Source organism: Globicephala melas, chromosome 4, assembly GCF_963455315.2.
Source record: "Globicephala melas chromosome 4, mGloMel1.2, whole genome shotgun sequence".
NCBI lineage: Eukaryota > Metazoa > Chordata > Mammalia > Artiodactyla > Delphinidae > Globicephala > Globicephala melas.
This window is the reverse complement of record NC_083317.1, coordinates 5,755,583-5,827,671: the sequence shown is the minus strand read 5'-3', so window position 1 is coordinate 5,827,671 and position 72,089 is coordinate 5,755,583. Positions and strand designations below refer to the sequence as shown.

General features: G+C 44.3%; 1 protein-coding gene across 1 annotated transcript; it reads left to right on the top strand.

Moving 5' to 3' along the window:
* The first annotated feature begins 21,227 nt into the window (after nucleotides 1-21,227).
* Nucleotides 21,228-59,674, top strand: B3GALT5 (beta-1,3-galactosyltransferase 5). The gene is made up of 3 exons (XM_060297536.1): nucleotides 21,228-21,353; nucleotides 57,966-58,109; nucleotides 58,739-59,674. The coding sequence occupies exon 3, from the start codon at nucleotides 58,739-58,741 to the stop codon at nucleotides 59,672-59,674; it is 936 nt and encodes a 311-aa protein (XP_060153519.1). The 5' UTR covers nucleotides 21,228-21,353; nucleotides 57,966-58,109.
* Nucleotides 59,675-72,089: the final 12,415 nt, after the last annotated feature.

Here is a 72,089-nt window from a genome sequence, read left to right as displayed (position 1 = left end):
GGCACAATAAGGTTTCTGAACATCCTTTGAGCGTCAGTCAGAGGAAATTTAAGTTCAAACATTCCCTTGCTTTCAATGATCAGCTTAGCACTCTTATAAGAATAATGTCATTGTATGCAGTGTATACAGATTTTCCCATTTAAGTAAGTAATTTGGGGCTCTAAAGAGTTCTTTGGTATTATATTGAATTTAATGCTAAATTTAAAGAACTTGAAAAGTGCACAGATTAGGACTTTTCTTTCTGTCAATGAGGTGATCCACATACACGGAAAACCTTCCTGCTATTAAAGAAAACCCTAGAAATACGGGATGACATAAAAAAAGATCCTTCTAAATGCAAGGTTGGGCTTGCGAGAGATAGAGGTAATATTCAAGGAAATAATGGCTGAGATAGAGGTAATATTCAAGGAAATAATGGCTGAGATAGAGGTAATATTCAAGGAAATAATGGCTGAGAATAGATAGAGGTAATATTCAAGGAAATAATGGCTGAGATAGAGGTAATATTCAAGGAAATAATGGCTGAGATAGAGGTAATATTCAAGGAAATAATGGCTGAGAATTTTCCAATCTCAAGGAAGAACACAAGTTCTTCGATTCAGGAAGTTCGGTGAGACCTACATAAATAAAAATAAACAACAGATAGATACATGGGAACGAAATTGTAAAACACCTAAAACGAAGATCCTACATGGAAGCAGGGAGCAAAGTCAGGCTACCTAAATAAAAAGAACAAAAATTAGACGTCATCGGACTTCTCAACAGCAGCAGTAAAAGTCAGAAGACAGTAAAGTGATGATAAAAAGAACAGCTAACCTTACGGCAGGCATTGTTATGTTCTCAGGGTTTTACATGTACTATGTCTTTACAACAATCCTACAAGGTAGGACCTATATTATCCGGGTGTTGCCAGTGAGGACGCTAGGCCCAGAGTCTCTGAGTCACGTGCCAAGTTCCTACAGCTAGTAGTTGGCGAAGCCAGGTAGAGCCTGTGCCTATAACTCTCACACCATACAGGAACATTTTCAAATAGCTGAGAGAAAATAGCTTCAACTTAGAATTCTATACCTGGGGGGATCATTAAAGCGTGAGTGCGCAAGGGCATTTTCAGACAAATAAAATGGAAACCAGACGGAAACCAGTAGACCTCCACTGAATTCACTGAAGAGAACAGCTATTAACAACAACAAAAAAAAGCATGGACTATATAAAATAACAAAAATAATGAGGACTAGTTTGGGGCTATAAATAAAGGGAATGAGAATGCAGGACAACAAGGCAGGGAGATACAGCAGGAAGAGGGCTGGAGACCCCACATTGTAAGGTCTGAGCTGCCCGGTGGGATGAGAGAGTGGATTAATTTTGGGCATCTGCCATGTATGTCTAGTCTAATTTTAAGGATAACCACCCAAAGAATAGAAAGGGGAAGGCATAATTTCCAAATGTATAGAGAGAAAACTTGATTTATCGAATAATTATTTTGATATAAAATAGTCAAAATCATATTGAGCCTCTTCTCTTGGGGTTTTATTATTGGATGTGAATTTAAACGTGACTCCCCTGTTGAGACGGAGGACACAGGCCTTTGCTGAGTGCCTGCTGTATGCCAGCTCTTCGGCTTACGTTGTCTGAGTTCATCATCAGAGGACGCCTACAAGGGAATGAGTATCACCCCCGATTTCCAGATACAGAAGCCAAGGCTCACTCAGAGAGCTTTCTTAACTTGCTCACAATCACACAGCTTTTATGAGGTCAGATGTAACTTTAAACATGTCACTCTGACTCAGAGGCCAGGATGTTTTCCCCTCATTAGGGTTTCCAAGCTCCTGAGGAGCAGAGAGCTTTGTAAAGGGAGTTTAAACCCATGTGTGTGCCATTAGCATCGTGCATGTCCCAGAAAGAGTTTTCCTCCTACGTGTTCTCTGTTGTTCAACTATGTGTAGAGACACTTGTGAAACAGAAAGTGCAAAATCATTTAAAATTTATGAGGCTTTTAAAACAGTGTTTACCTTCCCAGGCAACAGATGTCAGGAATGCAGGATGTCTTTTTTATGTCAGGAAAAAAAAAAAAAAACCCCAAAACAAGCAGTTCGCTTACTAAATATGTGGGAATCTCTGAACTTGGCTTTCCACGCAAGACCCTCCAAGACCTCAGTGCACTGCACTGAAAGGGGTGTCTTCCACATCCACATTGATCCTGCTTTCAGGGGTGTGGAGAGTTCACTGCTTTCCTGCCAGAAAATCATATACTCCTTTTGGTTTTAACTCTATGGGTCTTGGCCAGCCTTCATACAATTTTAGTTAGCAATAAAAGATTTAAAAAAAATTTTACCTTTTTTTTTTTAACACCTTCTGCTCTGGACTCAGCCCATCCTACACTCATTCACTCCCTCCCTCCCTCCCTCCCTCCCTCTTTCATCTAGCACTTGCTGGGGTCACCGTATGCCAGGCCCCATTGTTACTGAATCTGGACAGCCCTGAGGTCTGACAACGTGTAAGAGGCTTGCCCAAGGTTATGAGCTTGTATACGGAAGGGCATTGCCTTTAGATTCACTGTACAGGGCTGTCTCATTTTATTTGTACATATTTCTATTTAATCTCCTTTCTCTACTCAACAGATCTTTATCTAAACTTTTGCTTGCTCTGTTTCTGGCCGAGCACTGCATGGATTAAGTCAGTCCAGGGCTGGGCAGGTGGGGTTCCCAGACAATGTGGGGGAACGGAGAGCTCAGGCTGGCTTCTGGCCCTGGCAGGGACACAGCTGTAAGGATGTGTTGTCAAATGGACATCGTGTAATAGACAGAAAGGACGTATCTCACCATTATTTATTTCCCTTTGATTTATTTTGCTTTAGAACATCATTCTCCAAAGTGAGGACCTTGGAACAACAGTTCTACAACGTGCTCTTTGAAAAATGGGTTACATTATTAGATACATTTGGAAAAGCCTGCATTCCTCATGCCCCTCTTGAACATTCACAATTCACCATAAAGGCTCGGAGAAGTCCTGCACTAAAAAACTGTATGGACCAGGTTGTTAGTACATGAGACTTTAGACACTGTTTTTAATTTTTTAAAATACACTTTTAACGCCCAGGGGACGGACTTTTGTAAATGCTGCCCTAGGACACACAAACCATGAGAACCTTAAAAGTCGTGTTCTTAAGTCCATAAAAAAGGAAGAAAAATGGGAAAACCGTGGGTAATGGAATGCAGGGCTGGTCCTGGACATCTAAAGAGGGTCTTATCATTTGTCGCATGGCTCTTCCTTTTCCATTTTTTACCTTGTCTCTAATTAATTTTTCTTATTGCTCTCCACCCTATTCCTGGATGTTTTGCCTCAGAGGGAAGCAGGGTAATTGGCTTCCTATCTCTTTTTTAAAGGTTTCTGATCCAGCTTGCAGCCCAGGCACTAATGATGGATTCTGGGGTTTCTTCTTTTGAAACAAATCTCTGCTAACTCCTGCCATTCACAGGAGGCAGGAGTTCACATCAGGTTAGAAGTTCCATTCACATCAGGTTAAAAGTGATGCACATACATGATTACTTTAGGTTATTTCTAGTTGGCCAGAGACTGTTTTCTGGGGTCCAATTATTTGACCTCTCTGTGGTTCAGTCTCCTCATCTGTAAAATAGGGATAAAACAGCACTTATCTCACACAACTGTAGTGAGAGAAAGAAACAAGTTAATGCTTATAAAACATTTAGTGTAATGATTGGCATGGAGGTTTGATAATAGTTAATAATAATATTACCTCCAAAAAATAACAGTGAGTTAGTCACACTGACTATGATTAATTCTTTCTCCCAGGCTTCACTCAATGAAATCAACAATTAAAAATTCTGGATAACAGAGCCTTCACATCACAGTGTTGTTCATTCATTCACCAATAAATAAATGCTAACACTTTTTACTTTCTTTTGGAGACCAGAAGTGCTTCTGTGCGGACTCAAGCAACCACACAAAGGGCCCTGGAATAGCAGGACTAGGGAGGCCGTTCAAGGGGGGACTCAGAGGCTTCGGTCTTGGTGCTCAGCCCCCCACCTCCTAGAGATGTGTTCGTGCGTCAGTGACCCGGCCACCAGAGCTGCCATGTCCTGAGGGCTTGCGAGGTGCCAGGCAGGTACAGTTCAAAACACTTTTCCTGGGGAGACACCTTCAAGATGGCGGAAGAGTAAGACGCGGAAATCACCTTCCTACCCACAAATACATCAGAAATACATCTACACGTGGAACAGCTCCTACAGAACACCTACTGAGCACTGGCAGAAGACCTCAGACCTCCCAAAAGGAAGAAACCCCCCACGTACCTGGGTAGGGCAAAAGAAAAAAGAAAAAACAGAGACAAAAGGATAGGGACGGGACCTGCACCAGTGGGAGGGAGCTGTGAAGGAGGAAAGGTTTCCACACGCTAGGAAGCCCGATCGCGGGCGGAGACGGCGGTTGGCGGAGGGGGGAAGCTTCGAGGCCGCGGAGGAGAGCACAGCCACAGAGGTGCGGAGGGCAAAGCGGAGAGATTCCCGCACAGAGGATTGGTGCCGACCAGCACTCACCAGCCCGAGAGGCTTGTCTGCTCACCCGCTGGGGCGGGCGGGGCTGGGAGCTGAGGCTCGGGCTTTGGTCGGAGCGCAGGGAGAGGACTGGGGTTGGGGGTGTGAACACAGCCTGAAGGGGGCTAGTGCGCCACGGCTAGCCGGGAGGGAGTCTGGGGAAAAGTCTGGACCTGCCGAAGAGGCAAGAGACTTTTTCTTCCCTCTTTGTTTCCTGGTGCGCGAGGAGAGGGGATTCAGAGCACCACTTAAAGGAGCTCCAGAGACGGGCACGAGCCGTGGCTAACAGCGCGGACCCCAGAGACGGGCATGAGACGCTAAGGCTGCTGCTGCCGCCACCAAGAAGCCTGTGTGCGAGCACAGGTCACTCTCCACACCTCTCCTCCCGGGAGCCTGTGCGGCCCGCCACCGCCAGAGTCCCGGGATCCAGGGACAACTTCCCCGGCAGAACGCACAGCTCGCCTCAGGGGGGTGCAACGTCACGCCGGCCTCTGCCGCCGCAGACTCGCCCCGCACTCCGTGCCCCTCCTTCCCCCCCCCCCCCCCGGCCTGAGTGAGCCAGAGCCCCCGAATCAGCGGCTCCTTTAACCCCGTCCCGTCTGAGCGAAGAACAGACGCCCTCAGGCGATCTACACGCAGAGGCGGGGCCACATCCAAAGCTGAGCCCCGGGAGCTGTGCTAACAAAGAAGAGAAAGGGAAATCTTTCCCAGCAGCCTCAGGAGCAGCGGATTAAAGCTCCACGATCAACTTGATGTACCCTGCATCTGTGGAATACTTGAATAGACAACGAATCATCCCAAATTGAGGAGGTGGACTTTGGGAGCAACTGCAGACTTGGGGTTTGCTTTCTGCATCTAATTTGTTTCTGGTTTTATGTTTATCTTAGTTTAGTATTTAGAGTTTATTATCATTGGTAGATGTGTTTATTGATTTGGTTGCTCTCTTCCTTTTCTTTTAAATATATATATATATATATATATTTCCTTTCCTCTTTTTGTGTGTATGTGTATGCTTCTTTGTCTAATTTTGTCTGAATAGCTTTGCTTTTACCATTTGTCTTAGGGTTCTTTCTTTCCGTTGTTTTCTTTTTTTATTACATTAATTTTTTTTATTTTTAATAAATTTTTTATTTTTTATTTTAGTAACCCTTCCTTCCTTCCCTCCTTTCTTTTTCTCTCCCTTTTCTTCTGAGCCAAGTGGCTGACAGGGTCTTGGTGCTCTGGCCGGTGTCAGGCCTGTGCCTCTGAGGTGGGAGAGCTGAGTTCAGGACATTGGTCCACTGGAGACCTCCTGGCTCCATGTAATATCAAACAGAGAAAGCTCTCCCAGCCATCTCCATCTCAACGCTAAGACCCAGCTGCACTCAATGACCAGCAAGCTCCAGTGCTGGACGCCGCATGCCAAACAACTAGCAAGACAGGAACACAACCCCACCCATTAGCAGAGAGGCTGCCTAAATCATATTAAGGTCACAGACACCCCAAAACAACCCACCGGACATGGTCCTGCCCACCACAAAGACAAGATCCAGCTTCATCCACCAGAACACAGGCACCAGTCCCCTCCACCAGGAAGCCTACACAACCCACTGAACCAACCTTAGCCACTGGGGGCAGACACCAAAAACAACGGGAACTACGAACCTGCAGCCTGAGAAAAGGAGACCCCAAACACAGTAAGGTAGGCAACAAGAGAAGACGGAGAAACACGTAGCAGATGAAGGAGCAAGGTAAAAACCCACCAGACCAAACAAGTGAAGAGAAAATAGGCAGTCTACCTGACAAAGAATTCAGAGTAGTGATAGTAAAGACGATCCAAAATCTTGGAAATAGAATGGAGAAAATACAAGAAATGTTTAACAAGGACCTAGAAGAACTAAAGAGCAAACAAACAATGATGAACAACACAATAAATGAAATTAAAAATTCTCTGGAAGGAATCAAGAGCCTCTTGATCAAGAGACTGAGGCAGAAGAACGGATAAGTGACCTGGAAGATAAAATAGTGGAAATAACTACTGCAGAGCAGATTAAAGAAAAAAGAATGAAAAGAATTGAGGACAGTCTCAGAGACCTCTGGGACAACATTAAACGCACCAACATTGGAATTATAGGGGTCCCAGAAGAAGAAGAGAAAAAGAAAGGGACTGAGAAAATATCTGAAGAGATTATAGTTGAAAACTTCCCTAATGTGGGAAAAGAAATAGTCACTCAAGTCCAGGAAGCACAGAGAGTCCCATACAGGATAAATCCAAGGAGGAACACACCAAGACACATATTAATCAAACTATCAAAAATTAAATACAAAGGAAAAATATTAAAAGCAGCAAGGGAAAAACAACAAATAACATACAAAGGAATCTCCATAAGGTTAACAGCTGAACTTTCAGCAGAAACTCTGCAAGCCAGAAGGGAGTGGCAGGACATATTTAAAGTGATGAAAGGGAACAACCTACAACCAAGATTACTCAACCCAGCAAGGATCTCGTTCAGATTTGACAGAGAAATTAAAACGTTTACAGACACGCAAAAGCTAAGAGACTTCAGCACCACCAAACCAGCTTTACAACAAATGCTAAAGGAACTTCTCTAGGCAGGAAACACAAGAGAAGGAAAAGACCTACGATAACAAACCCAAAACAATTAAGAAAATGGGAATAGGAACATACATATCGATAACTACCTCAAATGTAAATGGATTAAGTGCTCCCACCAAAAGACATAGACCGGCTGAATGTCTACAAAAACAGGAACCGTATATATGCTGTCTACAAGAGACCCACTTCAGACCTAGGGACACATACAAACTGAAAGTGAGGGGATGGAAAAAGATATTCCATGCAAATGGAAATCAAAAGAAAGCTGGAGTAGCAATTCTCATATCAGACAAAATAGACTTTCAAATAAAGACTATTACAAGAGACAAAGAAGGACACTACATAATGACCAAGGGATTGATCCAAGAAGAAAATATAACAATTGTAAATATTTAAGCATACAGTATAGCAGCACCCCAATACATAAGGCAAATGCTAACAGGCATAAAAGGGGAAATCAACAGTAACACATTCATAGTAGGGGACTTTAACACCCCACTTTCACCAATGGGCAGATCATCCCAAATGAAATTAAATAAGGAAACACAAGCTTTAAATGATACATTAGACAAGACAGGTTTAATTGATATTTATAGGACCTTCCATCCAAAACCAACAGAATACACTTTCTTCTCAAGTGCTCATGGAACATTCTCCAGGATAGATCCTACCTTGGGTCACAAATCAAGCCTTGGTAAATTTAAGAAAATTGAAATCGTATAAGTACCTTTTCCAACCACAACGCTATGAGACTAGATATCAGTTACAGGAAAAACTCTGTAAAAAATACAAATACATGGAGGCTAAACAATACACTACTAAATAACCAAGAGATCACTGAAGAAATCAAAGAGGAAATCAAAAAATACCTAGAGACAAATGACAATGAAAACACGATGACCCAAAACCTATGGGACACAGCAAAAACAGTTCTAAGAGGGAAGTTTATAGCAATACAATCCTACCTCAAGAAACAAGAAACATCTCAAATAAACAACCTAACCTTACACCAAAAGTAATTAGAGAAAGAAGAACAAAAAAACCCCAAAGTTAGCAGAAGGAAAGAAATCATAAAGATCAGATCAGAAATAAATGAAAAAGAAATGAAGGAAACAATAGCAAAGATCAATAAAACTAAAAGTTGGTTATTTGAGAAGATAAACAAAATTGATAAACCATTAGCCAGACTCATCAAGAAAAAAAGGGAGAAGACTCAAACCAACAGAATAAGAAATGAAAAAGAAGAAGTAACAACTGACACTGCAGAAATACAAAGGATCATGAGAGATTACTACAAGCAACTACATGCAAATAAAACGGACAACCTGGAAGAAATGGGCAAATGCTTAGAAAAGCACAACCTTCCGAGACTGAACCAGGAAGAAGTAGAAAATATAAACAGACCAATCACAAGTACTGAATTTGAGACTGTGATTAAAAATCTTCCAACAAACAGAAGCCCAGGACCAGATGGCTTCACAGGTGAATTCTATCAAACATTTAGAGAAGAGCTAACACCTATCCTTCTCAAACTCTTCCAAAATATAACAGAGGGAGGAACACTCCCAAACTCATTCTATGAGGCCACCATCACCCTGATACCAAAACCAGACAAGGATGTCACAAAGAAAGAAAACTACAGGCCAATATCACTGATGAACATAGATGCAAAAATCCTCAACAAAATACTAGCAAACAGAATCCAACAGCACATTAAAAGGATCATACACCATGATCAAGTGTGGTTTATCCCAGGAATGAAAGGATTCTTCAATATACGCAAATCAATCAATGTGATAAACCATGTTAACATATTGAAGGAGAAAAACCACATGATCGTCTCAGTAGATGCAGAAAAAGCTTTTGACAAAATTCAACACCTATTTATGATAAAAAATCCTCAAGAAAGTAGGCATAGAGGAACTTACCTCAACACAATAAAGGCCATATATGACAAACCCACAGCCAACATCGTTCTCAATGGTGAAAAACTGAAACCATTTCCTCTAAGATCAGAAACAAGATAAGGTTGTCCACTTTCACCACTATTATTCAATATAGTTTTGGAAGTTTTAGCCACAGCAATCAGAGAATAAAAATATATAAAAGGAATCCAAATTGAATAAGAAGAAGTAAGACTGTCACTGTTTGCAGATGACATGATACTATTCATAGAGAATCCTAAAGATGCTACCAGAAAACTACTAGAGTTAATCAATGAATTTGGTAAGCAGCAGGATACAAAATTAATGCACAGAAATCTCTTGCATTCCTATACAATAATGATGAAAAATCTGAAAGGGAAATTAAAGAAACACTCCCATTTACCATTGCAACAAAAAGAATAAAATACCTAGGAATAAACCTACCTAAGGAGACAAAAGACATGTATGCAGAAAACTATAAGACACTGATGAAAGAAATTAAAAATGATACAAACAGTTGGAGAGATATACCATGTTCTTGGATTGGAAGAATCAACATTGCGAAAATGACTATACTACTCAAAGCAATCTACAGATTCAATGCAATCCCCCTCAAACTACCAATGGCATTTTTCACAGAACTATAACAAAATATTTCACAATTTGCATGGAAACACACGAGACCCCGAATAGCCAAAGCTATCTTGAGAAAGAAAAACATAGCTGGAGGAATCAGGCTCCCAGACTTCAGACTATACTACAAAGCTACAGTAATCAAGACAGTATGGTACTAGCACAAAAACAGAAAGATAGGTCAATGGAACAGGATAGAAAGCCCAGAAATAAACCCATGCAGATGGTCACCTTATCTTTGATAAAGGAGGCAAGAATATACAATGGAGGAAAGACAACCTCTTCAATAAGTGGTGCTGGGAAAACTGGACAGGTACATGTGAAAGAATGAAATTAGAACACTCCCTAACACCATATAGAAAAATAAACTCAAAATGGATTAAAGACCTAAATGTAAGGCCAGACACTATAAAATTCTTAGAGGAAGACATAGGCAGAACCTCTATGACCTAAATCACAGCAAGATCCTTTTTGACTCACCTCCTAGAGAAGTGGAAATAAAAACAAAAATAAACAAATGGGACCTAATGAAAGTTAAAAGCTTTTGCACAGCAAAGGAAACCATAAACAAGGTGAAAAGACAACCCTCAGAATGGGAGAAAGTATTTGCAAATGAAGCAACTGACAAAGCATTAATCTCCAAAATTTACAAGCAGCTCATGCAACTCAATATTAAAAAAGCAAACAACCCAATCCAAAAATGGGCGGAAGACCTAGATAGATATTTGTCCAAAGAAGATATACAGATTGCCAACAAACACATGAAAGGATGCTCAACATCACTAATCATCAGAGAAATGCAAATCAAAACTACAATGAGGTATCACCTCACACCAGTCCAATGGCCACCATCAAAAAATCTACAAACAGTAAATGCTGGAGAGGGTGTGGAGAAAAGGGAACCCTCTTGCACTGTTGTTGGGAATGTAAATTCATACAGCCACTATAGAGAAGAATATGGAGGTTCCTTAAAAAACTAAAAATAGAACTACCATACGACCCAGCAAGCCCACTACTGGGCATATACTCTGAGAAAACCATAATTGAAAAAGAGTCATGTACCACAATGTTCATTGCAGCTCTGTTTACAATAGCCAGGACATGGAAGCAACCTAAGTGTCCTACGACAGATGAATGGATAAAGATGTGGCACATATATACAATGGAATATTACTCAGCCATAAAAAGAAATGAAATTGAGTTATTTGTAGCAAAGTGGATGGACCTAGAGTCTGTCATACAGAGTGAAATAAGAAAGAGAAAAACAAATACCGTATGCTAATATATATATAGGATCTAAAAAAAAAAGAAAATGGTTCTGAAGAAACTAGGGGCAGGGCAGGAATAAAGATGCAGATGTAGGGAATGGACTTGAGGACACGGGGAGGGGGAAGGGTAAGCTGGGGTGAAGTGAGAGAGTGGCATGGACATATATACACTACCAAATGTACAATAGACAGGTAGTGGGAAGCATCTGCATAGCACAGGGAGATCAGCTCGGTGCTTTGTGACCATCTAGAGGGGTGGGATAGGGAGGGTGGGAGGGAGACACAAGAGGGAGGGGATATGGGGATATATGTATACGTATAGCTGTTTCACTTTGTTATAAAGCAGAAACTAACACACCATTGTAAAGCAATTATACTCCAATAAAGATGTTAAAAAAACCCACGAATGCTTTAAGGAACAAAGATGTATGAGGTAAAAAACCGCAAAAAACTAACCCCTCCCCACCACTTTTCCTGCACCTCCCTTATGGGCACAGGTCACGGCGGTGACAAAGGGCACAGGGCTGGTACGTGGCTTGGGATCCCGTGATCTCAGTCACCACTGGGTCAGTTTCATCTGAAAAATTTTAAAGCCTCCCACGCAGTCCACCAGGGGTGGAAGGGGTAGAGGGGTGGAATATGGGAAGCTTGAATGAAACGGTTTACAGACCCGGTGCTTTGAAAGTAGGAGAGTTCGGACAAAGTAAGAGGCCCTCCAAACTGCACTGTAGCTTTTGCTTTTATCTTGATTCCACCTCGGGGAAGGGAGCAGGCAAGAAGTCACGGCTGATTAATATTTGATTTCCTCGCCCTGCCCTGGTACACCCTAAAGGGAAGGAAATGTCTGAGAGGCCAGAGTCGAGGGCAAGGGCCCCAGCATACAGCTTCGGAAACAAGTGGCCAGTGCCCTGACTTCCTTAGCCTCCTCCCTGCTCTGTACTTCTCCCCCTTAACTGACATGATGGTTAGAACCGGAAGGAAACGTCCCTGTGCTCAGGTCTAGAGATGCGGAAGCGCTTGGGCAAAGTCCTAGGGGTGTAAGATGGTATCCCTGGGACGATGGAAGAGGGCTGTTGAGTGGGCTGGGGGGTCCCGCTAACCTCCTACAGAACAACTCTGACCTAGCTCGTTTTGGGGTATTGGAGGCCCACACACATTGCATTTGCAAGGAGAGTTTCTAGTGCGAAGAAAGGATGGAAAACAATGATGAAGTCTTGATTCTAAATGGTGACCGATGCTGGGTAACGGTTATGAGCTTACTTGCTACCTGTATGTCTTCTTCAGTGAGGAGACTGTTCACGTCTTTTGCACATATTTAAGTTTAGGCATTTGTTTTCTTCCTATTGATTTCTGAATGTTCTTTATATATTCTGATACAAGTCCTCCTTCGTCCCCCACTTAGAACTGAGCGGCCCTTCCTTGTTCTCCCACCACGTTCTGTTAAACTTCATTCACGTCCAGATCCAACTCCTGAAATGGACAGCTACTGACAAGCTGGTCCCTCTTCTGCCAGGGGGGCTCCCTGAAGGAGAAAGATGATGACTTTTACCTTTTTTTGTGCCCTCTTCAAAAGATGATCAATATATGAAGCCAACGCTCCGGAGTTTATATGCTTGAAATGAACGTCCTCTCTTGCAAATGGTCCCCGTGACTCTCTTCAATGCCTCTCTAGGAGCTGTTAACAGAGCTCAGGGCACGTGAAAGTCTCCTCAATCGTAAAAGAATCTCTGAGTGTGGAGTTGATTTCAACACCTCAAAAAAGAGAAGGTAGATAGCTTCTCTGACAAGGATGGTGCATACCTCTGAAGAATGGGTTTCTTGAGAGGGTCGCCAATGCTCCTGCAGGCAATGCTGAGACAAGGGTTGGTGGCTGTCTTCCACATAACCCTCCGTCCTGATGTCCACTGTTCAAATGAGGGAGCTGGAGGACCTAACGCCCAGAGCCAGAAGCTTGCAGAACCAGGATGACTGGCCCCACCTCTCTGTCACCTCCCTGGCTTGGAACGTCTATCCTTAAGATGCAAGGCGGGACTGCTCTGGTGGCAGTGGTTAAGAATCCGCCTGCCGATGCAGGGGACACGGGTTCGAGCCCTGGTCCGGGAAGATCCCACATGCCGTGGAGCAACTAAGCCCGTGTGCCACAACAACTGAGCCTGCTCTCTAGAGCCACGAGCCACAACTACTGAGCCCACGTGCCACAACTACTGAAGCCCATGCGCCTAGAACCCGTGCTCCGCAACAAGAGAAGCCTCCGCAATGAGAAGCCCGCGCGCCGCAACTAAGAGTAGCCCCCGCTCGCCACATTTAGAGAAAGCCCGCGCGCAGCAACGAAGACGCAACAACGAAGACCCAATGCAGCCAAAAATTAAAAAAAAAAAATTAAAAAAAGAAAAAAAGAGGCAAGGCGAACACTTATTTTTAGACTTTAGAATCCAGTTAGGTTTATTTATTTATTTATATATTTATTATGTTTTTGGCCATGCTGTGTGGCTTGTGGGGTCTTAGTTCCCCGACCAGGGGTCGAACCTGAGCTCTTGGCAGTGAAAGCTTAGGACTTGCTCTGCTTGGTTAGCCGCTGGACCACCAGGGAGTTCTCTGGGTTAGGTTTAGGTGCTCCAGCGCTCACTGGAGACGTCAAGGGGAGCGTGTCCCTGCATGGATGGTGTTCATTGTGCTGAGGAGTAAGTACAAATGACCACGCCAGCAGCTGAAAGTCAGGGGTCTTTTTCTGAGCCCTTGGGTTTTTCATGTGCCATAAAATTGCATTATGATGAAAAAATCCCAAAATAAAGCAAAATACTTACATGAAAGTACAAAATACAAAACTTACTGATGCAAGTTTATACGCTGTTTACTACACTCCGGCTGTGGCCTAAGGGCTGAAGGGCTCTATCTGTTTGGAGGTGGCCGGGGTCATCGGAACTCAGCCCTTCTACCTAACCCGACCCTCTTTTGACCGGGGTAGACTGCCATTTCTGGACTCACTCGGAGCGTGAATCCCTTCGTTGTCTTGGAAGGTGGGGTCCCATCTACTTATAAGAATGAGGGGCGGCCCTAATATCCCAGTATGTAGGGTGTGACTGGCCACAGCCTTGTAGGACCACATGGGCCAACCTGGCTGTAGCCAGGATCTCCTCACTGAGGCCTCACACAGCCAGCACATACACCAGATCCCGAGCCAATTTCAGCCACTTCCTTGGAGCTCGGGATATCAATTCCCACAACCCTTCACCTTGCTCCCTGAGAGCTTTGCTTAACGCTTCAGAAAACTTCTGCTGGCCTGAAACACCTCCCCCGGCACAATCACTCTAATTAGTGTAGTGGATGCCCCAGGAGCACCGTTTTCCAGGCCTCAAAGAAACCCTGGTCTGTTCTGTAAATTTCCATGCGGGTCCCCAGGACTGTGTGAGTCACGGTGCTGGTTCCACCGGGTTCTTTATCAGAAGTGCAGGACTTCCCGCTTGGGGCAGCTGTCCCCTGTCTGAGATGAGTGAGAAGTAGGCACTACCTCCACCCGCTGTGATCACCAAGGAGGGAAAGGATTGCCCCCTGCTTCCCATAATGCCCAGACCCAAGCCAACAGCGTAAACGGAGCTTTCTCCACGCCCTCCAGCCCCTGTGCACATCTCTGCCCCCTATCCATCCTCCCACTTGTCTATCCAATAAGTACGGTCCAAGCGTCCACTGCGTGCCAGGCCGAGCCTCTGCTGGGGATGAGGTGGCCTTCCCGTGGATATTCGGCAGAGGAGCACTCCGGACAGAGGGAAGAGGAGGTACCCAGACCCTGCCATGGGATGAGCTCGGCCTGTTCAAGGAGCACAGGAAGGATGCTGTGACCGGACGAAGTGGACTTTGGCCAGGGGCCCCGTTCTGTAGTGAAGGCTTCCAATCTGAGAAACAGCCCCTTTCCATGGGGCCATCACTGATAAATACGTGTTCTGCAGTATTTGTGGGGCACTGGGTCCCCTTCCTTCTTATTAGAGCAGTGCTTCTTCATCAGGGCCAGCTTCGCTCCCTTTGGGACACGTGGCAACGTCTGGAGACAACCATGTGTGTGCGCATGTGCACGCCTGGCATCTAGTTGGGAGAGGCCAGGGTTCCTGCTAGACATCCTGCAACACACGGGACAGTCCTCACAACTCTGATCCCAAATGTCCACGGTGCTGAGGTTGGGAACCCTTGTTTTGGGTCTCAGCAGCCTACGACTGGCAGTCACGGGTCCCCTGCGGTGGAGAGGGCGTGGGGTGGAGGTGGGGGACATGGGGCAGAGCTGCCTCTGCTTCTGCAAAATCCTTTCCTCAAGGGGAGTGCTGTGCGTCACTCACAGGTGAGACCCACCCCGCGGTGGAGGGGACAGAGCAGCCACTACCCGGGTCCTCCCGGAGCTTAGCAAACACCCGCCAACCTCAGTGAGCTCTGCTCCGGGGATGGTGCTTTCATTTTCCCGACATGTGTAACCAAAGCTACGTGATTCGCGCACACTGACCCGTGTCACCACACGGTAGTACTGAGCCACGGGCAGGCAGATTCGTGCCTCAGCCTTCCCTCTGCCTGGATGGCTTTTCATCGTTGCAATCTCAGGGGACACTGGCCTTCCACCACTCAGTCCCATCCTCCCCAGACCCTTTTCTCTAGGTCTTGGACCCACCTTGCTCTCCTCGATTAAAAAACATCTGCCCTGTGTCACAGCCCCTCGGGATACCAGAAGCGAGGCCTAGAGCCCTCTGAGCTGAGGTGAGCTGAGGTGTGTGTGTGTGACAGGCGTGGCTTGGTACCAACGCTGGACGGAGGAGGCACAAGACACGGAGCGCGAGACTGAGAGGGGCTTGGGGGAGGGAGAGGACGGGGATGCCTGGGGAGGCCAGGCATTCCCTCACTCACCCCTGGGCTCTGGCCGCCTCACCTAAAGGCTGTGGAAGCTGCAACCCGCCTGGCTGCGCCAGCCCATCAGCGCTCAGCTGCGAGGCTCATTTGCTTACCGCAGGAAACGAGCTGCATCAACCGAGTGAGGCTGGTGTTCGCGCCACGCCACCCTGCTCTCAGCGCTGACTCCTGTCTCATCAGCCTCTTCACGGGTCATTCGCCAGCCACCCTCAGCTCAGCTCCGCCCACTGGATCTCGGGGCGGGGGCGGGTGTCTGTGACTTCCTTTCTCTCCAGCTCAGCAAGGGTTCTGCACCTTTCAGGCTCTGGCGCTGTAGCTCACCAAGTATCGGGGGGTCTTCGTCCTCCCCCCGAGAAGAGCTCACTTCATCTTTGCGCAAGAAGGATCACATGCTAACCGTGGCAAAAGAAGGCCTGGCATTGTTCTGACGTTACTGCAGATATGAGATTAAGGAAAAGAAGTCAGTTCCTTTGGCCTGGGGTAGGGCCTGAACGTTTGGAATTTTAAAACTTTCCCAGGCAATTTTAATGTGCGGCCAGGGTTGAGATGAATGAGATGATCCGTGACGTGTCCCCAGCTCTTAACAAGCGTACATGTATATTTTCGCACATGAATCTCTAGCCAGCGATTTTTTCCCTGCCAGAGGGAGCTGGGTGCCCACCGGCATCTTCTCATCCATCTCGCTGCTCATCCCCTCAGCCGCTGCACGCCCCTTAACTTTCCCGCGCCTGTTTCCTCATCTGTGAAGTGGGAATGGGGACACAGCCTGCTTCGCTCGGCGTCCTAGGTTAAGCCGCCCTAACTCCCCAGTTCTTAAGTGCCCCCCTACTCATCGTCGTCTGACCTAGACTAGTTTGCTAAAGTGTTTGAAAATAGCATCTCTTTTCTGAAAGGCGGGGGGAGGGACTTCTTTCTGGAGGCCTCTGGGGTTTAGGAAGTGCTGGACCGCGGGGCTTCTCCCCGCACGGAGAGCGTTTTCGAAGTTAACTTTGGGATCGTCCCCAGGGAGGGCAGGACGGTAAACGCAAAGCCCCGGCCTGAGGGGCATCGGAGCAAACTCCACCGTCGTGAACGTCTGGTGCTCCGTGAAAGATGTTCTTCCCCTGGGGGCGACCAAAGAGGAACGAGTCAGAGCGTGCCTGCCGCCTCCCCTGGCGCTCGGCGCGGGGGTACCGCCACTTACCGGAGCCCCGCGCGGGGCGCTGGCGGGGACTCGGGGGGGAGGAGGAGAGGGAGGGGGAGGGCGGCCCCCCCCCCCCAGCAGCAGCCGCAGCAGCAGCGCCCTGCGTCCCCGCCCCTCCCCCCCCCGCCTCCTCACCTATCAGATTTCCCGTGCGCACGGCGCGCCGCTCCTCCCACCTCCTAAATGCCTAGCGGAGGGGACAGCCGCGCTGGGCCTCGACCCGCTGCTCCGCGGACGGCCGCAATGCGGCTCTGAGCTCCCGCGGCTGCACCGGCTCCGCGCGGGGAGTGCTGGGCGCACGGTGAGGGCCGGCAGGGCCGAGCGAGCGCGCGGGGAGCGCGGGCGGGGCCGGGGCAGCTGGGGGCGGCGGCCGGGGCCGGGCGGATTTCCCCTCCAGCGCACTTCCGAGGAGCGCCTACGGCGGGCTTGGGTTTGACCTCTTTCTTTCTTCTTTGCACATTAAGGCAGTGGTTACAGACTAGATGTGATCCAAGTTGGTCCAACAATGTATTCATTTAAAAAATTTACCTTTGTTGTGGAGAGCGTTTATGTTCTAACCGCTTAGCAAATTTCAGCTATCCGATACAGTGTCACCAGCTATAGACACCTTGCTGTGCAGTAGATCCTCAGGAGCTCTATTTCCCTCACGCTCTAGCGCCTGGCAACCACTCTTTTACTCTCTATGATTTCCACTGAAAAAAAAAATTTAAGCTTCCCGTGTAAGCGATACCATGCAGCATTTGCAGCATTTGTCTTTCTCCCTATGGGTTACTTCACTTAGCATAATGCCCTTCAGGGTTATCCATGTTGTTACAAAGGGCAGGATTTGTTCTTTTTTAAGGCTGAAAACATTCCATTCCATCATTCCTATGTGTGTATCACATTTTCTTTTCGTTTTTGAAAATTTTTTTTTTTGATGTGGACCATTTTTAAAGTCTTTATTGAATTTGTTATAATACTGCTTCTGTTTTATGTTTTGGTTTTTTGGCCACGAGGCATGTGAGATATTAGCTCCCACACTATGGATGGAACCTGCACACCCTGCACTGGAAGGCAAAGTCTTAACCACTGGACCGCCAGGGAAGTCCCCCCACGTTTTCTTTATCTGTTCATCTGTCCACACTTAGGTTGTGTTTGTACCTTGGCTATTGTGAATAATGCCGCAGGGAGCATGGGACTAGACAGCTCTCTGAGATGATGTTTTTATTTCCTTTAGGTTTTATACTCAGAGATGGGATTGCTGGCTCCTGTGGTAGTTCTGATTTCTTGAGGAACCTACATACTCTTTTCCATAGTGGCTGCACCTATATATATTCCCATGAACAGGGCACAGGGGCTCATTTTCCTCCACATCCTTGCCAGCATTTGTTATCTCTTGTTCTGTTGATAATAGACAACCTAACAGGTGTGAGGTGATATCTCACTGTGGTTTTGATTCGCATTTCCCTGATGAGTCCCTGATGATTACTGACGTTGAGCATGTTTTCACATACCTGTTGGCCATATGTCTTCTTTGGAAAAAATGTTCACATCTTTTGCCCATTGGATGATTTGTTTATTTCTTTCTTTTTTTTTTTTTTGCGGTTCGCGGGCCTCTCACTGCCGTGGCCTCTCCCGTTGCGGAGCACAGGCTCCGGACGCGCAGGCTCAGCGGCCATGGCTCACGGGCCCAGCCGCTCCGCGGCATGTGGGATCTTCCCAGACCGGGGCACGAACCCGTGTCCCCTGCATCGGCAGATGGACTCCCAACCACTGCGCCACCAGGGAAGCCCTGATTTGTTTATTTCTTGCTGTTGATAACAATATATTTCTGAAGGGTTATCCCTACTCACATCACACACCCAGGAAGTTGGGTTATTGGGTGGACACAGTGCAAACAGAAGATTAGGGAATTAACATTGGATAGAAATGTCTCACAGTTAAAATGAATAACTGATCTAAAAAAAAAAAAATGTCAGCTCCTTAGCAGTCTGCACAGACAGCTCCTGCAGAGCGTGGGCGTTGTGCAGGGACTGACAGACAATATGATGAAAAGACATCTTTTCACCAAGTGCTAGTAGGGTTTTGACTTTGTGGAAGAGATGAGAAAGGGAGTCTCTTTAGATCATTTCTAAGTGCGGTGAGATTTTATAATCAACATTTTTGCAATATCTGTGCCAGTCGTGTGTGTGTGTGTGTGTGTGTGTGTGTGTGTGTGTGTGTATGTGTGGTAAATATTGCATCTAACTTAAAAAAGAAAAAATCCTGTTTCTGTTTCACTTTTTTGTTGGTTTCTTTAGGTTTCTGACCTGTTGGGGATAAATACAGCTTCCAAAACCCTTTCCAAATCAGTAGTAATCAGATATTGTGAAGTTATTTTTCACTCTTCCTTTGTATTAGCATGACAAACTTAAAAAAAAAATCTTTGTTATGTTTTTACCCTTTGTAAATATTAATATCACCTCCCATCCCCTTGTCTCCCTCATTTACTATTTCTGCCCCCGCTTCTTGAAATGGAGGAGTAGAATTTAAGGAAGATAGAGATCTGGGGAGTGTCATATTCCAGCGAGCGCTGGGGGGTGGGACATGGCAGCTGTGTGGAGTGTCTTATAGACAGGAAATCCCTAGAACCACATTTGTGGCTAAGTGCACGCTGATTCTGCCCATCCTTACATGTACTAAAATATTTCAGTTAAGTTGTCTAGTCTGGCAGATGGCCATCTTTTATGGTGTTTCCTCTGAAACAGCTACAAGTAATAGGCAAATTGTTTCAAAGAGAGAGCATTTAATATCTTCCTTTTGGTGAAGTAAGTCAGACAAAGACAAATACCGTATGATCTCACTAATATGTGGAATCTAAAACAAAACCAAACAAAAAACTGAGCTCATAGAGATCAGATTGGTGGTTGCCGGAGGCCGGGGGTGGGGAATTGAGGGGTGGAGGTGGGGTGGGCGATAGGCAAAGTGGGTCAAGGGGCTTAAAATGTACAGAGTCCAGTTAGAAGAGAAATAAGTTCTTATTACAAGAGAAACAAGTTTTTTTTTAACATAGTAAAAAAAACACCCTATCTATCTGTCTGTCTACGTATGTCTTCCTTTTAAGGAATGGTTGCACATCTATTAAGACCTGTTTTCTCTGTCCTTTCATGTTTTCTTTCTCTTTTCAAGTCAGTTCATCTTATATAGTTCCTTTGTTAGGTAAACTTAAAAAATAATTAAGCTCTGATATGTGCAGAGAGGATTTCAATATGAGGTCCACTGACATTTAACTCCTGCATATGCAACTCGGAGTGTAAAGATATTTCACTAAGTTGTCACCTCAAAAAATTGACAAGGACAGTGCTGTCTTTGTGAAGATTCTTCCAGACACTGGCACCCTTTCTTCTGTATGATTTCTAAGTAGGTGCTTTGAATAAACCAGGACCACGATTAATGTCTGTTTTTATGAGAGGCTACATGCCTGGACAGGCTTCCTTGTGTGGGTGGCAAAGTTCATCCTTTCATCAGGGCACCAGCGCGCAGCCCTCCTTCCTCCGTCCTGCCTGCCCAGCTTCAGGCAGAAGACAAGCGCAGCCTCAGGTCAGTTCAGACCAATTCTGGAAGGGGTCAGGGTCTCCATTGCCTCCTGCCTGGACATGGACTTGGACTTGGGCTCCGAGCCAGGCACTGGTGTCCCAGGGGAGTCCTTTGCCTTCTCAGGATGCTTGTCTATTTGACCCAGCCTCTGATCACATTTTTACTTGATTCTCTGCCAGAACTAGATCCTCGTCCTGGGTCCTGGTTCCAATGGCCGAGAAACGCGGCTTGGCCCTGGTGCTGTTGACCTCCTCTGCTGTACCTCCCCACCCCCAGGAAAGCCCCTCGAATGGATAGGGGCTACTTCCAGCCCTCCTAATTCCAGACTTTTCTCCTTTGCCCTTGGCCTGAGGGCCAGGCTCCTTTGAGTTTTTTGTGGCTGGTCTCCTGTGGGTTTTGGCAAGACTTTTCTTTGTTTACGAAGGGAGTGAACCTGTGTCTGAAGCGACAAGGTGAAGTGGGGGGGGGGGCGAGTGATTTGTAGAGATTTTGACAATGAACGTGGCCTTCCTTGCAAACCAGAATTATGGGATATGGATATGGTGGAATGAGACTCATTTGAAAGAACACATCAACCAGAATTTTTATATCTAACTTTGAATGTTTTCCCATAGCCTCAATAGAAGAAAAAGAGCCAGAAGTTGTGTGAGACCAAGTTGGGTAAAGGAAGTAGCTGGCCATCTATTCATGCATTCATGGAGGGATGAAGAGTTTGGATGCTGGACCCAAATGCCTGGGTTCATATGCCAGCTCTGTCAGGTACTTGTTCTGTGACCTTGGGCAAGTTACTTAATTTCTCTCTGCATCAGTTTCCTCAATTGAAATCAGAGGTCATAATGGTATTTATTTCATTGGGGGGTGGTTATGAGATTAGATGGTTCCATATCTATAGAGTTTTACAACAGTGCCATTATGTAATATGTACCATAGGACTTATAGCTATTACTATTATTTGCCTTTTATGTGCCACGCACTTAAAACCATGTTGTATAAAATTGTTTCGTGGGCTTCCCTGGTGGCGCAGTGTTTGAGAGTCCGCCTGCCAATGCAGAGGACACGGGTTCGTGCCCCGGTCCGGGAAGATCCCACATGCCACGGAGCGGCTGGGCCCGTGAGCCATGGCCGCTAAGCCTGCGCATCTGGAGCCTGTGCTCTGCAACGGGAGAGGCCACAACAGTGAGAGGCCTGTGTACCGCAAAAAAAAAAAAAAAAAAATTGCTTTGGATCAAGAATGAAAATGAAGTAACAAAACTGGTTTTCTTTTATTGAATTAAAAAAAAAACACCTTGGTTTTAAAAGCAATTGCACCCAAAATGTGCCCAGACTATTTTGAGCAACAGCAGAATTGTTGGAATAAAATGACTAATGTTAGGGCCACAGTATTTAATTTGATGTCTCAGTTTTGGTTCCTACGCCTTATATTTAACTTCTGACTCTGTAATTATTTGAAGCCATTCCTGGGCATTACTATGTAAGTTTTCAGCTTTGTCTATGCCGTTTCTTACCATTTCTAATTTATTGATTAGTTTTAAAGATTAGTTGTAAAGTTTCCCCACCTTGTTCTTTTAAGCCACTTTTCTAGATCTTATAGCTATGGGGAGAAATGGAATCATATTTATGATATTGCATCTTTCTACCTATGAACATCGTATGTCTATACATAGTTTATGTCCTTTTGTTATATTTGTTATTTATTATATTGCTATCTGTTGCATTGTTCATTGAATGTTCCTTAATAACATTTTAAAATATAGCAGTCTTGCACATCTGTAGTTAGATTTAGTCCTTGATACCTTTCTTCTAGTTTTTGATGCCCTTGTGAACGAGATTTTTGTTCATTTTTGTGCTGCTTTAAAAAGTATTCATTTTGAAACAATTCTAGACTTACAGAAATGTTGCAAAGATTGTACAGAGAGTGCCTGTAAACCTTTCACTCAGCTTCCCCTTTACATGGTTATGTAAGATGTTAACACTAATAGTTCAGTTATTGAGATCAGAAAATTAACATTGACACAGTACTCTTAATTAATCTTCAGACCTTATTTGAATTTTGCCCTTTTTCTTGCTGATGTCATTTTTCTGGTCCAGGATCCCACCAAAAGCCCCATTTTGCATTTGGTTGTTATGTCGCCTTATCACCTTCAATCTGTAGTAGTTCCTCAGTCTTTCTTTGTCTTTTACAAACTTGATATTTTGGAAGAGTCCAGGGCAGTTATCTTGTAGAATGTTCCTCAGTTTGGATTTGCCTGACATTTTCTTAGGACTAGATTGAAGTTATGCATTTTTGACAATAGTAACCCCGATGTTTGATAAATTGGATATGTTTTCTTATTGGTTATAATGGTTTATATGTAGATTCTCTAGAATATTTTATATAGAAAATTGTATTAGATATTTTGGTTATCTGTGTTTTCCTAGCATGTGAGAGGGTTTTACTTCTCTAAACTTTTGAAGTTAGGCACAGTCACATGACTTTTTTTGGTCAGTGAAATGGGAGCTGAAGTGGTGAATGCTAAGAGATTTAATTGCAGCTGCTTGATTTTCCAGCTCTCTATTCTCTGCTTGTGTAAGCACATATTGATATGAACATGTCATAAGAAAAATAGCATAAAATGATAAATCAACATATGAAGGATAGCTGCCTTCAAAAGTAGCCTGGATCAGCAATGGACTTTGCTTATGTGAAAATAAATGTTTACAGTATTTAGATCTGAGATTTTGGCGTTGTTTGTTAATGTGGCATAATCTAGACTATTTGGTTTGATACAGTATTTTCTGTAAATAAGAATAGCATAGTTTCATTTCTTCCAGTTCTTATATCTCATTTCTTTTTCTGGTCTTATTGCATTGGCTGGGACCTTGAGTACAATGTTTGATAAAAGCAGTGATAATTGACATTCTTGTCTTGATCTTGACATTGAAGGGAAGTCTCTTAATTTTCACTATTAAGTATGATGTTTATGATTGGGGTTTGATGAATACCCTTCTCTATCATGAATTAGTGCTGAATTTTATTGATTCCGTTCTTTTGGTTGCATCCCTAGAGATAATCATGTATTTTTTTCCTTCATTTAATTTACTGATATAGTATATTAATAGAAACCTGATATATTATTTAGGAACTTTACCATTTATGTCTGAAGGAGATATTGTTCATAATTTTCTTTTCTTTTACTTTTGCTCTCTGAAGTTGAAATTTTTATTTCTGTTTCTCTAAAACAGCTTGTATAAAAGAAAGATTTTTATCAGTATTTTGTTCCTTTAAATTTTGTACGTTTAAATCTAAATCTTTTTGAATTGTTGTCTTTTAGGGTGGGGTAAGGTACAATATCTTTAATTACTGTTTGTTTATTCAGGTTCTATTTCTTCTTCAGTGAACCTTGTTATTTGTGATTTTTTTACAATATGATTTCATCTAAGTTGAAATTTATTGCATAAAGGTTGTTCATAATATTCCATTATGATTTAAAATGTTTATTTCTTTATGGTTATGGACCTTTTTAATTTTTAATATGATTCATTTGTGCCTCTTTTCTGGTTAAATCTTGCTAGAACTTTATTTTATTGGTGTTTCTAATAAACAGTTTTTGAATATGTAGGTATCTCCTCTGTTTTATTCTCTATTTCATTCATTGCTACTCATATCATTTCCCCATCGTTTTTGCCTTTTTAATGTTTATTGTCTTTTCACTAGCTTCTTGAATTACATGTGTAACTTATTTTAAATCCTTCTTTTTCTATCTGTAAATTTATTCTTAAGTGATTTTTAGTTGCATTCCAGAGGTTTCAATATGTTGTTCTTTCATTGTTATTTGGTTTAAAATATCCGTTGTGAATTCCTCTTTAAGCCATAAATTATTATTATTATTTTGATTTATTTGATTATTTATTTATTTTTGGCCATGTTGGGTCTTAGTTGTGGCACACGGGCTCTTTGTTTTAGTGCGCGGGCTTCTCGCTAGTTGTGGCGTACAGGTTTTCTCTCTCTAGTTGTGGTGCACAGGCTCCAGGGCACGTGGGCTCTGTAGTTTGTGGCACACAGGCTCTCTGGTTGAGGCATGCAATCTCAGTAGTTGTGGCATGTGGGCTTAGTTGCCCCGTGGCATGTGGGATCTTAGTTCCCTGACCAGGGATCGAACCCACATCCCCTGCATTGGAAGGCGAATTCTTTACCACTGGACCACCAGGGAAGTCCCAGCCATAAATTATTTCATATATAAATTTAAAAGTTTCAAAACATACGTTTTTCTCCATTATGTTTTTATGTTGTTTTTTTTTTTTTTTTTTTTGTGGTATGCGGGCCTCTCACTGTTGTGGCCTCTCCTGTTGCGGAGCACAGGCTCTGGACGCACAGACTCAGCGGCCATGGCTCACGGGCCCAGCCGCTCCACGGCATGTGGGATCTTCCCGGACCGGGGCATGAACCCGTGTCCTCTGCATCGGCAGGCGGACTCTCAACCACTGTGCCACCAGGGAAGCCCCTATGTTGATTTTTAGATTCTAAAAATGGTACACGTGCAATTAAAAAAAGTGTTTATTCTTTATTTCTCTACATATATATTAAATGAAGTTCATTAGTTTTCTTTATTAAGTCACTATTATTACTGTTTTTTGGTTTGCTTGTCTTATACTTTCTGAGAGGAATGTGTACACATACAATTTATCCTTGTAATACTTGGATATACTGTATCCAAGTACACAATTTATACTTGTAATACTGTCTTTTTTTGTGTTGTATGTTTTGAGGCTGTGTTGTGAAAGGCTTCCAGGTATATCAAGGATCTGTATTATAAGATTAAATGGTGAACTGCTGTGTTGAGTTGCTACTTTTGGCTTGAATCCTCCTTTGTCTCAAATAGCTGCACTAGGGATCTCCCCCAGCCCACCTCACTGCTTAGTACTGCAGGTATCCGTCCCACCTATTTTTGTACCTTTACTTCGGGTGTGTTATTTGAACCTGCATATAGATGGACTTTTTCTCCCAATCTGATAAATTCTGTTTATAAATGAGTTTAATCCACTTATAATAAGTATGATTTCTGAGGTACTTGGATTGAATTCTATTTTCTCATGAGTGTTCTCTTTACCAAAGTGTTTTCTTTTTTTTTATAGATTAAAATAAAATCTTATTTTATTTTTGGCTGCGTTGGGTCTTTGTTGCTGCACATGGGCTTTCTCTAGTTGTGGCGAGTAGGTGCTATTCTTTGTTGCAGTGCACAGGCTTCTCATTGAGGTGGCTTCTCTTGTTGCGAACCATGGGCTCTAGGCATGTGGGCTTTAGTAGTTGCAGTGTGTGGGCTCAGTAGTTGCAGCACATGGGATCTAGGGCCCGCGGGCTTCAGTAGTTGTGGCGTGCGGGCTCAGTAGTAGCTGTGGCTTGCGAGCTCTAGAGCGCAGGCTCAGTACTTGTGGTGCACAGGCCTAGCTGCTCCGCAGCATGTGGGATCTTCCCAGACCAGGGATCCAACCCATGTCCCCTGTATTGGCAGGTGGACTCCCAGCCACTGTGCCACCAGGGAAGTCCCCATTTTTCTTTAGTTCTCTTTTCTTCATTTTTTGTCTCCTGTTGAATTGATAAAGTTTTCTATGTTTCTATATTAGCCCTTTGCTGATTTGCAAACTACAGACTGTATTTGCATTATTTTAGTGATTATCCTTAATTTTGAGTCATGCATTTTAACCATATATAACTTAAAGTTTTTCAGTATTTCTATCATTTTCCCTACCATGACAAGGACCTTAACACACTTTAATTATCAAACAATCTCTTTCCCTTATTTTTAAATTTATTTTTATTTTTTGCGGTGCGCAGGCCTCTCACTGTTGTGGCCTCTCCCGTTGCGGAGCACAGGCTCCCGACGCGCAGGCTCAGCGGCCATGGCTCACGGGCCTAGCCGCTCCGCGCCATGTGTGATCTTCCCAGACCGGGGCACGAACCTGTGTCCCCTGCATCGGCAGGTGAACTCTCAACCACTGTGCCACCGGGGAAGCCCTCTCTCCCTTATTTTGTAACTGTTTCTAGAGTTTGGTTTTAACTTTTTAAACATGAAATAGTAGTTCTTTATATGGACATAAATTAATTAAAATTAATTAATTTATTCACACAACTTAATTTATTAATCACAAATTTGGTCAATTTCTCTGCCATTGTTGTGTCCCATATCCCGGGATGTAGGTCTGGGTTTGGACATCTTGCTGAAGTGCATCCATTAATAATTGTTTTAGTGATACTACATGGGTGGTAAACTTTCATACTATTTGTGTGCTTGAAAATGTCTTAATTATGGCTTTACATTTGCATGTTAGTTTAACTGGGTATAACATTTTAGATTGGCAATAATTTCCTTCCAGCATTTTGAAGATAACACTCCATTATCTTCCGTCATGAGAAATTTCTGTCAGTCTAGTTGTGTGGCTTTTGTGGACAATTTGCCTTTCTTTCTGATAGCTTTTGAGACTTTCTCCTTATCCTCCATGTTCCACAGTGCCCCCATGATGTGTTGAGGTGTGGATTTATCTTTATTTATCATGCTGGGTACTTACGGTGCTGGTGCCGTTTTGATTTCAGAACTCATATCTTCATTCTGAAAAAGTTTCAGCTGGTATTTCTTCTGATATTTCTTCTCTGCTATTCCCTCAATTCTTTTCTTCAGGAACTCTTTTCAGATTAAGCTGATCCTTTTAATCTGTTTGCAACATCTCCTTTGTCTTTCTGATAAGTTCTGGTTGTTGTTGGAGAGTTATCTCTGAGGGGAGATAATGATTCCTTTCAGTAAGGGTCTACCTTTCTCTATGGAAACTGGGAAGGCCAGCCTGGAGGTTTAACCCTCATTTTACTCTAGAGCAGGGGTCCCTATCCCCCAGGATCTAATGCCTGATGATCTGAGGTGGAGCTGATGTAATAATAATAGAAATAAAGTGCACAATAAATGTAATGGCTTGAATCACCCCCAACCCCCCCCCCCCCAACCCTGGTCCTTGAAAAAATTGTCTTCCATCAAAATGGTCCCTGGTGCCAAAAAGGTTGGGGACCGCTGCTCTAGAGGATCACTTCCCTCAGGTTTCCTACCTACCACCTCTGTTCACTTTTCTCCAGCTTGGGAAGTGCAACAAGTAAGACTTTTATGAATTTCAGTTCCTCACCTTTTCCCACTTTCATCTGCCCATTCACCTGTGCATGTAAAGTTCTGGTGTTTCCAGTGCTTTTCCTGGACCAGCACTTTCAAGGAGTATGCCAAGAGTTGTGTCCCTTCATTTGAGTGTTGCTTGTATAATTTTGGCCCATTTGAACTTACTGTTTCATTTCAGTGTGGACAAAGTAGAGGAAGAAATGTCTCGGTACCTGTTACACATTTAAGCAATGATATCAATAATTGCTAATATTATTCAACCCATCAGCAGTGGGTCATGATGCTGAAAGCTCAGCCTCTCTGTACACTGGTGCCGAATTGAATCTCGGAGACAGCGTTTTGGGTGAAGTAGAAAAAAATAGCTTTCTTGCTTTGCGAGGCAAAGGGGGACACAGTGGGCTCCTGCCCACGAAAACTATGTGTCCCAACCCAGGGGAGTTTGGCGAGGAGTTTTATGGCAACGGTTCAAGGGTGGGGTTGCTGACAGGATGAGGATGTGAGCAGGGTCTCGGGTGGTCGGTCTCCTAATCTGGATGAGCTTCTCTGGTCCCTTTAATCTTGCTTCGGGTGGTTTCCCGGCTGTTCCTTCCTTGATTAGCAGCTGTTCGAATCTGCCCTTTGGAACTCAGGGCAGGCCATGGAGGCTGGAGTCTTGCCTACAAGAAACACGGGACAAAAAAGGCCTCCATGCCTGGGAGCCCCACAGGGCCCCACTAGGTTTCAGTCAGAGTGGGTGTTCAATATTCCTATTTTGTATGAGGTCTGGCACCATGCCCAGGTGATTGGAATCTTTAGAAAGAAAGAGGTACCCACTATAATTGGACATGAATTAAGGAACTGAGAAATTTGAATGAGGCAAATAAATGGTGGAGAGATGGCCTTATTAAGGTGTAGGTGTAGATGGAAGAATGGTGGTCAACATTCCATAGATACAACCTGTCATGAATGCTCCACAGTTAACTCTCAAAGTTTTCTGGAGAATCCTGAAACTGGATTTTTTGGATACCCTTATTTGGCTTTCTCAAGGACAAAATGCCCAGTTTCCCTCCTTGCTAGTTATTAACTAATCAGTTTACCCCTCAAAAAAGTGCAAGTAAGATTCGTTATCCCGAAATTGAAGTTTTTCTCCCTGTACACATTCTCTTGTATATCTCGTTTTTGCTTCTGCTCTGAGAGTCAGTTTACCAGTTGCTTCCCATGCGAGAACATCATTTATAAGAAAGATAACTAAACTGCATGCAAATATGCAATTTCCCCTGCGTTACGCTTTGATGGATCTACACGTCCCATTTTAGACTTAGGGCATAGCACTTACATCCAGTATCGCGTGCCCACTTTTCCTGGTTCTTGTTTTGCTGACTTCTAACGTGCTCCTCGCACCTGTCTAATTGAAACTCCTTCTTGGATCACCTGTAGTTTGTACTGGTTTTTCCATCAGGTGAAACGGAGGAGCTTTTTCAGGCTAATGAAAACCTATGATGCCAACCACCATGTGGGAGATTTGAATGGTTAGAGAAAAAGACTTCTGAGGTTAGAAAGGCATTTTGCATGTGGTTGGTTATTCAGATTCGTGGGGCTGATGGCTTTTGCTGTCTTGCTGCCCCACCCCATCTGGGCTGCTACCCCACGCAGTCAGTCTGTTCTTTGTTTGTTCAACGTCTTCATTAGTCTGTGGGATATGTTTCCTACTGTTCGAAGATCAGAGAAATTTGGGCAACTCTGCCTGTGAATCTTCTCTTGAGGTTCACTCTGCACGTGGTCTTTGTAAAGTTTCCCAAAAGTTGTGCATTAAAGAAGCCTGTTTAATTTTGTTTAATACAGTGGTTCCCCAACTTGCAGTTCCACCTCTCTCCCACCCTCACCCCTCTGCCCCCAACACACACACAGTCTGCTTGACGTATGTGTGGGCACCTACATGGGCACGGTGGGGCAGTGTGGGCAAACCTCCCCCACACTGACGGAAAGGACTCCATGTTCCCACTCACTCTCATCTTGGCTTCCCTTCAACCCTTGATTCTTTCCTTTTTCTTTTTTTATTTAATAGTTTTATTGGAGTATAATATCCACATCATATATTTTTTTGCACAGAGTTTACAATTCATTGACCCTCAAACTCTTTTTTATAAATTTGTGTAAAATATACGTAAATTAAATTGACCATGTTAGCCACAATTCCACAATATTTAGTACATCCACAGTGGTTTGCAACCATCGCTACTATCTAGTTGCCGAACATTTTCATCATCGCAAAAGGAAACCCTGTACCCGTTATCAGTCATTTCTCCCCAGAGCCCCCAGCCCTTAACAACTACCATTCTACCTTCTGTCGCTATGGGTTTGACCATTTGTATTTGTCCTCGTGTGACTGTCTTGTTTCACTTAGCATCATGTCTTCGAGGTTCATCCTTTCTGTAGTGTGTCAGAATTTCTTTCCTTTTCAAGGCTGAATACTATTCCATTGTATGAATATGCCACATTTTGTTTATCCATTCATCCATCAATGGGCTATTGTTCCCACATTTTGGCTACTGTGAATAATGCTGCTGTGAACGTGGGTGTACAAATATTTGTTCAAGTCCCTGCTTTCATTTCTCGTGGGTTTATACTCAGAAGGAGAATTACTGGATCATATGGTATGTCTAGGGTTTCTTACTTTGGGAATTGCCATACTGTTTTTTACAGTGCCGTGCCACTTTATAGTTCCACCAGCATTGCACAGGTTGGGTTCCAATGTCTTCACATACTTGCCAGCACTGGTTAATTTTTAAAAAGTTGTGTTTTTGTAATAGCCTTCCCAGTGGGTGTGAACTAGTATCTCGTTTTGTTTTTTGCATGTGGGATCTTAGTTCCCTGACCAGGGATCCAACCCATGCCTCCTGCAGTGGAAGCGTGGAGTCTTAACCACTGGACCATCAGGGAAGTCCCCTCATTGTGGTTTTGATTTACATTTCTCTAATGATTAGTGATGTTGAGCATCTTTTCATGAGTGTATTTGCCATCTGAATGTCTTCTGTGGAGAAAGGTCTATTCAGGTCTTTTGCCCATTTTTAAATATGGGTGTTTGCTTTTTGTTATTGATGAACCCTTACTTGTTAACAGATAAGATACTCTCACTGTCATGAACTTATGGGAAAGATATTGACTTGCATTTATTTCTTTTTTGCTTTTCTCTCTCCATCATAGTTCCCCATTGGTTATTATTTATTGCTGTCCTAGTTTGTCCTGTTCTCAGACTTGACCCAACAGATCCGCTCCTTCCCTCCCTTTCCCACATCCCATGTTGTGGACTCTTGTCTCTTTAGCTGTTGGTTCCTTGGACAGAGAGTTTTATTTAAGCCAACGGCCCCCATTGCCTTCTTTTTCTTCCTAAGGATTGTCATCTGCTCTCTGATTTTAGCCACAGTTCCTCCACTGAAGCTGCATTTTGGGAGCCCAGGAGCTTCTGGCTCCACAGTTTTTTTTGTTGGATTGACACTGATGATGACCTCTTCCTCCTTGAAGCTCCTTTGGTCCCTGGGACACTTCTCTGTGAGGGGAGGGGAGTGAGCAGTGGGGTTTAGGACTGTGGACCTTTGCCTGGCTGTAGATGCTAGCTTTGACTGTGAACTCACTCTAGTGACGTCATTCTGTGGGATTCCTCTCAGTGAAGGAGAACATTAGCACCCACCTCGGAGATGTGTGGTGAGCACTGAATGAGTCATCACATAAAACCTGCTTAGACACAGTAGTTGGCACATAGGAAGTGTTAGTTTTTAGACACTATTGGAATGCTACATTTGGCCTTCTATATCCGTGGGTTCTGCATCCTCGAATTTAAGCAACCACAGATAGAAAATATTCAGGAAAAGAAATTATAGAAACCTCGCACCTGCAACTGTTTACATAGCATTTACACTGTATTTACGAGCATTGACATAGTACTTACATTGTATTAGGTATTAAAAGTCATCTAGGGACTTCCCTGGTGGTGCAGTGGTTAAGAATCTGCCTGCCAATGCAGGGGACACGGGTTCGATCCCTGGTCTGGGAAGATCCCACATGCCATGGAACAACTAAGCCCATGCACCACAACTACTGAGCCTGTGCTCTGGAGCCCTCAAGCCACAACTACTGAGCCCGTGTTTCACAACTACTGGAGCCCGCATGTCACAACTACTGAAGCCTGCATGCCTAGAGCTCATGTTCTGCAACATGAGAAGCCACTGCAATGAGAAGCCTGCGCACCGCAAGGAAGAGTAGCCCCCGCTTGCCACAGCTAGAGAAAGCCCGCGCGCAGCAGCGAAGACCCAACGCAGCCAAAAATAAATAAATAAAGTAAATAAATTTAAAAAAAGTAATCAAGAGATGAGTTAAAGTATACAGGAGGATGTGCGTAGGTTATGTGCAAATACTACGTCATTTTATAAGAGACTTTAGCATCCTTGGATTTTGGTGTCCACAGGGGTCCTGGAGCCAATCCCCGTGGATACCGAGGGATGCCTGTAATCTGGTTTTTCTCTTATGTGTCCAGTTGGTCCCTTTTCACCTCCATTTGTTCCCCTCCTGACTCTTGTTTCCTAAATTCTGTTCTTTGCTCCTCATCATTCTCTTCCTAGACATTGTCTTGCTGTCGTCATTTCATTGTCCACCTTTGTGCAGACAGATTCTCACTAGGTTACCTCTCTACCTTTTAGTAGGAGGCTTCTTGTAGCATGAAACTGTGCTGTATGGACATATTTTGGGGAGGACATTTTGACCCTTGTCAGATCACTCCATGTCAGCTGCCCCCTCACCAGCTCATACACAGCCATGTCAGTTCCACCACAAACCTGGAAGAATTTGACCTTTCACCTATTTCTATGAATTGCGTTATTTTGAAGATGAAATCACAAGTGTCACCCTGCACAGTGGACCTAATAGGACCACATTAAGTGATTATATCCTGAGTAGATGTAAGAAGGGATGGTGGGGCTTTATGAATCAAACAAACTAACGTCATGGAAGTCTTAGGAGTGATTTAGAATGTAGCTGGTGCTTACTAGTTACTGGATAATGTGAGGTACTTAATTGACTTTCACAAAAACTTTAGAAGGTAGTTAGTATTATCTTACCATTTTAGACTTTTTCCATTTCTCACTTATAGAGACAATAGTCTTTTTTTTTTTTTGAGATTCCAGAAATATATTCAACCCTCTGTGGCCAATGGATTTTCTTTCTTTCTTGTTTTTTTAGTGTTTTCCAGCATGTTTTTTTTTTTAACATCTTTATTGGAGTATAATTGCTTTACAATGGTGTGTTAGTTTCTGCTTTATAACAAAGTGAATCAGTTAGTCTTAAGACGGTAAATATGCCCAGAGTCTCATAACTAGCAAGTGACTGACTTAAGATTTAACCCATTTCCTTGGATTCCAAACACAGAACTCTTAACATCTTGACTGTCTTCAGTATGTGTCATTTCCCATTTTCCATTTCTCATTTTATTTGTTCCTGCCCCCTCTTCCTATATTTATTGGATATGCTACAGCTTAGTCCATTTCAAAGAGAGGATGTGTGTGTATTTATCAATAATATCTTGTTTTAATGTGTGAATTAATTCAATCCTGCTTTTAGTTTTTATTATTCTAACTCTTTTCTATAATTTTCATTTGTTTTCTAAATTCTATGAGAGCTTAGTCCTTTTCTTTAATAATGGAAATACTTAAGGCTATGCATTTGCCTCTGAAAGCAACTTTGAACACATTCTAAGGAATCAACTCGTGTTATCCTTTGTTTTGTTTTATAATTAAACTGTTATTACACTTTTAATATCTCCTTTTCACCTCATAGTTAATTTTCTTTATTTCTAAGTGGTTAGGATTTGATGATCTTGTTAAACTTAATGTTAATTCCTGGTTTTATTGGTTTATTGCTGGGATGATGGCCTGTTGTTTCCCTCTTAAGTCGGTATACAGTTATACTGCTATTCAGAAGTACATGTAGTTATAATAATGGGAATGCTGGCTTAAAATGAAAATTACCAGCATTTGAAAACAGTGCTTATAACTCACTTATTTTAGTCTAAATTTGAGTTCTCATTTCTCCAACTGATATGCTGTGTTTCTTTTATTATTAAAATAAACTATATATTCTCAATAAAGTACTTAGGGCACATTTCTAGCTTTGTTTTTTATAGGAAAATGGTCCCAGCCTGTTCTGTAACAGCCAGCACTCTGTAAAAACGAAGAGCTGTTGTTAAGTGGAACCGTAGGAGTAGCTAACAAATCCGTCAATGTTTAACAATTTTAATGAGCTTTTCAAAAGTGTCATATTTTCACTGTGAATCGTTTCACATTAAAATCTCTAGTTTTCTTGCCAACGTTATCGTTAATGAAAGCTGTGTGCTTCCAGCCAGATTTGGAGCGAAGTGAATGTGAGTGAGCTGGAAGCAGAATCCATAAGAAACCCGTGTCCGAGGGGAAATTTCCTGAGCATGTGGGTCTTGGTTCTGTTAATTCCCTCTGGCAATTTTAGCCACATTCCCCCCAAGTCCCAGGGCAGTGACTCATTCAGGACTACTTGGGAATTGGTGACTTAGGTCAGTGAAATGTCTTTCTCACATATTTCTGCTTCTTCCACTGGTTCATGGTGTCTGTGCTGGGTTTTCAAGTGAGAAACAGTGAAATACACAAGGAGGTGACTGGCATTTGACCAGGAGACGATGTTTGCATGTTAGTATTTTCTTTTTCCATTTCAGGAAAGGTGGTTTCCATAGATTCATTGAAAAGCTATGATGACCTAGAGGTGGCCAGAGGAGAGAGGGTAGTTCTGGAGAGGTAAGATGAGGCAGAAAAAACTAAGGAAGGATGGGACGCAGCTGAATGGAAATAGCCCCCAGCTCTTTTTGACTCTTGAATGTTGTAACCATCTGTCTAGTCTTTTGTAGGAGTTCCTGCCTTTAGAGTTTTCTTTAAACAGAAATAAAAATCAAGTGGGGAAGAATTACGGAAAATTATGGAAAAAACATTTTTCCTTTCAGAATATTCATAGAGAGAGGAGGAAGCATGTCCTGACAGATCTAAATGCAATGTGGCTTGTGGGAGGAATTCCACCTAGTACCGTATTGTGTTTGCTGCCTAGCACAGCTCGCACAAGATGCGTTGCAGATATTCCGGCAATAACTGCTTTGAGTAATTTTATTCATTTATTCACTTAGTAAATATATAAGTGTTCTAGGGCTGACATAACAAGGGACCACAGAGCAAGTGGCTTAAACAACAGAAATTTACTGTCTCACAGCCTTGGAGGCTGGAAGTCCGAGATCAAGGTGTCAGCAGGGCTGGTTCTGAGTCCTGTGAAGGAGAATCTGCTCCAGGTTTATCCTCAACTTCTGGTGGTTTGATAACAATTTTTGATGTTCCTCAGCTCGTAGAAGCATTACCCTGATCTCTGTCTTCATCTTCACATGGTGCTCTGTGTGTGTGTGTGCATCTGTGTCCAAATCTCTCTGTTTTCTAAGGACCCCAGTCATATTGGATGAGGGACCACCCTATTCCGGTATGACCTCATCTTAACTAATTACATCTGCAATGTCCCTATTTCCAAATAAGGTCACATTCTGAGGTCCTGAGGGTTAGGACTTCAGTATACGGACTTGGGGGGAACAAAATTCAACCCATAACAGTAAATATTTATTTACGCAGCCAGTGAATGTTTACTGAGCATCTGCTATGTGAAAAGTACGTTATGAGGTGTTGAGGTTTAAATAAATACTAATAAAATATTTCCTGTCACAAGCCACTTACAGTATAGTATAAACAAATAACGTAGCAACAAATAACTATAATCCGGTGGTGCTATGGTGAAGGTGTGTACAAGGAATTGTGGTGGAGATGACAGGAAAACTTCACTCAAAGGGCAAAGTTTGAGCCGGATCTGAAAGGATTAAAAGATCACTTGGTAGACCATGGGCATTCTGGCCAGAGAGAGCAGAATGGAGGTCTGAAACAAAACAGTGCACTCATGGGACTTTAAGCCATCTTGTGGCAGGAGTGTAGGCTGCACTGTGGAGGTGATGGTTGCCACTGCAAAGGTTTTGTTTTAATTGCAGTACAGTTGATTTACAGTATTCTGTTTGTTTCAGGTGTACAGCAAACGTGATTCACTTATATATATATGTATATATATATTCACTTATATATTATATATGTATATATATTCTTTTTCATTCTTTTCCATTATAGGTTATTACAAGATATTAAATATAATTCCCTGTGCTCTACAGTAAATCCTTGTTGTTTGTCTACTTTATATATAGCAGTTTGTATCTGTTAATCCCATACTCTTAATTTATCCCTCCCCCACCTCCATTTCCGCTTTGGTAACTGAAATTTTGTTTTCTGTGCTTGTGAGTCTGTTTCTGTTTTGTAAATAAGTTCATCTGTGTTATTTTTTTTAGATTCTACATATAAGTGATATCCTATGATATTTGTCTTTCTCTGTCGGACTTATTTCACTCAGTATGATCATCTGCAGGTCCATCCATGTTGCTGCAAATGGCATTATTTCATTCTTTTTTTAAAGGCTGACTAATAGTCCATGGTCACTGGAAAGTTTTAAGCACTGGAATGACACTACTGGACTTGTGGTTTTGAAAAGTTCTGATTGACAGCATAGAGGCTGCAGTGGAGGTGGTTAAGTCCAGAGTTTGTGAGATGAAACAGTCAAAATGGGCTTGAGTTTGGCGCTTGTGAGTGGATTCTAAGGCCCTTCAGCCTGAAAAGAGGAGTGGAATTTGAGCTGTCTATGGGAGGTCCATTTGGCATTTGGATTTGGAGGTAGGCAAAAAGTGCGGAAAGACAGTATGGATTAGGGGATGATTTTGTGTATAACCGGGGGAGGTGGGGTGGATAAGGGAGACCATGTCAAGTAACAAGAGAGGGTCGGCAGCACACCTGAATTTTAGGGGCAAGATGAGTAGCAGAGCCAACAAAGGAGAGTCAGAGTGAAAAATCAGAGTGATCAGAGGAGAAGCAGATGAGCACAGCATAGAAGCCAAGGACTGTGGCTGTTATGAGAAGAAACACCCGACATCTCCAGCAGGTCATGGAAGATGAAGCCTGCGTAGAGCTCATGTGCCTTGTGGCTCAGTCTTGACGTTATATCTTTTACAGTCTCATCTGATATATATGAAAATATCAGCCGTTTGATATCCAAAAGGCAAGAAGAATCTTTGCTGAAATCTTTCAAAGGACGCCATAATGCCCAACAACATCTTAAATTCTCCCTGCTCTTTCCCTGTAATCTGCCACCTTCCAAGTTACCCGGTCCCCGTCCTGTAAATTCTCCAACATCTCTCCAATCCAGCCCTCACTAGCTCTTTCTTTCACCCCAGCACCTCTTATCTTCCATGTTGATTCTGTTCTGTTCTACTAGTAACTCTCCGCCTTTTCCAGTATTTCTCAATTCTTCGCTCATCTTTGCAAGGAACTCATTTCTTCGCTCATTCTTTGCAAGGAACAAGCTGGTAAAGACAGCATTCTTGGCAGAAGTGTGGAGGAGGAATAGACTATCGGTATGCCTCCGTTAATCCTTTCCTGACCCAAAGCAGGCTGTTGGTGACCTTTGGTAGAGTGCTTTCAGGTAAGCAATGGGGGTAGAGGCAGATAGCAGTGTGTTGAAAGTTAATTAATTGGGGGATAAGGCTGTACAAAGTGGTGAGTACAGACTATTTATTCCAGAAGCTTGATTTGGAAGGGAAAGAAAATAAAAGGCTGACCAGAAGATGTTAGGTTATTGAGATAAGGTCCTTTAAACATGTTTTTGGAGTGAATTTTTGTTTTGCAATCATACTTACAGCAGAGATTCATGTAGGCTGTGGCTGTCATCTTAAGAGGAAAAAACAATACTGTCTGCATTGCTCATTATTATTATTATTTTTAAAGGTTTTTTTTTTTTTTTTTTGATGGGGACCATTTTTAAAGACTTTTAAGTCTTTTTTGTTACAATTTTGCTTCTGTTTTACGTTTTGGTGTTTTGGCCATGAGGCATGTGGGATCTTAGCTCCCCAACCAGGGATCAAACCCACACCCCCTGCATTGGAAGGCAAAGTCTTAACCACTGGCCCATCAGGGAAGTCCCACATTGCTCATTATTAATATGTATTGTCATTGGAACTGATGAAGAAGAAAGTCACAGTACCCCCAGGCCAGAAGCCTGGATCCCAGAACATGGACATTTACTACTAGAGAGGCTTAAACATTATGAGGACAGGGTGAGGTATGAATGTGGGTCCACCTTGAGGGGAAGGAATGAGCCGAGCGATGGGGCTTATTGACGCAGGGAAAAGTGCCTTTTGTTTTATGCTCATAGACTTTACCCAGATTACTTATTCAATAAATATTTGTGCATCGCCTACCATTTCGTTCCCATTGTTCTAGGCCTCGGGGTTCCTAGGGCTCCTGGGGCTGTAGCAGGGCAGATATAATATCCCATCATTCCTTTGCTAATTTTTTTCTTAACCCAAAGATTCCCAGAGGGAAGTGGCTATTGAATTCTTCTATTAAGAGGCTGAGGATTTAGGTCTGGGAACAGGGGAGTGGATATCATTATTTATCTAAATGGGGAGGTGGATGTAGACAGGTGGCTCCGTCCATCACAGGAGGACCATGAGGGTTTGCCGTGACTAGCTGTCTTACACCTTGGCCCTTTGGTAATAAGGGAATCCTAAAAAGTATGTGTGACTCAGCAGCACCTGTTGCCACTGTGGTGAGGTGATCCCAAGTTCAGAAATGTAGGGAAAGGTCAAGTTTAAATTAGTGAATGGTTATGTGCAATGGCATTCACTTTCTTTGCTTCTGCACTTCATAAAACTAGAAATACAAGAAGGTTAACAGAATATTGCCATGGAATATTGCCTGCACTAGGATCTGGGTAGGAATGTTTGTAACCGGCACAATATTTATACACATGTGGCAGTTGTGAAACTTGTTATTAGGATGTCATGTGGAAATCTGCTTTCTTAAGAAGACTACAAAAATGTTTGCCCAATCCTTCCTCCCAGTTGCTAATTCTCCTTAAACGTCTATGTTTTACTCTTCATGGCTGGTCTTTGTAAATGAAAGGTTGGGTTGAACAGTCTTGGGAGTTTGAGGGAAGTCTCTTGGCAACTGTGTAGGTCAGTGTTTGAATCAAAAAAGGGGTCTAAACCCTCCCCCATCAGTGAGTCTTTTGGCCGAGTGTCATGGCCTCACCATTTTGTCCGGACCCTGGGCACAGGGATCTGCTTCAGGCCAGGCCAAGTGATCTTGAACCCAACAGGCAGAAGTCACGAGGTTCTACTTCTACTAGAAAAACAAAGCTCCTTTCCTAGTCATATGTCCTCAGTAGAATCCGCCCACTTTCTAAAGGCAATCAGCAAGTAATGACAGGCTGGAGGAAGCTATGTGATTACTATATAGGAAAAAATGACAGGCATAAGTAAGCATTCATCACATTGAGGTAGAAATCACCCACTTGTTACAAGAGCATCCACTGTGAAATCAGATTGTTCTACCACACCTCCTGCGATGAAGTCAAGAGCCTGAAATAGCCCACAGTTCAAAGGACATTCCAGCAGAAGACAGATGATGATAATCGCAGTTACCGTGGGCAGCTCAAGAAGGGACCTGCCTATGTGGATGAGACTGTTGATGTTTGGCTTCAGCTTTTCACCTGTCTGCTTGTAGATTTCTGTGATTGTCTGCTGTCAGGATTGAGAGGGAGCTGTGAGTGATGAAATCCGTGGTGAGAAGTCATCCCACAATGAGAAGAAGTTGTGGGTTGAGGGTGATCTGCGTGTGTCGTGGAGGGCGCAGGTGCGAGTCAAGAGGCAGTTCTGCCAGAGGTGTATCTGCTCCTGAAAGAGTCACTCTGCTGTGTGACAGGTCACGTAGGTTTTTGCATTTTGTGTCTGGACAGCCATGGTTTATTACTGTGTGTGCATGATTTTCTGAACAAAGACTATCTTTCTCTCTCTCTGTTTTTAAACTGAAGTATAGTTGATTTACAATGTTGTGGTAATTTCTGCCGTATAGCCAAGTGATTCAGTTATACATATATATACTATTTTTCATTTTCTTTTCCATTACGGTTTATCACAAGATATTGAATATAGTTCCCTGTGCTGTACAGTAGGACCTTGTTGTTTATCCATTCTGTGTGTACGAGTTTGCATCTGCTAATCCCAAACTCCCAATCCTTCCCTCTCCCAGCCCCCTCCCCCTTGGCAATCACCAGTCTATTCTCTATGTCCCTGATATTGTTTCTGTTTCATAGGTTCATTTGTGTCATATTTTAGATTCCACATATAAGTGATAGCATATGGTATTTGTCTTTCTCTTTCTGACTGCACTTAGTGTGATATCTCTAGTTGCATCCATGTTGCTGCAGATGACTTTATTTCATTCTTTTTTATGGCTGAGTAATATTCCATTGTATATATGTACCACATCTTCTTTGTCCATTCATCTGTCATGGACATTTAGGATGTTTGGTTATTGTCTTGGCAATTGTAAATAGTGATGCAATGAACATAGGGGTGCGTGTATTGTTTTGAATTGTAGTTTTGTCTGGATATATGCCTAGGAGTGGGATTGCTGGATCATATGGTAATTCTAGTTTTAGTTTTCTAAGGAACCTCTGTACTGTTTTCCACAGTGGCTGCACCAACTTACATTCCCACCAACAGTGTAGGAGGGTTCCCCTTTCTCCACACCCTCTCCAGCACTTGTTATTTGTAGACTTTTTAATGATGGTCATTCTGACCAGCATGAGGTGATACCTCATTGCAGTTTTGATTCACATTTCTCCAGTAATTAGCTATGTTGAGCATCTTTTATGTGCCTATTGGCCATCTGTATTTCTTCTTTGGAGAAATGTCTCTTTAGGTCTTCTGCCCATTTTTTGATCGGGTTGTTTGTTTTTTTGTTGTAGAGTTATGTGAGCTCTTTGTATATTTGAAATCAAGCCCTCGTCGGTCGCATCGTTTGCAAATATTTTCTGGCATTCTGTAGGTTGTCTTTTTGTTTTCTTTATGGTTTCATTTGCTGTGCAAAAGCTTGTAAGTTTGATTAGGTCCCATTTGTTTATTTTCATTTTTATTTCTATTGCCTTGGGAGACTGACCTAAGAAAACATTGGCATGATTTATGTCAGAGAATGTTTTGTCTATGTGCTCTTTTAGGAGTTTTACAGTGTCATGTCTTATGTTTAAGTCCTTAAGCCATTTTGAGTTTATTTTTGTGTATGGTGAGAGGGTGTGTTCTAACTTAATTGATTTACATGCTGCTGTTTAGCTTTCCTAACACTTGCTGAAGGGACTGTCTTTTTCCCATTGTATGTTCTTGCCTCCTTTGTGGAAGATTAATTGACTGTAGGTGTGTGGGTTTATTTCTGGGCTGTCTGTTCTGTTCCATAGATCTACATGTCTGTTTTTGTGCCAGTACCATGCTGATTTGATTACTGTAGCTTTGTAGTATTGTCTGAAGCCTGGGATGGTTATGCCTCCTGCTTTGTTCTTTCTCTTCAGGATTGCTTTGGCAATTCTGGGTCTTTTATGGTTCCATATGAATTTTAGAATTATTTGTTTTAGTTCTGTGAAAAAGGTCATGGTAATTTGATAGAGATCACATTAAATCCATAGATTGCTTTGGGTAGAATGGGCATTTTAACAGTATTAATTCTTCCAATCCAAGAGCATGGGATATCTTTCCATTTCTTTGAATCATCTTCAACTTCCTTTATTAAAGTTTTATAGTTCTCAGAGTATAAATCTTTCACCTCCTTGGTGAGGTTTATTCCTAAGTATTTTATTTTGGGGTTGCGATTTTAAAAGGTATTTTTTTTTACATTCTGTTTCTGATATTTCATTGTTGGTGTAAAGAAATGCAACGGGTTTCTGTACATTAATCTTGTATCCTGCTACCTTGCTGAATTTGTTTATCAGTTCTAGCAGCTTTTGTGTGGAGTCTTCAGGGTTTTGAAAGAAGGCTGTCTTCCATCCTCTTAATCATCCTGTCTACCTCCTGGCACCAATAGGCAGATCTGTGCCCTGTGTGTGCCCTTCGTTCCCTGTCTTTCTTCTTGCGCAGCTTTTTATTCCCCTTCCTGCTAAAACAGCCTGACTTAGGTTTCTGAATGCTCCTAAAAACAGTCCAAACTTTGCCTCTAGTAACCCACCAGCCTCCTCAGTATGAACAGCAGGGGGTGAAACTCTTGATATGGCTTCTTCCTCTTCCATTGAAATACGGCAGGTTCTATTTCTTCTGAGATATTATTGAAGTCCTATGCAATGTTCATAAAGCAAAAATACTTAATGCACTGAAAAATTTTGTAAACAGTTTAATCCTCAGGAGACGCCATATAAACCAAGTGTTTGTTTTCATGTAAGAAACTGTTATCCAAGTTGCAAAGAAGGATAATTTGGCCTTTGGAGACTTGGGTGGCTTCTCTATTCATTCAGATCTTTCCTTTGGGTTTCTTTGAGTCAAATACTGTGAGTCAGCAGATGCTACAATGACGGAAAATATGGAAGATGGTCCCTGCTCTGTCCTTCTGGAGTGATCAGCCAGTGAGAAAGGTGGGCAGTAGTCCAAAGTCTGCACAAAGAAATGATAAAATCCCATTCATGAAACTGATAAAATACCATGCAGTGGGTGTCGGAAGTAAAGGAGAGAACACCGCTGCTGGGGAATGGGCCCTGAAGGGTAAGGTAGAGCAGAGTGGGGTGGGCGGGGGTGTGGCAGAGGCTTTGGAAACTCACACAAGGAAGGTCATTTGCACAGGAGGGAAGGATCTGAAAGGGAGCAAGCGTGGCCTGAGAGGAGAGGCAGGGAGAGGTCAACTGTAACGGAGAATGCAGGGTGTGAGCTGTTTTATAAGGAGCTCGGTGGGTGAGTGGATGGTCATCTTAAAGATCCACTGAACTTATTTGTCAAGAATTGAAATTTCAAGCCATGAAGAGTTCAGCGCAGTCCAACCTGAATCCTGCCTACTGTTGCCATGGCCTCCTGTTGAGGGTGCTTCATGTAAGTCGAAATCTGGGCAGGCTGTATTTCCGGAATGATCACACTCCCTTGTTTTAGTGATTTTTCTTCCTTCTCTCCCCACGCCTGTGGTTTGCGCGCTGAATCCCTATCACTCTCGAATTTCTGATTGAGACCCTATTCCAGCATTCTGGATTCTGTGACTCTACCATTCAGGCCGCAGGAGTCCAGAATGATTGGGGAGCAGATGTTCTTTGAGAAAAAATCTCTTGTATTTGTTTTCAGAGTGTTTTATATGGGGCTAAAGAATACTTTATTTCACCAGACTCAGGCAGTCAAAGAGTTTTTCCAAAAATTTCAGATTTTTCTAACCTGGTTATTGCACAGAAGAATAAGCAAGGATATGTTCTGCTGTATCCTTTTTTGGTATGTTAGTAATTTGTTTTGTTTCATTTTTGGTCAGAAGAAGGGTCCTTATTCTTAGCTTATTGAAGTCATCAGAAGCTTATCGTCTTTAAAAACCCATTGTAGATTGGCTTTCTTAAATCTATGGACACCATTTTTTGGTTCTTTTTAACACTGTGGATAAAACTGTTCAATAAAATTAAAATTGTTCATTGTTATTTGGACTGTTCAGAAAAGAATGCTTCAGAGTCTTAAAAGAAATAGGTTCAAAATACCTTGAGTTGGGCCCTTGGTTTCTTAAGGATTGGGAGCCGCAAGTAAAGGCATTATTATTATTATTATTATTTCTGAAATAAAGAAGTCTTCAGCAGTGGGTAGATTGCAGAGTGAGGGGACAGAGCCTGAATGGAGTATGGACCCCTGCAAACACACGTCTCTGTCTCACTGTCAGAATTCCAGTCACAAGGCCTGGTGGGGTGATCTTTTCCACAGTTGGGAGAGAAAAAGAGACAGAAGGTCCAGAAATGGAGCTTCCCAGTGGAAAGCACAACTGATAGCCTGGAAAAGAGCGATGCTTTCCTCTGGATAATAGTTCATATAATTGAGGGAAATCTAAGGAGACCCCCTGGGACCAGCAGTACCTTTCAGATAGTAAATGCTGCGAGATGGTCCCTGGTATGGACTGAATTGTGTCCCTGCCAAGTTCACATGTGTGTGATAGTGTTTGGAGTTGGGGCCTTTGGAAGGTAACTAGGTTTAGTTTTAGTGCATTCTCTTTGCCTCTCTCTCTCCTCTCTCTCTCTCATCCCTCCCTCTTTCCTCACTGTGCCACGTGAGGACACATGGAGACATCGGCCATGGCAAGCCAGGAAGAGAGCTCTCACTGGAACCCAGCCCTGCTGGCAGCCTGATCTCAGACTTCCAGCCACCAGAACTGTGAGAAAATAAATGTCCGTGGTTTAAGCCTCCTTTGACTATGGTGTTTTGTTATGGCAGCCTGACCTGCCTAAAATGCCAACCCCTAAAATGCCTTCCTAAAGCTAAACATTTATTGATTCTGAGACCTGGGATCGTTGGTATGAATCCCTGGGCTCTGTTTTCTCAGTCACTTGATGTGGTTGGAGCTGTCATGTTCAAAGTAAGCGGATGGGGAGAGAGGCCCCACTGGACCCCAGACTCAGCAGTCCGTAAAGCCTAGAGAAGCCGACCCCCTGATGTCCTCAGAAAAGCCAAACTCCTCACGTGCTTCTCAAGGCCGTGCTGGCCCCCAGCCTCACTTCCAAGCTTTCCCTTTGCATGTTGCCCTGTTTCTGGGACCCATGGGCCTCCCCAGAGCAGCAATCCTGAACACCCTCAGGTAGGACTTCTGTTCTCTCCTCTGTGCTGTCAAAGCAAAGCCGGAGCCGGACAGCAGATAAAGCAGGAAGAACACATTTTATTGCAGAACTATCGCGATAGGGGAAATGAGACCTCAGTACAGAGCTGGGCTCAGCTCGGAGTACGGCCCGGACAAGTGGGGATTTATAGCCGAGGAGCAGGGTGTGGGATCCGTGGGTAGGAAATTACTGAGAGGAAGCATCAGGGGTCGGGGGGATTCTGGCTAAACTGAACTTGACAGGATTCTTGCTGACGGTGGGCCCCAAGCCTGGGGGGATAAGGAATTTGACCAGCTATTGAGGATGGGAGATTCTGGCTAAACCCACAGGATTCTTAGCTGAAATTGGGTGACACAGAGATTACGTGGGCGTCCAAGGTTGAGGCCTCGTTGAGAAATGGATTCAGAAGAGCCTGACGAATTTGGTCAGGGAGAGGGTCTGTCAGGTCCGCAGACCTCCTTGTTGTGTCGTGTCGTACTTAACTGCTCTGCTCATCCTGTGGGCTGTGAGCCCCTCAAAAGTTTGCCTTCTTCATCCTGGAACCCGGGGCCCCCGGACCCCTGCCGGGTACAGAGGAGGTGCTCAGAAGAGGTTTTCTGAGGCAGTGAAAGTGTCTGGGATGAGGGCGCAGGGCTCGCTCCCTCCCAACAGCAAAGGGCTACACTGAAAGCTCTTCCAATGGGAAGCATTCCTGTCCCAGCTGGTCAGCCTCAAAGGATGGGCACAGGATGCCCCGGAGGCCACGTCGGTGGGGACGCTTCACCAATATAATTTCCTACAGCCGCCGGCAGCATGAGAGCTGAATGGTAAATGGAATTTTTGTTCACGGTTCTTGGTTGAGCTCATGAGGTGATGTGAAAGGCACAGAAAGAAACCATTCGTGGTGGGGTTGGGACGTTCAAATTCCCTTCTCGCCAAAGACGAGGCCCCAGGCGCCCTCTATACACCTCTGTGTGCAGACTCCAGCCACTGGCTCGGCGATGACCCAGTGTCAAAGGCAGCTGGGGTGCGTGGCCACAGCCCAAGTGTGCCTCCGGGGGAGGGGCAGCCTCCCCTGAGCTGCCGCAGGGAGCCAGAACAGATGGTCTCAAACATTTTTTAAATGGGAGAGGGGCTGAAGTAGAGTTGATGGTTTCTTTGGTTAAGCAGAAAAATTTTTAAAAATGGTCAGCCACCGTCACCGTTCTTTTTCATAAAATGGAAAAATATGTTTTACTGAGAAAAGTGGTAAAAATGTGCGAAGTTTCCACTCCACTTCACCCCAGCCCTGACTCTCAGGCCCTCGAGGGAAGGTCAGATAAAAACAACTACCGTAACCTTCTTAGAGGGACCAGAAATGTGGAGATGACCTCACCCAGCGCCTCAGATACCCACGGTGCCGTCTTTCGCCTCCTGGAATCACTGCCATCATTAGTTTTGAAGTGTGACCATCCCTCAGCTCAGGTGTGAGAGCCTCTGTCCACCAGTGGTGACGGAAGACCCTGAGCACCAGAATAGGACTAATAAAGTGGATCTGACACCTTGGATGGGACAAAAATTACATTCTTGTTTTCATGAACCTTTCACTGAAATTTAGCACTTCCTTCCATCATGAATATGGCATGGTATTAGTTTCCTAGGGTGGTGGTAACAAAGAACCTCAAACCCAGGGCTTAGGACCAGAGGAGATGGGGTGGTGTGACCGCAGAGAGACAACAGGTACTTATCTTCTCACAGCTCTGGAGGCTGGAAGTTGGAGGTCAAGGTATGGGCAGAATTGGTTCCTTCTGAGGGCTGTGAGGGAGAGTCTGTCCCAGGCCTTGCCCCCAGCTTCTGCCGGTTGGCTGGCAATCCTTGACGTTCCTTGGCTTCTACAAGCATCACCCTAATCTCTGTCTTCATCTTCGCATGGCGTTCTTCCTGTGTGCTTATCTGTGTGCAAATTTCCCCCTTTAATAAGGACTCCAGTCATAAGTAGACGAGGGCCCGCTCTAATAGACCTCGTTGTAACTTGGTAAAGAGTCTCCAAATCAGGTCACATTCTGAGGCTCTGGGGATTAGGGCTCCAACATAGGCGTTTTGCGGGGTGGGGGCCACGGGTCAGCCCCTAACAGGCACCGACCCGCTCAGCAGTGGAGCCCGCGACTTCGCCTCCGAAAGAGCTCATCGGCGTTTGCACAGCAGAGTAGTAGCTGTGGACCCTTCCAAATATGGGCGGAGCTCATGCTGCTTTCAAAATGAAGATAGTTATTAGACATGCAGCTACAAATCATTATCAGATGCAATAATAAAGGGCATTCCAGCATGGAAGATTTTTTTCTTATAAAACTATTTTTAAAGAAATTGATGTATTTCGATGTTGTTAACGTGATGGCCCAAAGAGAGCGTCCACCTGATGCCTGAAATCCAGCATACTGTTGCTCTGACCCACAACAGTAGTGCAGGTTACCCTCACCAGCATTTATACAGAGCAGGGAGTTCTAGTTTTTGCCAATTGATAGTGTTGTGTGTATGAGGAGATTCCACCCTACAGACAGCTGCGGGACTCCAAGGGGAGTCCAAGTCCCCTCCAAGCTGTGGAACTTCTTTCCCTCACAAACCGGGTACAAGCACATTCATTGCTCCAGAGTTTGAAGCTGTGTGTCTTCTTATGTCTCCATTTCTATAAGATAATCTGTAGTTTGGATTCATGCTGTATTTTCTTTCAGTGACTAAGTTTAAAAGGCTTGGGTTTTGTTCAGCAGCGTAGAATATTACTTTGGTACACTTTTAAAAGTATTTTGATACATTTATTTCAACATCGTTGATTTCCTTTGTAATCCTGTATCATTTATTTTATGAACTGTGGTGAAAGGTTCCATGATATAAAAATGTTTGTGGAGGGTTTGTGGCTCCTGCTGGCTTCGGGAAGAACTTACTTACACAGAGAACTGTAGGAGACCCAGTTCTGTTCCTCTCGCTGGCTGTCCAAGAGCCCACTGTCCCCTGAACCCACCCGGCTGTGTTTTCTCTCCGGTGCCCTTGAACCCTCTGTGGATGTGGCCTGTGATGCAAGCAGCCAGCCAGGAGGGAGGCTCTCAGGGCAAATCTGGACCACTCTTCCCACACTTCTCCAGGCTGGGGTCATCCCGGGGGCAGGGCGCCCTCTGCTTGTGTGTGACAGAATCCCTCTGGCAAGGTGGACTTGAAGGGGCGAACTGAGGTGACATTATGGGGTGCCCCCCAACCTGCCAAAGGGCACACTTTGATTCGAAGTTGTCAGGAGGGTGAAAATTCCCCCTCTACCCCTCTTGAGTTCTTGTGGCTGGACTCATAATAAAACTGACACAAGACAGATGAACAGGAGAAAAAGAAACAAATTTTACCTTTTGTGTATGGAAGGAGATCTCATAGAAATGGGACTTGAGAAGTGGCTAAAAAGCAGGCCGCTTTTAAACCTTTGAGCCTATAAATTTGTGGGGAATTGACAAGATAAAGAAACTTAGGTTTGGGGTGCTCTGTTAGGGAAGAATATAAACGGAGTTTGGGCTGGGGTAATAAAGAAGGGACAAGATCTGTTTATATAGGTTTCTCAGCCCTGGATTCCCCATCTCTGGAGATAAAGGTGTTCTTCTACCTCTAGATGCAGGGGGTGCATCTTTCACATGGGAGATTTATTTTTCTGATTTCAGAGAGACAGAAAGGAGGGTCAGAGTGTCCCTCGTGCATTGGCTGTTTCTTAAGTAACCGTAATTCAAGATAACCCATACGCCATTGAGGCATATTTTGGAGCGACCTGCCCTGAGCCCCCAAAAAGTCATGACAGGAGTAATTATCACCAGGCAGGCATGATTCTCCCCAGTTGGAGACATAGACACAGGTGTGGAGTATTTAAATACCCTGTGTCAAATTGCAAACTGTTGTGATCCAGCCAGATGTGAACAAGATCTTTTGTTTCCAAATTCCCGGATCTTTCCATCCCAGCAGGCTGCCTGAAGTTAACAAAAGAGGACTTTTTTTTTTTTTTAATCTGCTCTGCAGCATCTTAAGCTGATTTAAAATGGAAAATGGAGTGGGTACTGATTTGGCAATTAATGAAATACTGAAGCATCATCATAGCAACCTCATACTTGATTAAGGAGCCTGCCTTTCGTATCTGGCCAACTGGTGTGTTAAAGCAACCGTCAGTGCTTTAGAGTTTATAGAAAAAGCAAATCCCAGACTTTATTTCCTGGGGTTGTATTAATCCTATTTTTAATTTTCTGTATATTATGATGTTTTGACATTTAAAAAAAACCTTTCTGGCTGGGGAGAAGAGCTGTCAGTTCCTAGAGATCACAAAGTGCCCAGCCAGGAGCTTGTCTTTAACATGTAAATGAACGCATCTGGAGCCCCACTTCCTCTCCGTGGCCCTGGGGCCCCAGGAGAATAGTCCTGTGCCTCAGTCATCCCAGGGCCAGGCACCAGGCAGCTAAGGGCACCCCTGTAGCCCAAGGCCCACCAAAATTATTCAAACTAGCCAATCCTAAAGTGTTCACTCTGTCCTGTCTCGAAGGGTCCTGGCCTTAGTCCCCATCATCTGTAGGGGTCTTCTGGCCATCACAGGGCAGGTCACCATCCTCATGGAAAACAAGGGACCTAAAAGTGTCATGTTTCAAAGGCAGGTCTGGTTGTGGTCGCTTACTCAGCTGCTGTCCCCATCCCATCCTTAGATACCTGTGGCTCAATGCTTAGTCAAAAATAATAAAAGACAGCCCTCAGAGTGGGAGAACATATTTGCAAATGAAGCAACTGACAAAGGATTAATCTCCAAAATTTACAAGCAGCTCATGCAGCTCAATAACAAAAAAACAAACAACCCAATCCAAAATTGGGCAAAAGACCTAAATAGACATTTCTCCAAAGAAGATATACAGACTGCCAACAAACACATGAAAGAATGCTCAACATCATTAATCATTAGAGAAATGCAAGTCAAAACTACAATGAGATTTCATCTCACACCAGTCAGAATGGCCATCATCAAAAAATCTAGAAACAATAAATGCTGGAGAGGGTGTGGAGAAAAGGGAACACTCTTGACTGTTGGTGGGAATGTGAATTGGTACAGCCACTATGGAGAACAGTATGGAGGTTCCTTAAAAAACTACAAATAGAACTACCATATGACCCAGCAATCCCACTACTGGGCATGTACCCTGAGAAAACCATAATTCAAAAAGAGTCATGTACCACAATGTTCATTGCAGCTCTATTTACAATAGCCAGGAGATGGAAACAAGCTAAGTGTCCATCATCGGATGAATGGATAAAGAAGATGTGGCACATATATACAATGGAATATTACTCAGCCATAAAAAGAAACGAAATTGAGCTATTTGTAATGAGGTGGATGGAGACGCAAGAGGGAAGAGATATGGGAACATATGTATATGTATAACTGATTCACTTTGTTATAAAGCAGAAACTAACACACGATTGTAAAGCAATTATACTCTAACAAAGATGTTAAACAAAACAAAACAAAACCAAGCAAGGAGCACTTGATCCCACTCCCCTAAAGCCCCTGGGGAGGTTGCTTAGCTCAGCTTCGATCACAAATGTCCCACTCCACGTCCTTAGGCACTTTTAGGTGTGGCTGCCTACTGACCTGCTCAGTCTCTTCCTGAAACCAAATAATCACAAAATCAGGATGCTGCCCGCGGCTCTCCTGAGTGTAGACCACAGCCGCTCTGAGCTTGGTTGGGACACCTGGCCAAGGGAGGCCCTGTGCACAGCAGAGGCCATCAAGGGCTTATCAGGAAAACATCCAAAAGGATAAAAGCAAACAAACAACAGTTGGGGATGGACAGGAGATACAAAAGAAAAAAAAAAGAAAAATTAAGCTGCTTAGAGATACCAGCCGACCAACCATTCTCAAAAATTTTGCTTAAGGAAAAAATAAAAGAGGAAAGGGTTTTCTCCAGGAGAGGTCCCTGCAGACACTGGGGTTTCCCTTCCTTCCTCTTATTATTTTTTTTTTTTTGCGGTATGCGGGCCCCTCACCGCCGTGGCCTCTCCCGTCGCGGAGCACAGGCTCCGGATGCGCAGGCCCAGCGGCCATGGCCCTGGGGCCCAGCCGCTCCGCGGCATATGGGATCTTCCCGGACCGGGGCACGAACCCGGGTCCCCTGCATCAGCAGGCGGACTCTCAACCACTGCGCCACCAGGGAAGCCCCCTTCCTCTTATTGACCTGAAAGAGAAACTGATGATGTGACTTTGGGTGGCTAAAGTCTCAAGCAAAAAACAAACAACTCCCACCCCAGTACAGCTTTAGGAGGCTACAAGACCAAGAGAAAAAAAAAGGGAAACTGAATTTTTTTTTCCTGAGCACATGGCAGGAAACCAACATTACTAGAAACCTAGATTACCTAATGATTTCAAAACACACTCCTAGATACAGAGAGAGAAACTGGAGAGGGAATTAAAGAAATTATGGATACATAGAATATTTTGATATAAATATATAACACGTTGTGTAACTGCTAAAACAAATATTTGATTAAAATATTTAATACTAATAAATATTGATATAAGCATTTTATTATTTTTACTATTAAATATTTAATTATTAATATAGTTTATGAAAATGATTATATATGATTATATAACTAAATTAAGACAAAGATTTCATATACATAGATACTAAAGAATATATAATTATGTAACTAAATTAAAAACAAGTTCCATAATTTGATCCAGTTAAAAACCCAAAATTTGCATACTAAAAAAAATCGTGACAAAAAATAAAAAAGGCGCCTATTGGCTTTTGTGCTTGTACCACAGAGTTTCTCAAATTAACTTTAACATTTGCTAAAATGCACTAATTAACAAAACTTCATGGACTTAGTCAGTACTGGGCCTCAAATTATAGTTATATCTGAGGATCCCACTGAATTGAAACATTGTACCCCCATAATCTTAAAAAAGTAACTAAATATCAAATGGAGGAGAAATGGGTATACTCTGTTGTCTTCCTAAATTACCCGCCATCACAGGACCTATTGCTTTGAAATATTCCAAATTGGACATAGATGGTCTGACACAATAAATAATGAATTAAAATAAAAGGACTTTTTTTTTGACATTTACAAACTGGCTCAGTAAAATGGAATCCCACAAACACCCAGTTAAAATAGTTAACATGGCTCCATGTACGTTAATACAGGGCCTTATTAACTATATGAAATCTAACGAATAAAGTGTGATTATCCCCACTGTTTCTCCATTTGACAGCTCAATTTTCCTTGTTCTGGAATCTGGAAAAAATAAAGGGCGCCTCATGGTGGATTCCTACAATCTTTTTTTTTTTTTTTTCCATGAAACAAACCAGTATTTCTTGCAAGTTAACCAAAATACATTCCGTGTTAAAACACAATTTTTGTATAGATACAGTTGCATTTAAAAAACTCGTAACGGTTTTCTTACCAGTATTTTTGCATTCATAATATAAAAGTGAAATAAAGCACTAAGGAGAGCGCTCTTAACTTTTTATTTTTAAATTTTTATTTATTTTTAAAATTAAAATTCAAAAATTTTATATTGGAGTGTAGTTGATTTACAATGTTGTGATTTCTGGTGTACAGCAAAGTGATTCAGTTATACACGTATATGTATAACTTATATGTATATGCATACATATATATATATTCTTTTTCAGATTCTTTTCCCATATGGGGAATTCCTACAATCTTAATGCTGTGCTTCCATCGATTAGGGCCCAATATCCAATACCCAATATTATTAAAATTATTGATATTATTCAGTCCACAACTGGCTAGCATTTTGCTCTTATGGATATGGTGGACGTGTCTGTTCAGTGTCAATTTCAACAGCCTCTCAGCTGAGTTGCTCCACTTCCCAAGGGACATGTTTTCCATGTTTCCCATGGGGCACCCCAGCAGCTTTGCCATCCTGATCTTTTCAGACAAGACCTTCACTGCATCCACCTTTCTCTAGGACACAGTATGACATTACATTAATGATATCCTCCTCCAAGGACACTCATTTGACACCCTCATTAAGGACACACAAGTCTAACATCTTTTAGTCATTATCGGGTTCTGGTGGCATCACATATTCTCATTTACAAATTTTACTTCCCAATTAAAATCAACAGACACTTCCATTTGTACCCTCAAAAACTCCTTCACTATAGAAGCTTTGAAGTTCCATTTATCATCCTTTTCTTTTATGGTGTGTTTTGTATCCTGTTTTAAAAAAAAATCACCCAGTCCAAGATCAGAAAACTTTTCTTCCAGAAGCTTTATTGTTATACCTTTCACCTTTAGATATTGCAATCCACCTGGATTTGACTTGTGTATGGTGTAAGGTAGGGGTCAGGTACTTCTTACCCATGTGGATATCAAATAGACCCAGGACTCTTTTTTTAAACATCTTTATTGGAGTGTAATTGCTTTACAGTGTTGTGTTAGTTTCTGCTGTATAGCAAAGTGAATCAGCTATATGTATACATATGTCCCCATATCCCCTCCCTCTTGCGTCTCCCTCCCACCCTCCCTATCCCACCCATCTAGGTGGTCACAAAACACCGAGCTGATCTTCCCGTGCAATGCAGCTGCTTCCCACTAGCTATCTGTTTTACGTTTGGTAGTGTATATATGTCCATGCCACTCTCTCACATCGTTCCAGCTTACCCTTCCCCCTCCCCATGTCCTCAAGTCCGTCCTCTACGTCTGCCTCTTTATTCCTGTCCTGCCCCTAGGTTCATGAGAACCATTTTTTCTTTTTCTTTTTTTGGATTCCATGTATACATGTTAGCATACGGTATTTGTTTTTCTGACTTACTTCTCTCTGTATGACAGACTCTAGGTCCATCCACCTCACTACAAATAACTCAATTTCATTTCTTTTTATGGCTGAGTAATATTCCATTGTATTCATGTGCCACATCTTCTTTATCCATTCATCTGTCCATGGACACTCAGGTTGCTTCCATGTCCCGGATATTGTAAATAGTGATGCAATGAACATTGTGGTACATGACTCTTTTTGATGGTTTTCTCATGGTGTATGCCCAGTAGTGGGATTGCTGGGTCGAATGGTAGTTCTATTTTTAGTTTTTTAAGGAACCTCCATACTGTTCTCCATAGTGGCTGTATCCATTTACATTCCTGCCAACAGGGCATGAAGATTCCCTTTTCTCCTCACCCTCTCCAGCATTTAGACCCAGGACTCTTTTTCTCTCCCATTGTGAAGCACAGGCTCTGGACGCGCAGGCTCAGCGGCCATGGCTCATGGGCCCAGCCACTCCATGGCATGTGGGATCTTCTTGGACCGGGGCACAAACCCATATCCCCCACATCGGCAGGCGGACTCTCAACCACTGCGCCACCAGGGAAGCCTGGACCCAGGACTCTTGATTGAAAGATCACTCTATCCCCACTAAACTGTGTTGCATTTATCATATGTGTGGGTTTCTTTCTGGGCTCTCTCTTCTGCTCCATTAACCTATTTTTCTATTGTAATGCCAGTTTTCTTACATAGTTAACTGCACATCAGCTTATGTGTATAGTAAAGGAAACTGCTGAACTTTGTCAAAAGATTAGATAGACACCCTCAGCTTTTGTATAAGATATCTAGTTGCCCAGGCTACCAGACAGCCTGGGGGAGTCATCTGGGTGCAAACAGAATTGCAGGACATGATTGTTCTGTGCCTCACTCCCCTCCATTTACTCATTGTCCTGTGAGAAACCTGTGATGGGGTGTGTACTCCTGATGTCTTCCTCATATTTTACTCCTCTCCCTTATGCTTCCAGAAAAATCTCTTTGCCCCCTCCCCCGTAAACGCTGCCCTGGAAGCATCACTGACAGGCTGTTCCCAAGACGCAGGGGTGGGGTGGGGTGCACTCACCACATAACAGAACCAACAGGAGATGCTTGATAAGTTGAGGTTTATTTTAAGGAGCTGGGTCACATGGTTATGGAGGATGAGAAGCTCCAAGATCTGCAGTCAGCCTGCTGGACACCCAGGAGGGCCAAGAGTGTGGTTCTAGTCTAACAGCTCGAGCCTCAGGAAGAACTGATGTTTAGCTGGAGTCTGAAAGCAGGGAAAGCCGTGAAGTACCAGTCCAAGCAGTCAGGCAGGGGGAGTTCCCGTCACTTGGGGGAAGGTCAGCCTTTTTCTTCTCTTCAGGCCTTCAACTGATTGGGTGCAGCCCACCCGCACTAGGGAGGGCAATCTGCTTTATTCAGCCTCCTTATTCAAATTTTCATCTCATCCAAAAAACACCCACACAGACACACCCAGCATAGTGTTGGACCAAATGTCTAGGCACCTCATGGCCTAGGCAAGTTGGCGCACGGCCATTGCACTGCAAGAGCTGCGTTGTTCCCACTGCCTTGGAGGCTGACACCCAGGTCTCCTCCAGTGGGCAGGGGCTGGGCACCAGGTGGGAGCTGAGAGCTGCGGCCCAGCGTAGGTCTGGGGCAGTTGTAGGGAAGCTTATTCCAGACTGCTTTACCCGAGTGCTGCCCACTGGTGTTTTCAAAGGAACCAGCCTAGAGTAGAATCACCTGGGACATATGAAAACACAGATTCCTGGGCTCCAGACCTGCCTTACCTGAGTCTGTGTGGGATGACACCTTTGTGTAAAATAATTTATTGTACTGAAATATAGTTGATTTACAGTGTTGTGTTAATTTCTACTGTACAGCAAAGTGATGCAGTTTACACATATATACGTTCTTTTTCATATTCTTTTCCATTATGGTTTATCACAGGATATTGAATCTAGTTCCCTGTGCTCTACAGTAGGACCTTGTTGTTTTTTCCAGTCTTTATATTATAACAGTTTGCATCTACTAATCCCAAACTCCCAATCCATCCTTCCTCTATACCCCTTTCCCTTTGGCAACCGCAACTCTGTTCTCTACGTCTGTGAGTCTGTTTCTGTTTTGTAGATAAGTTCATTTGTGTCATATTTTACAGTCCACATATAAGTGATATCATATGGTATTTGCCTCTCTCTTTCTGACTTATTTCACTTAGTATGATGATCTCTAGGTCCATCCATGTGCTGCAAATGGCATTATTTCATTCCTTTTAAGGGATGAAATCTTTGAACTTGCATTTTTAAGCAGCCTCCTGGGCGATTCTTCCACCTACTGAGTTTGAGAGCCTCTGGGTTTCTCAGGCTGCATGCCATCCATTCATTGTGCATTCCTTGCGATGCCATTCTGCTCTCCGATGGCCCGTGGGTTGGCAGCAGTCTTCTCAGATGTGTGAGGATAGCTCCGGAGCAGATGTCCTGAAGGTGGATCCCAGCCCTCTGAACTGCCCACCACCCTCTGTGAGTCCCTGGCTCTGGAATTCCCACCTCTGCTGCCACCTGTCACATCGCACCTGCCCTTCAAGAACAAGCTCGAGTACCACATCCTTCACCTGGCCCATCCAATGGGCTGGGCACCTCACCAGTTCTCTCTCCCTTGAGGCCGTGGGCCTCTTGGCTGTGTGCTTTGGCCCCGGACACTCTCTCTGGCCTCAGAGTGGACCATTGCTGTTCATTCCAGGTCTTTCCCTTCAGATCCAGGAGGTCTTCCCCACCAGCCCACTTGAACTTAACTTTCCAGACTGTCCCTTTGGCTTTCCAGGCCTTGGGGTGTGGACTTCCAATGCCTTTGTCTCCAGGCCCTGTGGCCCCTGGTCCTTCGATGGAAGGTTGGATTCCTGGTCCTGGTGACACACCATATGCTCGATCAGAGATGCAGATGTAAATGGGAGTGTGAGATATAACTTCTGGAGAGTGTGTTTCCTTTTTTTTTTAAAAAAAATAAATTTACTTATTTTATTTATTTATTTTTGGCTGCGTTAGGTCCTTGTTACTGCGTGTGGGCTTTCTCTAGTTGTGGCAAGTGGGGGCTACTCTTTGTTGCGGTGGGCAGGCTTCTTATTGCGGTGGCTTCTCTTGTTGTGGCGCATGGGCTCTAGAGCGCAGGCTCAGTAGCTGTGGTGCACCGGCTTAGTTGCTCTGCGGCATGTGGGATCTTCCCAGACCAGGGCTCGAACCCGTGTGCCCTGCATTGGCAGGCGGATTCTTAACCACTGCGCCACCAGGGAGGTCCCCAGAGTGTGTTTCTTGGTCACTGCACTGTAGGCAGGAAGTTTCTTCCAATTGCACGTGAAAACGAACGACCCCAGGGAGTGTTGGCCAGTCGGGCCATGGAGCGTGGTGCTCGCTCTGCCATCTGAACGCCAGTGCTGTGAGTGAGCTGAGCGTCCCTTCCTGGGGACTGAGATCCAGGCGAAGGATCCCGGGAAAGGGCACGGGAGGTGGAATGAAAACCAAGGTTTGCTGCTGAGGCAACCACAGAGGAAGAGCAAACTTATCTGCGAAAGGAAGCAAAATCGAGAAATAGCGTCTTTTCCCCTGCATTGGTTTTCATGTTTCTTTCTAGAGTATACTGCGGGAGAAAATGCAATTTCGTTTCCCTTACACCTCCCCCCCGCCCAACAAATCGACTACACATCCTAGCCCTGCAAGTAAATAACCTCACAAAGAAAGGGTTGTAGACTTCTCAGCCTCCTGCAGGCTCAGCCACGTTCTCAAAGTCCTTTTGTGTCCTGTGGTGATTTTTGTGAAGTCAGTGAGGGCTGCAGCTGGTCAGGAGCTCCATGGGGGACCCAGAAGAACAGCAGCTGGACCGAGTTAGCCTCCAGAGAGTGGGCTAGTTCTGGAAAGCTCCATCATTGTTCCATTTCTTTTAGGAAGAATGTACTTGGAACAGATTTTTACTTAATGAAATTTCAAGTCCTCTTTGGCTATCAAAACAACCAACCCTTTCTACATTTCACTTTGTGGGTTTCTTGCTAACCCCTATGTCCTCTTTTTTTTTTTTTTTTTTTGTGGTACGCGGGCCTCTCACTGTTGTGGCCTCTCCCGCTGCGGAGCACAGGCTCCGGACGCGCAGGCGCAGCGGCCATGGCTCACGGGCCCAGCTGCTCCGCGGCATGTGGGATCTTCCCGGACCAGGGCACGAACCCGTGTCCCCTGCATCGGCAGGCAGACTCTTAACCACTGCGCCACCAGGGAAGCCCACCCCTATGTCCTCTTATCCAGCATAACATTCTGAAAACGTGGACACTGAGTTGAGAATTGATGGGCTGGTTTCCTCCCTGTGTTAGGTTCTTTAAGCATCCTCCATGGACTCTGTTACGTGACTGTCTGGCTTACATGTCTGTCGTGTCTCCTTAAAAATTTCTGGCTGCTGTCCTAACCCATTAGGCTAAAAAGATTCCTGGATATTTGCTTGCTGTTATTATTGTCAACAGGGGAACCATGTGTTGGGATTTGTCTTGACTGGACCCATTTTACAGATGAGAAAAGTGAGGCTGGGGATTAATGTCTTGCAGCTGGGTGGTGCATCGGCACTACAGCAAATGCTTCAGTACAGCAAAAGGTGAAGAGCTGCCGGTGAGGCATGAGTGCTTTTAATGACGCTATTCTTTTTGGTTTGCCCTTATAGGGCGTCCCAAGGAAGAGAATCATTTTTTTGGCAAACAAACCAAGCCCAGAACCTGATCGTGCTGAATGTCATATGCTGACAGCTCTTGGAATCTACCCTTTGGCTTAGCTTTCAACCCAGAGGTTCATCTTACCCAGGAAAAGAGTGAGTTATTTGCTTTCTTAATGTTATAACACTGACATGGATAATCCTGAATTTGTGGAGAATAAAAGAGAGGTGAGCAAAAGATAAAAGAACCAGGAGATTTAAACAGTAAGCTAAAAACAGAAAAAACAAAACCAAAAACGGCCACTGCTAGCAGAGACGGATTTCCAAGGTAGTTGTGCACATCTGAAGACTGGTCTTGCTTCTTTCTGGGAGTGATGAAGTGGTACTTAAATCAATCAGAGAAGAATGCCAGTGGCCTGTACATGTAGGTCTAGCCTTGCAGGTTCTCTAGCCAGATGTCGTTATGGAGTCAGAGAAGGGCAGAACCGGAAGGACGGACCCAGTGAGCCCTGTGTTTCCATATCCTTCTGGGTAAGGAATGTGAGGCTCCCATCGGTGAAGGGCTGGCTAAGCCTGATCTTCCGCTAGGGGGTGAGAGATGCTGGCAGCCGTCTCTGCCTCTGTGTGGAACCATGGTTCTCCACTTCTGTCTGCAACAAGATTCCAGAGTTTCTAAAACCTGAGCCATGAAACGTGGGTCTTGTCCCCCATCTCAGCCTCCCAGGGTAAAGCTAAACAGGCACTCCTGCTTTTGAGGTCTAACCATGTGACTTTGTTCCTTTCAGATGGCTTATGTGAAGATGAGATGGATTTATATTTCCCTGGTGGTCCTGGGAGCCCTTTGTCTGTATTTTAGCCTGGATGGTCTGAGTCCTTTTAAAGGCGAACCATTGGTTTTCAAGAACGAAGGTGGGAGCTTCCTTCAGCTCCCAGATATAGACTGCAGGCAGGACCCCCCCTTCCTTGTCCTGCTGGTTACTTCATCCCACGAGCAGATGTTTGCCCGCTCGGTCATCCGGAACACGTGGGGGAGAGAAAAGATCGTGAGGGGAAAACGAATAAAAACATTCTTCCTCCTGGGAACCACCCCCAGTAAAGGCATGTCGAGGGCCGTGTCCCAGGAGAGCCAGCAATATCACGATATTATCCAGAAGGACTTCGTGGATGTTTATTCCAATCTGACTCTAAAGACCATGATGGGTATGGAGTGGATCTACCGTTTTTGTCCGCAGGCATCTTTCGTGATGAAAACAGACTCTGACATGTTTGTCAACATCTACTATCTGACCGAACTGCTCCTGAAGAAAAACAGAACAACTCAGTTTTTCACCGGCTACTTAAAACTAAACGAATACCCAATCAGGAAAAGGTATAATAAGTGGTTTGTTAGTAAATTCGAATATCCGTGGGACAAGTACCCGCCCTTTTGCTCCGGTGTTGGCTATGTTTTCTCCAGCGATGTGGCGGGCCAGGTGTACAACGTGGCTGAAAGTGTCCCATTCATTAAACTGGAAGATGTCTTTGTGGGGCTCTGCCTGGAAAAACTGCAAATCACACTGGAGGAGCTTCACTCCAAGCAGACTTTCTTCCCCAATGGGTTACCCTTCACCATATGCCGTTACAAGAAGATCGTGGCCTGCCATCACATCAAGCCTCACAATATCCTGCTGTATTGGCAGGCTCTGGAAAATTCCCTGGAGGAAGAGTGTCCAGATATCTGAAGGGAGCCCAGCGGCACATCTGGACACACAGCAGACAGCCCGCGGTGATGGTGTTTGAAAGATCTTGGATGGCACGGCTGAGACTCCTGGGGTAGGGAGGGAGTAAGGAAGGAAGAGGCCGAAGAGTGAGGGTGATATCCTGAAGGCTTCCCAATCTAAACCTGAACGCCACCGCGGACGAATCCCCATCTGGTGCCCCAAGCCATCACAAATACTCTCTCTTGAGTACCTACCCTGTTGCACTAAGTGATGTATGCCTGCATTTTCTCATGTCAGGGGTCAGCATCCATACGGAGTGGTGGGTGTTAGCACCCCATCTCACACACAAGGAAACAGCAGCTTAGAGAAGCATGCGGGCCTGTCCCAAGGATTACAGCCAGCAGACACTGGAGCAGGGATGAGAGCCCACCTCTCAGTACACCCCTGCGTGCTGCCTCTTGGGAGAGGACGGTGGTGTGGGAGGCTCCGAGGGAAGCCTTGCTGCTGGCATCTGTCAGTCCCTTGCTCGAGTCCCCTCCTCCTCAAATCCCATTCCTGTGCCTTTTAGTGCAGAGACTGGGGTGAACCAATGCGCCCCCAGCTCCCTTTGTTCACTGCAGTGGGTCTGGCTGGCCTGAGACCGTGTTAGCAGCTTGGCCCTCAACTCACTGCAAAGCACGTGCCAGAAGACACCTCCACAGTGGCTGCAGCTCAGCCCCCCAGAGACACCCAACTCGAGACAGCAATCAGCCTTTCAAGATTTGGCTCAGAAATCGCTGTGAAGCTTGGCCCACTGTAGAGACTCGCTGGCCACTCTGCTGAGCGCGCGACCCCGAGAGCATGGCATTTCTTCCCAGCCATCTGCGGCAACCCCGCCTGTCAGCTCCACGTGCCCTTGGTCTGCACGTCAGGTCTCCAAGTGCAAACCGGAAGGCAGCTGGATGCAAGGCTTAGTCTGTGAAGGATGCTGGGAGCTTTTCTGGGAATTTGGGTGGATTTAACTCAAGACACTCTTAAGAACCCCCTGGGACTCTGAGCACTGAACTGAGTCCTGGTCAAGGGAGCGTCTTCCTGGGTCCGTTTCCTAAATCAGATCCTAGCTCAGCTTCTTTGAACTTCTCAGATGGCCAAGGAACAGCTGAGTTTTGTGGTGTGGAGTTAAACCTTCAATATTCTTCTGGTGGTTTGGAAGAGCCTGTTCTGCAGGGTTGGGTGGCAATGAAGCACTTTTTTTTTTTTGCCAGGGTCTTTGCCTGTTCAGTCACTGTCACATGACACGCAAAGCTATTTTGCTCGCGATCATCGAGATGAACGGTTCTTACTTTCTACTTTACGGAACTGGATGTTAGCAGCCTGCAAAGCCGAGACCTCACGTGGCTGTGAAACTTACAAAAGCTGGGTGAACCTCTTACCTGAACTCAGAAAGAGATGTTCGCTGCAAAATGGTCATGGCCGTGTTAGATTGCAAACTGGCATCTTATTTTGCACAGTGTTTCTCGTATCTGGATGGGGCTGCTTCTTGCAGATGTGTTTTCTTATCCTGGCTGCTCTGAACGTGCTGGGTCACGTTCAGAGAAGCCACCTCCTCAGGTGGGAAATCAGGGACTGAACTTGTTTTTCTGAAGCCCAGATTTTGCCAGGGTGGGTCCCTCGGTCCTGTAGGATGGGCTGCCTCTCAACGGTGGGCTTTGAGGGTGAAGGAGTTTGTCTGTGCTTAGAATCACAGAACCAGCCCTTGTCTGGTGCGCGTGTCCAGGTGGCCACCGGGCTGGGTGGGTGAGTGTGGCTGACTCAGGATCTGGTCTTCTCAGCATCCACCCGGAAGCCCTCGGCCGTAGGAGTCCATGAGCACAGGCTCAGCTCCACCGAGAGCCGCTCTGTGTTCTTAAAGGACTTTCTGCAAAACACATTCGGCCCCCTGCACCCCTCGCCGACTCTATTTCTTTATGTAGTCAAGACTTTTTCTTCTCGAGGGAAAAAAAATGTTTCGTGACTGTAGACCTTGAAGGGACCACAGAGCTCATTCGGTCCTGCCTTTACGTAGGATGAAAATAAAGCTCGAAGAGACCCAGAGGCTTGCCCAAGACTTTGCCCGAGACTTCACAGCTTGTTTGTTGTGGAATGCGGGTTCCAGCCAGAGCTGTATTCCATGATGCCGTCTTGCCTGGGTGAGAGTAAGAAACTGTGAATTAGGAGGCGAAGCGACGCTTTTCCAATAACACCCAAAGCGAGTTTCATAATGGGATCGGAGAGGAGCCCGGCTGGCGATGCAGTGGCTTCACTCACAGGCACCCAGGGACGAATGATGCTGATGGCAAAGGCTCTTTGCTAGGCACTGAGATAAGGGCTTTAAAAGTATTACCTCCTTAGATGCGCACAACCACTCCAGTGGGGAGGTGACTACCCACTTCCTTGCTTTACAGATGAGGAAACGGAGGCAGAGACAGAGCATGAAGAGCTAGTTCAAGCTTATTCCTTAGATGCGCACAACCACTCCAGTGGGGAGGTGACTACCCACTTCCTTGCTTTACAGATGAGGAAACCGAGGCAGAGACAGAGCATGAACAGCTAGTTCAAGCTTATATAGCTGAAAAGCAGCAAAAATAGAATGTGAACCCAAGCTCTTGGGGGCACGATGCGTGCTGGGTACACTCAGCGCTGCGGCCCCTAGGCGGTCAGCAGGCCCCAGGGATGCGGTCAGTGTGCAGAGGGATGCAGGTGCCCACTGCCTTGGCTGCTCAGGTTGCACATCTGGCCCGTCATCAGTCTCTCCACATCACGCACACCCACCCTCCAGGATCTGAACCCCGAATCCTCCTCTCTGCTGGGCTCCCACAGAGCCAGCCTCTCCACTTTTGGGCTTGATTCCCAGCTCTTCTTACCTCAGCAAGAGCAAGACCCCTGCCTAGGCCTCACTCTCACTCTCACCATCCATCTCCCCTCTGCCGGCTCAGCCCACATGTGCCCAGATGTGCTGTCATTTCCCATCTTCCAAACCATCATAAAACCCTTCCCCTTCACTGCCCCACCTCTCCCTTTGCTGTTCAGCCCCACAAGAGCGTGTTCCATATTTGTCTCCTTTTCTACCTGAAATCCCCTCCCATCAGACTCTGGTGCCTGACTCCACCAGATGGTTTTTTCCAACGTCATTGATGACCCGAGATGCAGGATCCAAGGTCTGGTCTCTGTCCTCATCGTGCCGCCTGCACTGCGGGTCTTGCCCGCTTCCAGGACGCTGGATGCTTTGTGTTCTCCTCCTCGCGGGTCGCTTCTTTGCTTGTTCCATCTCCTCGCTCTGCCTTGGCCTCCTTTCTTCCCTGGTTGTACTCTGGTGGTCTCATCCAGCCCCACGGTTTAAAACATCCTCTCTCGTGTTGAGGACGCCCGTTTATCTCCAGCCCGGAATCCTCTCTCACTTTTCAGTCTCACATGTCCCACTGTCTGCTTAACATCCCATAGTGAGCAAATCCGAGACTGAAGTCGGGATGAACCCCTCCCTCCATTCCTAACCCACACCACCTGCAGCCTTCACTACCTCAGGTAATGGCCCTTCCATCCTTTGGTGGCTCAAGTCAAACACTTCGGAGCCATCTGTGACTCCTCTCTCTCTCAGCCGGTATGTCAGGAGAAAGACCATCATTTTATATCCAGAAGCCAATCACTGGCCCTCACTGTGCTATTGCCACCCTGTCCAAGCCCCCGTCACCTCGCACCTGCGTTCCGGCAGTAGCTTCTACCTCGTCTCTCCACCTCCATCGCTGCACCCCTTGGTCTGTTTCCTAGGCAGCATCCAGACTACTCCTTTAAAAATATGGACCAGAGCATCTTACGTCTCTGCTCCACACCCTCCAGTGATGTCCCATCTCTGAGAAAAGCCACATCTTTAATATCATTGTCTGCCTCTGTTATTCTCTAACCTCATCCCTTCCTACCCTCCCCTCACTCATTCTGGCCTCCCTGAAAGGAGATACTATTCCAGCAGCACAAGCCTCCTTGCTCTTCCTGGAACATCCAGGCACCCTCCATCTTCCTCAGGGCCTTTGCACGGGCTGATCCCTCTGCCAGGCTCGCCCTTTCCTTAGACAGTCTCATGGCCCATTCCTTTGCTTCCTTCACGTCTTTGGCCATATATCCCCTTCTTAATGAGGCTCATCCTGATTACTTTCTTTGGAATTGCAACTCAACCCACCCCCTGTCCCCTTGCCTTGTTATATCGTTTCCATTGCACTTATCAATTTCTAACAGAGTATACAATATCTATTTATTATCGTGTGGCTATTTTGTTAATGTTTATAGTTCAGCCCACTTGAGCAAAAGCTTTGTGCAGGAATGGGTCTTTGTTTTCTCCACTGATGAACCTCAAATTCTTAGCACAGTTCCTGGTACATAGTAGATGCTTAAGAAATATTTGTCGATTGGATGTGAGATGACCTTTATGGAAGGTGGTTTTAGAGGGGAAGTGATGAACCTCGACTAAAATGTGAAGGATTTCTGACATGTAGCCAACACTATGGGTCCAACGTATGGTTCCAGTATCAATCAGTAAATGGGATGCTGAAATCCTGTTTTTACTGAAAACTGGGACCTGAAAACCTAGAAATGCTGTATGACAGTGCTTCTTGACCTCACATCCCCCTTTTTCTAGAATGGAAAACCTCCCACATTGAGAAGTAGACAGAATCCTATAATGTACTCAGGGTGCCTATCCCCCAGTCCTACCCACCCCCGGCCCCTGCCATGGCCAATCTTATCTCATCTACAACCTCCTTCTGTTTTCATGATTATAAAATTTTGGATCTTTTCCTCAACCGTATGCAACTTTTAGTCTCAGGAGAAGGACAGCAATAAACCACATTGTTACGAAATAGACCTCATTTCTAAAGATGATGACAACTGCAATAAAAGGTAAAAAGATAGTTTCAGGTGAAGGTACGATTGCTGTGCTTCCAAACTTCAAGAGGTTTTAGAGCTCTGGTCCCATCCCTTTAGTTTATGTGTGAAAACCAAGATTTGCAGAATTTGAGCTTCAGGTCAGCACTCAGAGGGACGCTGACCCTCAGCCTGATGCTACACCCATGGTGCTGTACTGCCTCTTTCTATCTTATGTACCTAATTCCTATTTGTCTTAAAACACACCATTGTAGCCACATCGCACTCTGTGTAAAAAGGGAGGGAGGAAAAATCCAAACAAACAAAACCTGTTAGACCTCCTTTCCTTGAGTTCCCGACTAGCGTCTGCTCTTGGACACCCCTCCCAGGTGCATCTAAAAGGCACATCGAAACCACATCTTCACCCTTCCAACCCCAGCCCTGTCTTCCCCCAGTGTTTCGGGTTGCAGGAAATGTTGTCACTGTCCATTTGCCTATTCAGTTCTTCGACTTTTCCTCTGCCTTGCTGCGGCCCTGCCGTACCTGATGGTTGCCGATTCCCATGGATTTGGCCTCTTCTCTCCACATCCATCGTTGCAGCCTCAGTCCAGGGCACCATCTTGGATCAGCTGGTCTCAGGCAACATGTTTTTAACTGGTCTCAGATCTGATCATGTTGCCTTCCAACCTCTCCTCCACTTTACACCCAGAATAATTTAAAAAAATTATTGAAGCTTGGTTGATTTACAATGTGTTAGTTTCAGGTGTACAGCAAAGTGATTCAGTTATACGTACATGTATATAAATCTATTCCTTTTCAGGTTCTTTTCCATTATAGGTTATTATAAGATATTGAATATAGTTCCCAGTGCTATACAGTAGGTCCTTGTTGTTCAACTGTTTTATTTATAATGGTGTATATCTGCTAATCCCAAACTCCTAATTTATCCCTCCTCTCCCACTTTTCCCCTTTGGCAACCATAAGTTTATCTTCTACATCTGTGAGTCTATTTCTGTTTTATAAATAAGTTCATTTGTATCATTTTTTAAGATTCCACATATAAGCGATATCATATGCTATTTGATTTTTTTCTGTCTGACTTACTTAGTATAATAATCTCTAGGTCCATCCACATTGCTTCAAACAGAGTAATTTTTTAAAAAAACGTGGATCTGATTAGGAAACTCAGAGACCCAGGGAAGCTGAGTGATTGCCCTGGGGGAATTCTGTCCTCTTGTCCATGAGCCAGGAGCTGTTTCAGAAATCAGACTGGCGATGCCAGCTACTTCTGGGCACCCCAGCACTGCTTCAGTGATCTCCACATGCTGGCATGAAGTGCTAAAATGTACTTTTAAGACAAACTGAATTAACTTTCATGTGAGTTTTTTTTTTTTTTTTTTTTTTTTTTTTTTTTGCGGTACGCGGGCCTCTCACTGTTGTGGCCTCTCCCGTTGCGGAGCACAGGCTCCGGACGCGCAGGCTCAGCGGCCATGGCTCACGGGCCCAGCCACTCCGCGGCATGTGGGATCTTCCCGTACCGGGGCACGAACCCGTGTCCCCTGCATCGGCAGGCGGACTCTCAACCACTGTGCCACCAGGGAAGCCCCATGTGAGTTTTTTGATCCTCTTGAAAGTGGTTGCTCTGGGGTTGGGCTGCCTGGGTTTGAATTTTACTTTCCTCCCTCACTCCATAAGCAAGTTACTTATCTTTACCTCATTTATTTATTTATTTTACACCTTTATTGGAGTATAATTGCTTTACAATGGTGTGTTAGTTTCTGCTTTACAACAAATTGAATCAGTTATATATATACATATGTTCCCATATCTCTTCCCTCTTGCTTCTCCCTCCCTCCCACCCTCCCTGTCCCACCCCTCTAGGTGGCCACAAAGCACTGAGCTGATCTCCCTGTGCTATGCGGCTGCTTCCCACTAGCTATCTACCTTACGTTTGTTAGTGTGTATATGTCCATGACTCTCTCTCGCTTTGTCACAGCTTACCCTTCCCCCTCCCCATATCCTCAAGTCCATTCTCCAGTAGGTCTGTGTCTTTATTCCTGTCTTACCGCTAGGTTCTTCATGAGATTTTTTTCCCCTTAAATTCCATATATATGTGTTAGCATATGGTATTTGTCTTTCTCTTTCTGACTTACTTCACTCTGTATGACAGACTCTAGGTCCATCTACCTCATTACAAATAGCTCAATTTCGTTTCTTTTTATGGCTGAGTAACATTCCATTGTATATATGTGCCACATCTTCTTTATCCATTCATCCGATGATGGACACTTAGCTTGTTTCCATCTCCTGGCTATTGTAAATAGAGCTGCAATGAACATTGTGGTACATGACTCTTTTTGAATTATGGTTTTCTCAGAGTATATGTCCAGGAGTGGGATTGCTGGGTCATATGGTAGTTCTATTTGTAGTTTTTTAAGGAACCTCCATACTGTTCTCCATAGTGGCTGTACCAATTTACATCCCCACCAGCAGTGCAAGAGTGTTCCCTTTTCTCCACATCCTCTCCAGCATTTATTGTTTCTAGATTTTTTGATGATGGCCGTTCTGACTGGTGTGAGATGATATCTCACTGCAGTTTTGATTTGCATTTCTCTAATGATTAATGATGTTGAGCATTCTTTCATGTGTTTGTTGGCAGTCTGTATATCTTCTTTGGAGAAATGTCTATTTAGGTCTTCTGCCTAAATTTTTTGATTGAGTTGTTTGTTTTTTTGTTATTGAGCTGCATGAGCTGCTTGTAAATTTTGGAGATTAATCCTTTGCTTCATTTGCAAATATTTTCTTCCATTCTGAGGGTTGTCTTTTCATCTTGTTTATGGTTTCCTTTGCTGTGCAAAAGCTTTGAAGTTTCATTAGGTCCCATTTGTTTATTTTTGATTTTATTTCCATTTCTCTAGGAGGTGGGTCAAAAAGGATCTTGCTGTGATTTATGTCATAGAGTGTACTGCCTCTATTTTCCTCTAAGAGTTTGATAGTTTCTGGCCTTACATTTAGGTCGTTAATCCATTTTGAGCTTATTTTTGTGTATGGTGTTAGGGAGTGATCTAATCTCATACTTTTACATGTACCTGTCCAGTTTTCCCAGCACCACTTATTGAAGAGGCTGTCCTTTCTCCACTGTACATTCCTGCCTCCTTTATCAAAGATAAGGTGACCATATGTGTGTGGGTTTTTCTCTGGGCTTTCTATCCTGTTCCATTGATCTTTCTGTTTTTGTGCCAGTACCATACTGTCTTGATTACTCTAGCTTTGTAGTATAGTCTGAAGTCAGGGAGCCTGATTCCTCCAGCTCCAGTTTTTTGTTCTCAAGATTGCTTTGGCTATTCGGGGTCTTTTGTGTTTCCATACACATTGTGAAATTTTTTGTTCTAGTTCTGTGAAAAATGCCAGTGGTAGTTTGATAGGAATTGCATTGAATCTGTAGATTGCTTTGGGTAGTAGAGTCATTTTCACAATGTTGATTCTTCCAGTCCAAGAACATGGTATATCTCTCCATCTATTTGTATCATCTTTAATTTCTTTCATCAGTGTCTTATAATTTTCTGCATAACTACAGGCCAGTATCCCTGATGAACATAGATACAAAAATCCTCAACAAAATACTAGCAAACAGAATCCAACAGCACATTAAAAGGATCATACACCATGATCAAGTGGGGTTTATTCCAGGAATGCAAGGATTCTTCAATATATGCAAATCAATCAACGTGGTACACCATATTAACAAATTGAAGGTGAAAAACCATATGATCATCTCAAGAGATGCAGAGAAAGTTTTCAATAAAATTCAACACCCATTTATGATAAAAGCCCTGCAGAATGTAGGCATAGAGGGAACTTTCCTCAACATAATAAAGGCCATATATGACAAACCCACAGCCAATATCATTCTCAATGGTGAAAAACTGAAAGCATTTCCACTAAGATCAGGAACAAGACAAGGTTGCCCACTCTCACCACTCTTATTCAACATAGTTTTGGTAGTTTTAGCCACAGCAATCAGATAAGAAAAGGAAATAAAAGGAACCCAAATCGGAAAAGAAGAAGTAAAGCTGTCACTGTTTGCAGATGACATGATACTATACATAGAGAATCCTAAAGATGCTACCAGAAAACTACTAGAGCTAATCAATGAATTTGGTAAAGTAGCAGGATACAAAATTAATACACAGAAATCTCTGGCATTCCTATACACTAATGATGAAAAATCTGAAAGTGAAATCAAGAAAACACTCCCATTTACCATTACCTCATTTATTTTCAACTGAAAAATGGGACAATAGTAGTTCCCAACTCACAGGGTTATTGTGTTAGTTGAGACATTGTGTGTAAATTGCTCAGTAATCTGGGTGCTTTTGATGATGGTCAGTGTTCGGGCTGTGAATTTTGGTGCATTTTATAGTGATCCGTGGGCAAGTCAAGGGATCTTCAGGGTGAGTCTTGAAGACTTTGTTTCAGCTCTTGTTTCTTTCTCTCCTTTTAATCTTCCCTGGCACTCTTGAAGAAGTTCTTCTATCCATTGCATTCTTCAACATCGCAGAGTACAGTGTTTCTAGACTCAGTTAATTCAGAAGGTACGACAACCTGAACAGGTATAAAACAGGTGGAGCCGGAGGTGCCATAGAGATTATATGCAGTTTAAAAAACAAGCCTTCTTTTTCCAGATGAGAGAACCAAGACTCAGGAAAATGGAGTGACTTTGCTAAGTCCTTCAATTAGCGGCATCTCCAAGATCAGTAAGCAGCATCAGAAAGCTCATGTCAGCCATTCATTCTTCTATGTATTCACCCCTTGGGAAAATATGCTCAGTGCTTTTTACAAGACGCCAGGAATGAGAGTCAAGCTCAGGTTCACGGCCAGCCATCTGTTCTGCAAACAGAGCGTTAGCTGGGTAAACACACAGTGTCAAGAAGATGAAGGGGTGTCTGTTCTCTGGACAACTGAAAGAAGAAGCGTTTGTTTAGTGCCTTCTCAGTTGACAGACGTCATAAACCTCTTCCATACCTGCTGTGTCCTCAGTTCCTCACAGTAGCTCTTCTTATTATAAACAACACCCTGGTTTTGAGCTGAGGTTCAGAGTGGCTTACTGACCTGCCAGGGAGGCTCAGATGTGGCAGAGACCACCCGCCCCCTTAGCCTTCAATACCTCCCCCTTCACCAGGGCATGGTTGGTGAGCCCTCCCACAGTGCTTAAGGACCGGCAAAGCCGCCTGAGTCTCATGGGACGCTCAGGACTGGCCCCGCCCAACTGCCCAAGGGGTCTGCCATCTTGTCTTTGTTCCATGTGCCACCACTTCTTTTCCAAGTGTTGACAGCATCTCTGTCTGCTCCTTCCCTGTCCTATGTGACCTTCTGGGACTTGGCCCTTTGTCATCTATGGTGTCCCAGGAATCTCCTGTGTAGCTGGGTCGTCCAACCTGTCCTGTCCTGGCCAGCCCCATCTTGAGTTCACTCAAGTCTGCATCTGACGGCTTGAACAAGTGTCTGGCTTCAGAACACGAACCCCTCCAGGCCAGTCCAGCCCACTTTTCACCTCTCTTTACCTGAAGCCCTTGCAAAACAAGCTGTCTCTCCAAAGAGTGTGGGTTCAACACTCCAGGCATTGGCTTCTATCAGCGTGCATGCATGTGTGCATGTGTGTGTGTATGTGTGTGTAAAGGTGTGGTCTGAGGCTCTAAATAGAGGCTCCATGCTCAGTGGCAGCCGGTTTTTGTATGTTATCTGCCCTCGCCAAGTCTGTGAAGGGCAATAAGTAGAGCGAGGTGATGTTTGCCCACGTGGGATGTGAGGACCAGGTGCCCCCAGTGTTCTCAGCCCTGGCCGTGACGGTGTGGAGTCTGAGAGGTGTCCCTTGTCACCTATTACACAGCAAGTATGTGCCACATGCCGTGCTTGGTGTGGTGGAAACCCGGGCTGCAGGAATGGTCTGCAGTCGCCTGGGTCAGAGATTTTCCTGAGCTCCACCTTTCAGGCAGGATACTTAGAAAAAGTGAAAGAAAGTGAAAGAGATCAAACAGCCTCTTGAATTTGGATGCATTTCTTAGAAGCAAGGACTGTGCCCACACTACTATTTAGAGTGGTCTGCTCCACCCACTGAGCCCTGATACACCAGCTAAAGGGAAAAGGCCGGGTCTGGGTGCTTCTCCTGGGCTCTCCAGGCTGAGCGTCTATGGCTCTACGGGAGACTAAATAATTAACAAGCCTGCTTGTACACAACAGCTTCTGTGCCTCCTTATTTTAAAAATAGACGGGATGTTTACCTCTTCTCCACATCTCCCGTTTGGAAGTATTTGTTTTCTCATTTTTTTAAGAATTCATTTTTGACATTTGTCATATCAGGACTGACATTTTAGCAATTTCCCAAGTGATTGTCAGATTCTCCCAGGCTTCTCTTCCCTCTGTCCAGTCTCCTGCCTGGTGGGGAGGAGATGCTTAATAAGCTAGTTGTTGGGTTAGGTGTTCAAGCAGAATGGTGGGGTGGAGTAGAAGATAAAGGGAACCGCAGGCTCCTTCAAGTACCCATCCCTGAAGCCTCTTTTCTAGATTGTTGTTGCCACTCACTTTTATGTCTGTTTGGTTCTACATGATCCAGAAATCTGTATGTGAACTTGGGCTGAGGTGTATTAGAGATAAGCTCTCAAGGAGGTGTCTGGGAGGTGAAATACGCTTCCATTCTCTGTTTTGAATTTGATGGAAGGATTTGTAGCTTGTGGGAACTTAGAAGCATGAGTTCCTCTATTTTCCTGCTTTTCAAATATGACTCTGAGGAAAAGCCCTTTGCTCTCAGATTGGACACTGAGTGGTGAAGCTCCCCGCCCCCCATGTGGGACAAAGAGCCATGAAGCCTGGGTGAGCCCAGGGGACAAGGAAGCGGGCTATGTCCTAGTGCCTGCCGGATGGAATAGGGACAGACCAAAAAACTAGCTTTTAATTAAATAAAAAACCCCAATTCTTCTCTTATCAGACATAATCAACCTTAAATATAAGTAGAAAAATGAATTCCATAGCCAAATGTAGCTTTTGGTGTCATAATGTTTCACCTTGTCTCTTTGTCCCACTACCTCTGTACTCTGGTTGAAGAAACCCGTGGCCAGTGCAGGCAGAGTTAAGGTCACCAGGGTGGCGTTTACCCGGCCTGGCCCAGAGCTCCTGCCACACACATTCCGGGGGAGTTAATGCAAGGTCTTCAAGTCCTCAAATAGAGACAAACCAAAGAAGTAGTGATACTCTTAGTTAAATTCTGATTTGGAATATATCAGATGCCGGGGGCGGGTGGGGATTGATTTATGTTCCAGCTGGTCAAATAAGACATCAAGAAAAATCCAGCGTGACTGGAAATTACTTAATGCCAACCGAGGACCCTTTGTGGTCAAATTTTGCTTGTCCTAAAAGACAAGAAATAAAAATAAAACTCTATACTACTGAATGATACCTGAAAATGTTGTCTCCCTGTATTTTAGGGGAATTTACTAGACTCTTAGGTCATCATATTTTGGGAGTAGGCATATGTATTTATGATATATTAAGAATGGTATTTATCTTTAAT

Bases quoted from the DNA above. Each gene is read 5' to 3' on its own strand.
- B3GALT5 (XM_060297536.1), top strand. From the start codon at position 58,739: ATGGCTTATGTGAAGATGAGATGGATTTATATTTCCCTGGTGGTCCTG.